Source organism: Aotus nancymaae, unplaced genomic scaffold, assembly GCF_030222135.1.
Source record: "Aotus nancymaae isolate 86718 unplaced genomic scaffold, 86718_ANA_hifiasm-v0.15.2.pri h1tg000014l, whole genome shotgun sequence".
NCBI lineage: Eukaryota > Metazoa > Chordata > Mammalia > Primates > Aotidae > Aotus > Aotus nancymaae.
The window spans coordinates 73,561,631-73,622,402 of record NW_026988425.1 but is presented as its reverse complement, the minus strand read 5'-3'; the positions used below and the strand labels follow the sequence as shown (position 1 = coordinate 73,622,402).

At 42.4% G+C, this 60,772-nt stretch overlaps 1 protein-coding gene and 1 long non-coding RNA gene across 3 annotated transcripts; one reads left to right on the top strand and one right to left on the bottom strand.

Annotated features, from left to right (window-relative positions):
* Positions 1 to 23,295: 23,295 nt before the first annotated feature.
* Positions 23,296 to 42,577, top strand: LOC105734667 (uncharacterized). Its single transcript, XR_001111587.3, has 4 exons — positions 23,296 to 23,701; positions 26,508 to 26,601; positions 39,031 to 39,201; positions 41,936 to 42,577. It is a non-coding gene; the product is annotated as an uncharacterized LOC105734667 (long non-coding RNA).
* On the bottom strand, positions 23,296 to 59,166 carry CKMT2 (creatine kinase, mitochondrial 2). 2 transcript variants are annotated; one of them, XM_064376091.1, is made up of 10 exons: positions 59,070 to 59,166; positions 41,477 to 41,648; positions 39,705 to 39,903; positions 37,971 to 38,066; positions 37,256 to 37,477; positions 35,392 to 35,477; positions 34,372 to 34,495; positions 32,656 to 32,790; positions 26,683 to 26,808; positions 23,296 to 23,559 (listed from the first exon to the last, which is right to left on the bottom strand). In XM_064376091.1, exons 2-10 carry the CDS (start codon positions 41,626 to 41,628, stop codon positions 23,440 to 23,442), a joined length of 1,260 nt encoding a protein of 419 aa, XP_064232161.1. In that variant the 5' UTR covers positions 41,629 to 41,648; positions 59,070 to 59,166; the 3' UTR covers positions 23,296 to 23,439. The 2 variants fall into 2 exon arrangements, with proteins under 2 accessions (XP_064232161.1, XP_064232162.1); XM_064376092.1 differs by having other exon boundaries at positions 59,066 to 59,122.
* Positions 59,167 to 60,772: the final 1,606 nt, after the last annotated feature.

Sequence of the window (60,772 nt, the reverse complement as noted above, 5' to 3'; positions counted from 1 at the left end):
ACCTACAGATAATTTTTTTAAAAAAGCATTAATTTGATAAATGAATTAATGCAAAGCCTGTTGAGCAGTCTACCCTAAGCCAAATATTTGAATCAATGTTCTCTCTGCTCTTTCTAGCTTATACCGCAGGCTGGTACAGTGTAGGAGATACAGAGGATTAGTTGTATTGACTTTTGGGTATTTGAAAAGAGAGGGGTTTGTGCAAAGGGATCGATGATTGGCTCTTACACTCCCAATCCCTATATGAGTAGACTTGACAACAATGAAAATTTGGTAAAGTGAATTTGTTATTTCTGCAAGTTGGAATGTATAAAATTGCATCACAAATTATTTGCTTAAATCAAGGTCTGGTCCTGGGAGTAAAAGGTAGTAGACTGATGTTTGTAACTGCAGGGAGAGCTGTCTTGTACCATGATATTTTTTATCACAAAAATGTTAAAACTTTATATAAAGCACTTGGGAGGATATTTTCAGAATATTCACTATCTGTATGGAATTTGTGAGTACGGAGCCAACCAGAGGCAGACCAAGTAAGATTTCATACTATTATCTAGGTACTTCTCTATATTTTATAGAATAAAACCTGGGTTTCTTATTCAGCTGAAATGCAAGATTTACACTCTAAGAGACGAGAATTTCATGTTCCTATGAGACATGCTTTCCTTATTGTAAGTCCCAGAGTCCTCTGTACTCACAGGGGGAAGTTCATTTTCTGACAGGCCAAATTCTAGTCAACTTTGTTTGAGAGTTAATGATACTGATATAGTATACTAAGATGTGGCAGTTTATCACACAAAATGATATAGTTATTTAGGGGCAGGGATTATCTTATTGAATTTCTCAGAGTTCTCCTTGATACAGCTTGGACAGAGAAAGCACTCCATATTTTTTCAACCAACTAGAATAATTCAAGTTTGCATCATATGTATTATATTTGCAGGGGTGGAGGGAGGAAAAGAAAAAAGGCAAAATAGAGAAAAGGTAAGAATGGATATAGGCTTATGGTGAGGGAATGTTGAGGAAAAATGAAAAAGGGATAAGCACTTTGGTGGCTATAGAGTAGATGATGGGGCAGTCTGCCAGGATTGTGAAACAAGATAGGGTATTCTCATATTTGAGATGGGTTTTCCTATATGAAATTCCATTTTTAGATGATGGCTGTTACTTCATGCAATCAGATTTTCTGTCCAAATGATCATGAAAAGGTTTGGGGTCGGGGGGAAGTATATCATCAGTTTAAAGTGTTCAATATTGTACTTCCAAATATTCTACTATTTTAGTATTTGCTTTTTATTTATTTCCTCTCTTTTTTAAAAAATATTTTTCTTTGGGAGGCCGAGGCGGGTGGATCACGAGGTCAAGAGATCGAGACCATCCTGGTCAACATGGTGAAACCCCGTCTCTACTAAAAATACAAAAAATCAGCAGGGCATGGTGGCGCGTGCCTGTAATCCCAGCTACTCAGGAGGCTGAGGCAGGAGAATTGCCTGAACCCAGGAGGCGGAGGTTGCGGTGAGCCGAGATCGTGCCATTGCACTCCAGCCTGGGTAACAAGAGCGAAACTCCATCTCCAAAACAAAAACAAAAAAAAATTTTTTTTAATTTATTATACTTTAAGTTCTGGGGTACATGTGCAGATCGTGCAGGTTTGTTACGTAGGTATACACGTGCCATGGTGGTGGTTTGCTGCCTCCAGTGCCCCGTCATCTACATTAGGTATTTCTCCTAATGCTATCCCTCCCCAATCCCCCCACCCCCTGGTATTCCTCTCCTAGCCCCCGCACCCCCAGGCCCTGGTGTGTGATGTTCCCCTCCCTGTGTCCATGTGCTCTCATTGTTCAGTATCCACTTATGAGTGAGAACATGCAGCGTTTGGTTTTCTGTTCTTGTGTCACTTTGCTAAGAATGATGGTTTCCAGTTTCATCCATGTCCCTGCAAAGGACATGAACTCATCCTTTTTTATGGCTGCATAGTATTCCATGGTGTATATGTGCCACATTTTCTTTACCCAGTCTATCATTAATGGGCATTTGGGTTGTTTCCAAGTCTTTGCTATTGTGAATAGTGCCGCAATGAACACACGTGCGCATGTGTCTTTATAATAGAACGATTTATAACCCTTTGGGTATATACTCAGTAATGGGATTGCTGGGTCAAATGGTATTTCTATTTCTAGATCCTTGAGGAATTGTCACACTGTCTTCCACAATGGTTGAATTAATTTACATTCCCACCAACAATGTAAAAGTGTTCCTTTTTCTCCACATCCTCTCTAGCATCTGTTGTCTCCAGCTTTTTAATGATCGCCATTCTAACTGGCGTGAGGTGATATCTCAATGTGGTTTTGATTTGCATTTGTCTAATGACCAGTGAGGATGAGATTTTTTTCATATGTCTGTTGGCTGCATAAGTGTCTTTTTTTGAAAAGTGTCTGTTCATATCCCTTGCCCACTTTTTGATGGGGTTGCTTTTTTCTTGTAAATTTGTTTCAGTTCTTTGTAGATTCTGGATATTAGCCCTTTGTCAGATGGGCTAATATTTTTCTGTATTGGATATTTGTTTTTAAAACTGATATTTAGAATGGTGGTGATGGTTATGCAGCATTGTGGATATGCTTAATGCCACAGAACTGTATACTTAAAATGACTAGTGGTAAATTTTGTTATGTGTATTTACCACAATATAAAAAAATTTTAAAAACTGGTGTTTAACCTTCTTATGAGTAGTATTTTCTTGATTGTCTTTGAAGCTCAGTTTTACATGTTTATCCTTTATTTATTACTTAAGAAGTTGCTCTGAAATATAAGAATCAAAGTGTTAACTATGTATACTTATCACAGAATCTAACAATTTTAATTTAGCACGTGCAATTTGTGAAACATGGCATTTTTTTTTTTTTTTTTTTTAATGGGGTTTCACCTTGATGGCCAGGCTGGTCTTGAACTCCTGACCTCAGGTGATCCACCCACCTCAGCCTCCCAAAGTGCTAGGATTACAGGCATGAGCCACTGCGCCCGGCAAAACATGGCATTTTTAAGAATGTGCATGTTTGTTACATGGGCATATTGCATGATGCTGAGGCTTGGCATATGATTGATCCCATCACCCAAGTACTGAACATAATACCTAATAGCTTTTCAACTCTTGCCCTCCTCCCTCTAGCAGTCCCCAGTGTCTGTTGTTGCCAACTTTATGTCCATGAATACCCAATGTTCAGCTCCTACTTACAAGCAAGAACATGGGGTTCTGTTCCTGTGTTAATTTAGTTTTCTGTTCCTGTGTTAATTCACTTAAGATAATGGCCTCTAGCTTCATCCATGTTGCTGCAAAGGGCACGATTTGTTTCTTTTTATGGCTGCATAGTATTCCATGGTGTATGTGTACATATTTACTTTATCCAGTCCACCATTCATAGGCACCTCAGTTGATTCCATACCTTTACTATTGTGAATAGTGCTACAGTGGACATATGAGTGCATGTGTCTTTATAACAGAACGATTTACATTCCTTTGGGTATATACCCAGTAACAGGATTGCTGGGTCAAGTGGTAGTTCTGAGCTCTTTGAGAAGTCTCCAAACTGCTTTCCACAGTGGCTGGTCTAATTTACATTCACACCAACAGTGTATTTTAGCATTGCCTTTTCTCTGCAGCCTCACCAGCATCTGTTGTTTTTGATCTTTTTTTTTTTTTTTTTTGATTGAGATGGAGTCTTGCTCTGTCACCAGGCTAGAGTGCAGTGGTGCAGTCTTCGCTCACTGCAGCCTCCACCTCCCAGGTTCAAGCAATTCTACATCAGCCTCCCGAGTAGCTGGGACTATAAGCATGTGTCACCATGCCCAGCTAATTTTTGTATTTTTTGTGGAGACAGGGGTTCACCACGTTGGCCAGGATGGTCTCGATCTCTTGACCTCATGATCCAACTGCCTAAGCCTCCCAGAGTGCTGGAATTACTGGTGCGAGCCCCTGCACCTGGCCTTTTGTTTTTTTGACCTTTTAATCACCATTTTGACTGGGGGGAGTAATCTCATTGTGGTTTTAATTTGCATTTCTCTGCTGATTAGTGATGTTTGTTCATATGTTTATTGGCCACTTGTATATCTTCTTTTGAGAAGTGCCTGTTCATACATTTTGCCCATTTTTTAATGAGGTTGTTTTTTGCTTGTTCAGTTGTTTAAGTTCTTTATAGATTCTGGATATTAGTCCTTTGTTGGATGCATAGTTTGTGAATATTTTCTCCCATTCTGTAGGTTGTCTGTTTACTCTGGTGATAGTTTCTTTTGCTTTGTAGAAGTTCTTTAGTTTAATTAGATCATCCCACTTACCAATTTTTATTTTTGTTACAGTTGTTTCTGAGGACTTAGCATGAATTCTTTCCCAAGGCCAGTGTCCAGAATGGTGTTTCCTAGATTTTCTTCTAGAATTCTTATAGTTTGAGGTCTTACATTTAATCTTTAATCCATCTTTTGTTAATTTTTGAAAGGTAAGGATCCAGTTTCATTCTCTCACATGTTGCTAGCCAGCTATCCCAACACTATTGAATAGGGAGTCCTTTCCCCATTGCTTTTTTGTTGTTGTTGACTTTCTTGAATATAAGAGAGTTGTGCAGCTTTATATCTAGTTTTTCTATTCTGTTCCCATTGCTCTCCGTGTCTCTTTTTGTGCCAGTACCATGCTGTTTGGGTTACTGTAGCCTATTAGGATAGTTTCAAGTCAGGTAATATGATACCTCCAATTTTGTTCCCTTTGCTTAGAATTCTTTTGGCTATTCCTACTCTTTTTATTTTCCATGTAAATTTCAGAATAGTTTTTTCTAGTCTTGTGAAAAATGACATTGGTAATTTGGTAAGAATAGCATTGAATCTGTAGATTACTTTGGGTGTTATGGCTACTTTAATGATATTGATTCTTCCAATTGTAGTTCTCCTTTTAGAGGTCTTTCACTTCCTTGGTTAGATATGTTCTTAGGTATTTCTTTCTCTCTGTGTGTGTGTGTGTGTGTGTGTGTGTGTGTGTGTGTGTGTTGTATATGGGATTGCATTCTTCAGTTGGCTCTCAACTTGAATGTTATTGGAATATAGAAATGCTACTGTTTTTGTACATTGATTTTGTATCCTCTAACTTTACTGAAGTTGTTTATCAGTTCTGGGAGCCTTTTGATGATGGCTTTAGGTTTTTTAGGTAGAGAATCATATCATCCATGAAAACAGATAGTTTCACTTCTTCTTTGCCTATCTGGATATGTTTTCTTTCTTTCTCTTGCCTGATTGCTCTGGCTAGCACTTCCAGTACTATGGTGAATATGAGTGGTAAGAGTAGGCATCCTTGTCTTATTCCAGTTCTCAAGGGAAATGCTTCCAGTTTTTGCTTGTTCAGTATGATGTTAGCTGTGGACTTGTCATAGATGGCTCTTATTATTTGGACGTATGTTTGCTTTGAGAGAGGAGGCAATTGAGGGCTGGCTAGGCAGTTAGAGAGGGAAGGTCGCGGGAGAAGAACAACACTTGTGGGACCACAACTGCACTGCCCCTGTTATGTAGAAAGTAAGTAGAAATGTGGTGAAGAGCTTCTCTTACACCAGGAGGTTTGCCCAAGAAGGGAGTGTCCCAACTTAGGTGTAGTAAATCAACCTAATGTCCTTAACCCAGCTCATTATATATAAATCGTTAACATGACATCTGCATGGTGGTTTCACCCCCCTGCCAAGTGGGCTTTTCTGTGATGTTTATGGGTAATAACTAAGATGGAGTAACTTTGGACAAGAACATATCTGCACAGAACGAAGTGGGACCAGGAAGCAGCCAGGACATAGAGGGTTGTACAAGATGCAAATGAGAAAAATGCCTTTGGAAAGAAGGGATAAAAACCCCTGGGGACAAGCATGTAGGTGTCAACCCACTTTCAGGTTCCCTCTTGCTTCTGAGAGCTTTTCCTGTTGCTTAATAAACATCTACTGTGCCTTACTCACCCTATGGTGTCCATGAACCTTATTCCTCTTGGTCATGGGACAAGAACTTGGAATTCACCCAACTATGGGAGTGAAGGAGCCACATCACCTTGATGCCTAGTTTCTTGAGGATTTTTATCATAAAGGGATATTAGATTTTATTAAAAGCTTTTTCTGTGTCTTTTGAAATGATTATACGGTTTTTGTTTTAATTCTGTTTGTATGCTGAATCACATTTATTGATTTGCACTAACTATTGATGTTGAGCTAACTGTGCTTTCCAGGAATGAAGCCTACTTGATCGTAGTAAATTAACTGTTTGATGTGCTGTTGTATTCAGTTTGCTAGTATTTTTGTTCAGGATCTTTGCATCTGTGTTCCTCAGGGATATTGGCCTATAGTCTTCTTCTTTTTGTTGTGTCTTTGCCAGGTTTTGGTGTCAGGGTGATGCTGGCTTCATAGAATGATTTAGGAAGGAATTTCTCCCTGACTTTTTTTTTTTAATAGTTTCAGTAGAATTGGTACCAGCTCTTCTTTGTATGTCTGGTAGAATTCTGCTGTGAATCCATCTGGTCTGGGGCTTTTATTGGCTTATGGTTTTTTTTTTTTTTTTTAGTCACTGATTGAATTTCAGAACTTGATATTGGTCTGTTCAGGGTTTCAATTTCTCCCTGATTCAATTTTAGGAGATCGTGTGTTTCCAGGAATGTGTCCATTTCCTCTTGATTTTCTAGTTTGTGTGCATAGTGGTATTCATAATAGTCTCTGAGGATCTTTTGTATTCCTGTGGGATTGGTTGTAATATCACCTTTGTGATTTATTTAGAGACAGGGTCTTACCTTTTTGCCCAGGCTGGAGTGCAGTGCTATGATCATGGCTCACTGAAGTCTTGACCTCCCTGAGCTCAGGTAATCCTTCCACTTAAGCCTCCCAAGTAGCTGGTACTACAGGTGCATGCTACTGTGCCCAGCTAACTTGTGTAGAGACAGGGTTTCACCCGGCTGGTTTTGAACTCTTGGGCTCGAGTGATCCACCCACCTTGTCCTCCCAAAGTGCTAGGATTACAGGCATGAGCCACCATGCCTGGCCACCTTTGTCATATCTAACTGCTTATTTGGATCATCTCTCCTTTTTCTTTGGTAATCTAGGTAGTGGTCTGTCATCTTGTTTATCCTTCAGAAAACCAATTTTTGGTTTTGTTGATTATTCGTATGGAGTTTGGGTCTGAATTTTGTTTGGTTCTGCTCTGAAATAATAAAGTTATCTTCTGCTAGCTTTTGGGGTTCTTATTTTTCTAGTTCCTCTATGTGTGATGGTAGGTCATTAATTTGAGATTTTTCTAACATTTGGAGGTACAGTTTTAGCTATGTCAGAGATTTTGGTATGTTGTGTCTCTATTTTCGTTTCTTTCAAAGAATTTTTTGATTTCTGCCTTAATTTTATTGTTTACCCAAAAGTCCTTTGAGACTACATTGTTTAATTTCCATTAAATTGTGTGGCTTTGAGCTATCTTCTTGGTATTTATTTCTATTTTAATCCTTCATATCTGGTGTGGGTGTTTTCACAGCACTAAGATAAGTGATTGGTTGAACACAGTCAAACAGTCTAATCTCATTTCCACCATAGGGTGCATAGAGCTTTCTCCTATGATGCTGAAGGTTTATTCATCAGTTATGATCTCTCTCTCTGTTTTTTTTTTTCTTTTTTTTTTAGATGAAGTTTCACTCTTGTTGCCCAGTCTAGAGTGCAATGGCGCCATCTCTGCTCACTGCAGCCTCCACCTCCTGGATTCTAGTGATTCTCATGCCTCAGCCCCCCAAGTAGCTGGGATTACAGGCGTCTGCCTCCATGCCTGGCTAATTTCTTGTATTTTCAGTAGGGATGAGGTTTCACCATGGTGGCCAGGCTGGTCTTGAACTCCTGACCTCAGGTGATCCACCTACCTCGGTCTGCCATAGTGCCGGAATTACAGGTGTGAGCCACTGTGCCCACCCCAATTATGATCTCTGAATCCTCCTTTTCTAGGTTCCATGATAACCATTTGCCTTTTCTGTTAAAAAAAAAAAAATGCGTTTTTTACAGAAAGAGTAAAATGAAATTGGTTCAGCATCATTTTCTGAATCATCCAATTCCAGTCTTGCCTCCTGGGTGGTTCTTTGGTTTCATTTTTTCTAGTTTAATTTTCAGATGGAAGTCTTATTAACTGACTTTAACTTTTTTTTTTTTTTTTGATGGTTTTGAGGACCCTCATATGTATTCTGTCTCCCAATAAAATTTTAAACTTCTGGATTTCCCTGCATATATGAGAAGTGAAATAAACAAATGACTATCAAATAGATTAGATATTCTGTAATTTTATAACAAAGCTTTTCTCCATTAAAATTGAGTAACAGCTGTATATCCCTGATTTGCACTTAAATCTTATGCTTGATTTAATTTTAAATTTCAAAAAGTTGGTATGAAATAGTTTTTGACAGTCAAAATGAATGAAGAAATGTTTTTTGTCTAGGGACCACAGGTGAGGAGTCACTGTTGTGAAAGTGAGAGTCAATTTTGGAAGCAGAAAGAGGTATGGCTGCCCAGGTGTGGTCTTATGCCTATAAACCTAGCATTTGGGGAGGCTGAAGTGGGAGGATCACTTAAGGTCGGAGTTTAAGACCAGCCTGGGCAATGTAGTGAGACTTCATCTCTACAAAAAAATTAAACATTAAAAATTAGCAAAGCATGGTGGCACATGCCTGTAGTCCCAGCCACTCAGGTGGCTGAGGTGGGAGGATTGCTTGAGCCCAGGAGATTGAGGCTGTAGGGAGCTTTGATTGTGCCACTACACTCCAGCCTGTGCAACAGAATGAGACTGTGTATTAAAAAAAAGAAAGAAGGAAAAAGAAAAAAAAAGAGCTGCTTTTATATAGAGCAAGGAACAGTGGGGAATAAGACATTTGGCTGCCTCCTGGTGCTTACTAACTTGTCCTGGTTGTAACTGGACAGAGATGTGATATAACCCTGGCCTAAGAGCATGTAATTGCCAAGGCTTAGGGCTGAATGTTTGGCTTGCACGAAGAAGTATGTCACCAAAGTCTACCAAGGTGTTAGATGAAAAATGAGGGAAATTTAGAATAGATAATGGAGGAGGTTGAAGATGAGTAGCAGCAATAGGGTTTTAGTTTATACCACTAACCTCCCTCTTCTAAGATGTTCCTTAGGATGTAAGACTCATGAAAGTCATGGAAGAGCTTTTTCCTAAAGTAAATTTGTACGATGCACAGTGGACTGTGGTGGCTATGAAAATATATCACTGAAATTTCCTCTTGCGGGGACCATAATTGATAAATAACCCCAGCTACTGCCCCTCTTGATGAACTATTGTGTTGACACTGAGGCCAGGCTTCCTGTAGTCTACATTCAGCTCATAACTGAGTAAAGTCCATTCTTAGGAGATGCAAAACTCTTACAACAGGTGTGAAGATGGCTGAACCCATTAGCCTGGCTGAACCTTTCTTGGTCTGGGACTTTTCCTACCCCTTTTTGCCTTCTTCCCTCTCAGTCCAGCATACTGATTTGAAAATATCTACTTCCTCTTATCCTTTCCCACAAAAATCACTTTCATGTTAAATCCTGTCTTGGTACCTGCTTCTTGGCATCCCCAAACACAGTTAATATTCTTGTTTAAGTCTCCTGGATTTTTCTTGATACTCTGTCTGCTTGTTCTGTGGAATTCTGAGAGTGAGAAATATTGCATATTTGTCTATTTCCTCTTGCAGTTATGTTTTGGCATCATATATTTTGAAACTTGTTATTAGGTGAGCACATATTTAGAATGTTTAAGTCTTCTTAATGAATTTGACATGTGCATAATTATGAAATGCCCCCCTTTATGCTTTTTTTTTGAAGTATACTTTAGTAATAAAATACAATACTCTTTTGATTGGTATATTCATGGTATGTCTTTTTTCATCCTTTTAATTTTGTGTCTTTATATTTAAAGTGAATTTCCTATAGACAGGATATCATTGGGTTTTTTTTAATGTTTTCCCCAGCATAGTGGTCTCTGCCTTTTTAGTGGAGTGTTTGGACCAGGGATTGACACATTTTTTTTTTCTGTAAAGAGCCACATACTACCTATTTTGAGTTTTTGGACGATACTGTCTTTGTTGGAATTACTCAGATCTGCCATTGTAGTGCAAAAGCAGCGACAGACAGTATGTAAATGAATGTGTGACTATATTCCAATAAAACTTAAAAGTAAGTGATAAGTCAGATTTGATTTGTCCCATAGTTGTTTGTCTTTTTTTTTTTTTTTCCTGAGACAGAGTCTCATCCTGTTGCCCAGGCTGGAGTACAGTGGAACAGTCTTGGCTCACTGGCTCACTACAACCTCTGCCTCCCAGGTTCAAGGAATTCTCATGCCTCAGCCTCCTGAGTAGCTGGAATTAAGATGTGCACCACCATGCCCAGCTAATTTTTGTATTTTTGGTTGAGATGGGTTTTGGCCATGTTGGCCAGGCTGATCTCAAACTCCTGACCTCAAGCAATCCACCCACCTCTGTCTACCAATGTGCTGGTATTACAAGCATGTGCCATTGTGCCCAGCCAACTATTTCTATATGATGTAATTGTGGATATAGTTGGCTTTCCACAGATACTGTAATTTATTGGACTTATCCCAAGAAAAGAATTATATTCTTCTTCCTTCATTTAGAATTAATTTATTGGGTGACTTTAAAGCGTTTTGTCAGATTAATTTTTCCCTCCCCTTTCCTATTAAAATGGAATCAGTTTTCCTTAAAAGTCTTGGAAGGAGAAAGAAGTCTACTTCTATGGTGCAATATGCTCCTAACAGACTCAGTCTTCTACAGATAAGAACTATAAACACTGATTAAATTTTTTAAATTATATAAGAACTCTGGAGATTGGAAAAAAGCAGGTAGCTTTTGGAGAATATTCAAATCTTAGAGGTTCAGATTGCACAAAGTACATTTCAAATTTTGCAGCATTAGCCTGCATGAGCCATAGATATGGTACAGCATGGAGTGGCTAAGACTCCAGTAGAGAACCAAGCACTTTTCTGACCTAGTAAACCAGGAGATGGAGCCTAGAACAAGCATAGCCACCAGAGAGGGTATTCTAGAGGAGAGAGCCAGAGAAGTGGAGGTCCGGCTTCTCTGGATGAACTCTGCTCAAATCTTTACTTGACCTCTGAACTACACATGAATGAAGCAGCTTCAAAACAACCCCTGAGATTTCAAGAGCTTAACTGTATATAGAACTTGCAGTCATTGCAGGCGAGATCTCAGTTTGAGTCTAATCAAGGTAATTGCCTGCTAAAACAAATACCTTGTCATTTTTAGAGCAATACAGTAGAACTCAGGTTATACAAAATATAACATTCTCAATGCCCAGGATACAATACAAAATTACTTGACATACAATGAAGTAGGAATAGAATACTACTTAGCCATAAAAAGGAAGAAAATAATGGCATTTGCAACAACCTGGATGGAATTGGAGACTATTTTTCTAAGCGAAGTAACTCAGGAATGGAGAACCAAACATTGTAGATTCTCACTCATAAGTAGGAGCTGAGCTATGAGGATGCAAAGGCACAAGAATCATACAGTGGACTTTGGGGACTTGGAGTAAAGGGAAGGGGGGCGAGGGATAAAAGTCTACACATTTGGTACAGCATACACTACTCGTGTGATGAGCACACCAAAATCTCAGAAATCACCACTAAAGAACTTACTCATGTAACCAAACACCACCTGTTCTCCAAAAACCTATTGAAATAATAAAAGAACAGAAACAAAGCAAATTATAACAACAAGAAAAAAGTAAACAGGCAAACACAGATCATCAGACAATAATAAGATTTTAAGAACAATTTTATGCCTATACATTTGACTATTTTGATGAAATGAGAAAATTTCTTGAAAAACCATCTGACAAAAATGGAAAGATATGATTTGGATTAGAAAAATTTACCCTATTATTTATAAAACAAAAAAGTTCTCACCAAAAAAAACCTCTAGAGATCTCTTTCAGTGAATTCTTCAAAATATTTAAGAAATAACACACTTAGACAAACCCTTCTCGAGAACAGAAAAAGTTGTACTTTACCAACTCATGACCTTTTTTGTCTTTTTTTTTTTTTAAGATGAGTTCTTGCTCTGTCACCCAGGCTGGAGTGCAGTGGCATGATCTTGGCTTACTGCAACCTCCATCTCCCAGTTTCAAGCAATTCTCATGCTTCATCCTTCCAAGTAGCTGGGATTACAGGTGTGCACTACCATGCCCAGCTAATTTTTATATTGTTTACTAGAGACAGAGTTTCATCATGTTGGCCAGGCTGGTCTTGAACTCCTGGTCTTGGGTGATCTGCCTGCCTCGGCCTCCCAAAGTGCTGGGATTTTAGGCATGAGCCACTGTGCCTGGCCTTGCCATTTTTTTTTCTTTTTTTATACAGATTATCTCTCTGTCACCCAGACTGAAGTGCAGTGGCAGTATCATATCTCACTGCACCCTCAAAACTCCTAGGCTCAAGTGATCCTCCTGTCTTGGACTCCCAAGTGCTGAGATTATAGGCTTTAGACAGTGTACCCAGCCCCAATTGACAACCCCAGTTATTTGTCATGGAATATCAAGGAATTTTCTCATTTTATCAAAATTGTCAAATGTATAGGCATAAAATTGTTCTTAAAATCTTATTGACTTACTTTCTGATGACCTGCATGTTTGCCTGTTTACTCTTTCTTCTTGTTGTTATAATTTGCTTTGTTTCTGTTCTTTTTAATTATTTCAATAGGTTTTTGGGGAACAGGTGGTGTTTGGTTACATGAGTAAGTTCTTTAGTGGTGATTTCTGAGATTTTGGTGCGCTCATCACGCAAGTAGTATATGCTGTATCAAATGTGTAGACTTTTATCCCTCACCCCATTCCCCTTTACTCCAAGTCCCCAAAGTCCACTGTATGATTCTTGTGCCTTTGCATCCTCATAGCTCAGCTCCCAGTTATGAATGAGAACCTACAATGTTTGGTTTTCCTTTCCTGAGTTACTTCACTTAGAAAAATAGTCTCCAAATCCATCCAGGTGCTGCAAATGCCATTATTTTGTTCCTTTTTATGGCTGAGTAGTATTTCATGGTATATATACCACATTTTCTTTATCTATTTGTTGATTGATGGGCATTTGGGCTGGTTCTATATTTTTGCACTTGCAAATTGTGCTGCTATAAACGTATGTGCAAGTATCTTTTTTGTATGATGTCTTATTTTCCTCTGGGTAGGTGCCCAGTAGTGGGATTCCTGGGTCAAATGGTAGGATCTACTTTAAGTTCTTTATGGAATCTCCACACTATTTTCCATAGTGGTTGTACTAGTTTACATTCCCACCAGCAGTGTAAAAGTGTTCTCTTTTCACCAAATCTACCCCAACATCTTTTATTATCGCCATTCTTGCAGGAGTAAGGTGGTATTGCATTGTGGTTTTGATTTGCAGTTCCCTGATCATTAGTGATTTTGTGCATGTTTTCATATGTTTGTTGGTCATTTGTATATCTTTTGAGAATTGTTCATTCCTGTCCTTAGCCCACTTTTTGATGGGATTTTTTTTTTTTTTCCTGATTTGAGATCCTTGTAGATTCTGGATATTAGTCCTTTGTTGGATGTATAGATTGAGAAGATTTTCTCCCACTCTGTGGGTTGTCTGTTTATGCTGCTGATTGTTTCTTTTGCTGTGCAGAAGCTTTGTAGTTTAATTAAGTTCCATCTGTTTATCTTTGTTTTTATTGCATTTGCTTTTGGGTTCTTGGTCATGAAGTAGTTGCCTAAGTCAATGTCTAGGAGGGTTTTTTCTTTTATCTTCTAGAATTTTTATGGTTGCAGGTCTTAGATTTAAATGTTTGATACACTCTCAGTTAAATCTTTGATACACCTTCAGTTGATTTTTTGTATAAGGTGAGAGATGAGGATCCAGTTTCATTTTTCTACCTGTGGCTTGCCAGTTATCCCAGCGTCATTTGTTGAATAGAGTGTTCTTTCCCCACTTTATGTTTTTGTTTGTTTTGTTGAAGATCAGTTGGGTAAGTATTTGGCTTCATTTCTGGGTTCTCTATTCTGTTCCATTAGTCCATGTGCCTATTTTTATACCAGTATCATGCCGTTTTGGTGACTGTGGCCTTATAGAATAGTTTGAAGTCAGGTAATATCATGCCTCCAGATTTGTTCTTTTTGGTTAGTCTTGCTTTGGCTATGTGGGCTCCTTTTTGGTTCCATATGAATTTCAGGATTTTTTTTTTTAGTTCTATGAAGAATGATGGTGGTATTTTGATGGAAATTCCACTGAATTTGTAGACTGCTTTTGGCAGTATGAGCAGTTTTACAATATTGATTCTACTCATATATCGAGTCTGGCCAGCAGACTCTGGCTAAACAATGGATAAAAGATGTACACAAACACAGGTTTTTTTTGCCTGGTCATGTGGCTAGAGGGCTGGCAGCTTATTCACCCTGAGGGGAGTGCCGTATTTAATTAGTACAGGTTTAATGACAGAGGTCCTAAGTATATACCATTTGTGGGTAATTAACATTGCCGACCCCCTGAGTAGACAACAGTCATGCTCGTGGATGGGCAAAGGTTGATCTTAGGACAACAAGGTATTTAGATAAACTCCTCTACATTCCTTTGTTATCTGCTCTTTGCTGTTAGCTCAAGGTAAGAGGATTAGGCTGCCTTCAGCCATAACTCTCTCCTGAGGCTTTTGCAAAACTTTCTGGCCTTCCAAGAAGGTTTGCATCTATTTTATAATTTCTCCCACTACCCAGACCGATCTGCACCTATCCATGAACATGGGATGTGTTGTCTATGATTTTTTTCAGTGGTGTTTTGTAGTTATCCTTGTACAGGTCTTTATCTCCTTGGTTAGGTATATTTCTAAGTGGTTTGTGTTTTGTTGTTGTTGTTTTATGTGTGTAGCTATTGTAAAAGTGGTTGAGTTCTTGATTGATTCTCAGTTTGGTAACTCTTGGTGTATAGCCATGCTACTGATTTCTGTACATTAATTTTGTATCCTGAAACTTTGCCAAATTCATGTTTTAGTTCCAGGAGCTTTTGGAGGAGTCTTTAGGGTTTTCTATGTGTGCGATAATACCATCAGCAAACAGCGACAGTTTGACTTCCTCTTTACCAATTGGGATGCCCTTTATTTTTTCTCTTGTCTGATTGCTCTGGCTAGGACTTTCAGTACTATGTTGAATAGAAGTGGTGAAAGTGGGCATTCTTGTCTTGTTCCAGGGGGAATGCTTACAACATTTCCAAGTTTGGTATAATACTTCTTGTGGGTTTGTCATAGATGGCTTTCATTACCTTAAGGTATATCCTTTCTATGCCAGTTTTGCTAAGGGCTTTAATCATAGAAGGATGCTGGATTTTGTCAAATGTTTTTTCTGCATCTATTGAGATGATCATGTGATTTTTGTTTTTAATTCTGTTTGTGTGGTGTATCACATTTATTGACTTGTGAATGTTAAATCATTCCTGCATCCTTGGTATGAAACCCACTTGATCATAGTGGATTATCTTTTTGATATGCTGTTGGATTCGGTTAGCTAATATTTTGTTGAGGATTTTTGCATCTATGATCCTCAGGGAACTTGGTCTGTGGTCTGTAATTTTCTTTTTTTGTTATGTCCTTTCCTGGTTTTGGTATTAGGGTGATACTGGCTTCATAGAATGATTTAGGGAGGATTCTCTCTTTATCTGTTTGAATAGTGTCAATTAGATTGGTACCAGTCCTTCTTTGAATGTCTGATAGAATTAAGCTGTGAATCCATCTGGTCCTGGATGTTGTTGTTCTTGGCAATTTTTAAATTACCATTTCAATCTTGCTGCTTGTTATTAGTCTGTTCAGAGTTTGTGTTTCTTCCTGGTTTAATCTTAGGAGGGTTGTGTATTTCCAGGAACTTACCCATCTCCTCTAGATTTTCTAGTTTATGCACATAAATGTGTTCATAGTAACCTTGAATGATCTTTTGTATTTCTGTGGTATTGGTTGTAATATCTCCTGGTTCATTTCTAATTGAGTTTATTTGGATCTTCTCTCCTTTTCTTGGCTAGTGTTGCTAATGGTCTATCAATTTATCTTTTCAAAGAACCAGCTTTTTGTTTCATTTATGTATTTTTTTGTTTGTTTGTTTCAGTTTCATTTACTTCTGCTCTAATCTTTCCTTCCTTCCTTCCTTCCTTCCTTCCTTCCTTCCTTCCTTCCTTCCTTCCTTCCTTCCTCCCTCCCTCCCTCCCTCCCTCCCTCTCTCTCTCCCCCTGTCTCTCTCTCCCCCTCTCCTCCCCTCCCCTCCCTTCCCCTCTTTTTGAGACAGAGTCTCACACTGTCGCCCAGGCTGGAGTGCAATGGCACAATCTCAGCTCACTGCAACCTCCACCTTTCAGGTTCAAGTGATTCTCCTGCCTCAGTCTCCCAAGTAGCTGGGATTACAGGTGCCCACCACCACACTTGACTAATTTTTTATTTTTTTATTTTTATTTTTAAAATTTTTAGTAGAGATGGGGTTTCACTATGTTGGCCAGGCTGGTCTCGAACTCCACACCTTGTGATCTGCCCACTTCAGCCTCCCAGAGTGCTGGGATTACAGGCGTGAGCCAACACGCCGGCCAATCTTTGTTTTTTCTTTTCTTCTGCTGGGTGTGGCTTTGGTTTGTTCTTGTTTCTCTAGTTCCTTGAGGTGTGACCTTAGATTGTCCATTTGTGCTCTTTCAGGCTTTTCAATGTAGACATTTAATGGTATGAACTTTCCTCTTAGCACTACCTTTGCTCTATCCCAGAGGTTTTGATGGGTTGTGTCACTATTATTCAGGTCAAACAATTTTTAAATTTTCATCTTGATTTCATTGTTGACCCAAGAATCATTCAGGAGCAGGTTATTTAATTTCCATGTATTTGCATCGTTTTGAGGGTTTCTTTTGGAGTTCATTTTCACTTTTATTCCACTATGGTCTGAGAGAGTACTTAATATAATTTCAGTTTTCTTAAATTTATTGGGACTTGGTTTGTGGCCTGTAATATGGTCTATCTTGGAGACTATCCCATGTGCTCATGAATAGAATGTATATTCTGTATTTGTTGGGTAGAATGTTCTGTAAATACCTGTTAAGTCCATTTATTGTAGGTTATAGCTTAAGTACGTTGTTTCTTTGTTGACTTTTTCTTGAAGAGCTGTCTAGTGCTGTCTGTGGAGTATTGAAATCTCCCACTATTATTATATTGCTGTCTATCTCATTTCTTAGGTCTAGCAGTAATTGTATAAATTTGGGAGTTCCAGTGTTAGGTGCACATATGTTTAGGATTATATTTTCCTGTTGGATAAGACCTTTTATCATTATATAATGTCCCTCTTTATCTTTTTTAACTGCTGTTGCTTTAAAATTTGTTTTGTCTGATAGAAGAATAGCTACTCTTGCTTTTGGTGTCCGTTTACATGGAACATGTTTTTCTGCTCCTTTACCTTAAGTTTATGTGAGTTCTTATGTGTTAGGTGAATCTCTTGAAGACAGCTGATACTTGGTTGGTGAATTCATAACCATTCTGTCATTCTGTATCTTTTAAGCGGAGCATTTAGGCCATTTACATTCAAAATCAGTATTATGGTGTGAGGTACTATTCTATTCATCGTGGTATTTGTTGCCTGAATACCTTGCAAGTTTTTTTTTTTTTTTTCAATTGTACTCTTGTTTTATAGGTCCTGTGAAATTTATGCTTTAAGGAGGTTGTAATCTTGACGTATTTCAAGGATTTGTTTCAAGATTTAGAACTCCTTTTAACAGTTCTTATATTGCTGGGTTGGTAGTGGCAAATTCTCTCAGCATTTGTTTGTCTGAAAAAGACATTGTCTTTCTTTCATTTAGAAAGCTTAATTTTGCTGGATACAAAATTTTTGACTGATAACTGTTTTGTTTAAGGAGTCTTAAGATAGGACCCCGATCCCTTCCAATGTATAGGGCGTCTGCTGAGAAATCTGCTGCTACTCTGATAGATTTTTCTTTATAGGTTACCTGGGGCTTTTGCCTCACAGCTCTTAACATTTCTTCCTTCGTCTTGACTTTAGGTAGCCTGATGACTCTGTGTCTAGGCAATGATCTTTCTTCAATGAACTTTCCAGGTGTTCTTTGAGCTTCTTGTATTAGGATATCTAGATCTCTAGCAAGGCAGGGGAAATTTTCCTTATTTCCTCAAATACGTTTTCCATACTTTGAGATTTCTCTTCTTCCTCAGGAATACCAAGTATTCTTAGGTTTGGTTGTTTAACATAATCCCAAACTTCTTGGAGGCTTTGTTGATTTTTTTAAATTCTCTTTTCTTTCTCTATGCTGGATTAGGTAAATTCAAAAGCCTTGTCGAGCTCTGAAGTTCTTTCTTCTATTTGTTTGATTCTATTGCTGAGAGTTTCCATTGTAAAGTGCATCCTTCATTTCCAGAAGTTGTGATTGTTTTTTATTTATGCTCTTTCTCTGGAGATTTTCTCATCCATATCCTGTAACATTTTAAAAATGTCTTTAAGTTGGTATTCACCTTTCCCTGATGCCTCCTTGAGTAGCTTAACAATTGACCTTCTGAATTATTTTTCTGGCAATTCAAAGATTTCTTTTTGGTTTAGATTCATTGCTGGTGAGCTAGTATGATCTTTTGGGAGTATTAAAGAACCTTGTTTTGTCATATTATCAGAATTGTTTTTCTGGTTCCTTCTCATTTGTGTAGACTATGTCAGAGGGAAGATTTGGGGCTGAAGGGCTGCTATTGAGATTCTTTTGTCCCACAGGGTGCTCCTTTGATGTAGTGCTCTCCCTCTTCCCTTAGGGATACTGCTTCCTGAGAGGCAAACTGCAGTGGTTGTTATTTCTCTTTTGGATCTAGCCACCCAGCAGAGCTGATAGGCTCTAGCCTGGTACTGGGGAGTGTCTGCAAAGAGTCTTGTGATGTAATCTGTCTTCAGGTCTCTCAGCCATGGATACCAGCATCTGCTTTGGTGGAGGTAGCAGGGAGTGAAGTGGACTCTGTGAGGGTCCTTGGTTGTAATTTTGTTTAGTGTGCTAGTTTTGTGTTGGTCGGCCTCTAGCATGGAGGTGGCACTTTCAAGAGAGTATAGGGAGAATCAGCAGTGTGCAGGGCCGTAGAGCTCCCAAGAGATTATGTCCTTTGTCTTTGGCTACCAAGGCAGATAGAGACAGACCATCAGGTGGGGGCAGGGTTAGGTGTGTCTGAGCTTAGACTCTCCTTGGGTGGGGGTTGCTGCAGCTGCTGTGGGTACGTGGGTGTAGTTCTCAGGCCAATGAAGTTATATTCCCAGGAGGATTAAGGCTGCCTTTGTTTTGTTATGCATGTTGCCAGGAAAGTGGGTGAAAGCTGGCAGTTACAGGCCTCAACAGCTCCCATGCAACCCAACAAGCTGGGTTGCCCCATCCTCAATTGCACTGAGTTTATTTCCAGGCAGCCAGTCAGCAGGGATGAGAACTTACCCAGGCTTCATGCCTCCCCACTGAGGAAGCAAGCAGGGCTTGCCTCCCTGCCTGCCACAGCTTCTATGCTTGTATCTGCACTCCTGGTTTGCCCCTCCCCCAGGTTCTGTTCAGGAAACTTTGTGTTTGGTTAAAGTGGTTACAAAGTTCAGCTAGAAATTTCATTCTCCCTGTGGTCTTTCCCCAGTTCCACTGGAAGCCCTCCCAAGGATCCCTGAGAAACAAAGAAATGGCTTCCCTGGGGATGGAGAATTCCCACAGGGCTTTTCCTGCTCCTTCCCCTACCCCTGTATTTGGCTCAGCTGTCTAAATTTGTCAGTTCCAGGCAAGGTCAGATTCTTCTCCTGTGATCTGGACCTTCAGGTTCCCCAGTGAGGAAGTGTGTTTGGGGTCAGACAATCCCCCTTTTCACACTTTCACACCTCGAGCACTCACAGTTTTCTGGCTGTGTCACACAGCCTCCAGCCTGCCTGTTTGTATACTGGGTTCTAGTGTAAAATATATTTCTTCCCATAGGTTACAGTAAAAGAAAAAGAAAAGTAAGTCACTGGCTTATTTAATCATAAAAACTTTATAAGGCAGGAATTCTCTCCGTTTTACAAATGAAACCAAGATTCTAGAGTCAATAGAGTTAAATAATTTACCTTTGGTTATATAGCTCATTAGTGGTTGAGCCTGAATTTCATGCAAATTTTTTGACCTCAAAACAACTTCTTTTGGGCTGGGCACAGTGGCTCATGCCTGTAATCCCAGCACTTTGGGAGGCCAAGGCAGGAGGATTGCTTGTGTCCAAGACTTCACAACCAGCATGGGCAACATAGTAAGACCCAAAAAATAAAAAATTAGCTGGGCATGGTCGTGTGCGCCTGTCATTGCAGCTACTCAGGAGGCTGAGGTGGGAGGATCGCTTGAGCTTGGGAGTTTGAGGCTGCTATGAGCCACTATCATGCCACTTCATCAGCCTGGGTGACAGAATGAGACTTTGTCTCAAGGGAATTCTTTTGGCTGCTTTCAGAACATTCAGACATGCTGTTTTATATTGTTTGGCCTAAGGGAAGAGGAGCAGAGTGTCCATAAACAGACTTACTGTGGAAGCCCAGAAGTCAAGGAGAAGACCCCTGTTTCTCTTCCCTTGTGGAAGGGAGTCAGTTTCTCAGCCATCAAAGCTTTCCTCACCGCATCTGCCTCTGATGTAAGGAATGCAGCAAATTTTAAAAGGCTTTTGACTCAGAACCGTGCTCTGTTCATATGAGTGCTTGATGAATCCTGATCGAACTAGACCTTAGTAAACAGGAACTGTTTGCATGCCATATGACTCCCTTGGCTGGAAGATATGATGTTCAATTAGAATTTTAATTAATAATTAAAAGTCCCTTTGTCTCTTCCAGTGGATTCATCTTTCTCATAAAAGATTTTATTTTGACTGTAATTCTGCCAATGTGCTTTTTCTTGTGGTAAAATTAAAACATCATAACTTCTGCAAACAGGATATCAAATGCTTGTCAGTGCTTGAGGAGAAAGTGTATTATTGTATCTGATTTAAGTGCTGTAACATAATCTGATAATTGGTTGAAGAACTGTCAGGAAAAGATAGTTAATGAATATGGAGGATTTCAAAGAAAAGGGAGGTGCCAGATCGAGTGTTGAGGAATCCATTGTTTAGATGACTGTCTTTAGTAATGAATATTGTTTTTAAACAGTAAAGTCACATGAATACATTCCTGGTAATATACTGAAGGTCAAACAGCCCAACAAATGAATAGTTTCAAACGTAGATAATTTAAAGATGAAGTACTAACAGTCTGTGAGCAAGCCAGTATTGAAAGCGAATGTCACTGAGCTTATTGATGAATTAAAATGAATGGATACTGGGTGAGAAATAAATTCGATAAAAATGCAGCAACAAAAAAGGAGAGATGTTATCTGGAGTTCTCTGTCCCTTAGATACTTAGTTAATTCTTGTTGCTGTTGCTGTTGCTTTAGATGTTGTGGTATAGATTACAAGACTTATGTCAGCAGCCATATACAGCATGACAATGCTTGTTTTTCAGCTTTTCTTCTTAAAAAAAAGAAATGTTGCTGTATACATCTGTCTAGTCTCTTCAGCCCACTTATGCTTATGAGCATAATGCGTATTTGTTAATATGCATTTGCTTCAATTTACCACTTAGCTCATAAGATCTTTCAGAAGAGGGACCATGAATCCTGTTGTCTTGCCCTAAAAGATAGTGTAATGCATATTCATAGATGGATTATTATACCGTTATAAGTAATTTTTTATTTATTTAGCAAATGCCTACATAGTACTATGCATTGAACACTTGTAAGTGAACTGTCATATACTAATTAATTTTATCCTTCTGACAACCCTTATGCAGTAAGTATAATCATTGTTCTCATTTTATATAGAGGAACCTAGAAATTAAGTAACTCAATGTTTATAGTTGGAGAATTCGGACTTGTACCCCAGCAACGCAGCTATAGAGTCAGTGTGCCTGCCATGATGCCAGTCTTCTCTACCATTTCTCTCCTTAATCAGAGTATCAACCACTGCATGAGGTTGTGATCCTACCTTTTTCCTTCAGGCATTGGTTGGAGGAACAGCCCTTCACCCTCTCCCATTTGGGGCACTAAGCACAATGTTTAAAATTATATTGGTATGGTTTCCTCTTTTTGAATTTCTACCACATACCAGTTTGTCACTTAGAGTAGTCCATATTAGCACCAGCACAATTTTAATATTCTTATACTTTTTTCTCAATATAGCAGGTAGGAATACAAATGCATATATTAAAGCACCAAGTTATTTTAACTGTAGCACCTACAGCGTTCACTGACTATAGGGGGTATAACTTGGTTTCATTTCTATTATGCTAAAAATATTTGTCTTTTGTGTGTGGAGCTGTTTCCAAACTTGTTAATTAATTGTTCCCAGCTACCCTATCATGTCCCTTCAGTTTACAAACATCACAGGATAGATGGAAAATAACAAGATTCAAGATAATGATCTGCATGCTGAGGGAAGAATTCTGCTTTCAGATTATATTAAAAGCATTTTAATATAATCAAATTTTGATTATTTTCAGACATCAAATTTTGAATTGTTTTTGAGAGACTGAGTATACAGAGACAATGGCTAGACCACAGGACAATAGAACTCTCACCCACAACCTCTAAAGCAACCATTCTAGGAGGCCAAACCCCAGCCTCTGTAACAATCAGTACAGGATGGTGAGGGTTTGATCAATGACTGCTGGCTTCCCTAATTTTTGCCCCTGCCTCCAATTCAGTACCAATTAGATAAAACCATATATGCTTCCCAAACAACTAATCACATAGCATATACCACTTCTAGGTAGCCTGTCTCCAACGTCCCCATGACTGAAACCCCAATCAGGGCATACCTGAAGCTTCCCCTTTCTTTTACCATAGATTTCTCATGTCTCTGCCTGCCTTTGAGTCTCTGCCAAATGCAAGTGATGATGGCTGACTCCCTTGTGATAGCAAACTCTGAATAAATAAGTAGCCTCTAGTCTTTATTTCCACACTTTCAAGAGAAATAGTTCCCTTTGCTTCATTTGCCAGAAAATTGTTTATTATATTAATTCCTCACCTTTCAATGGTGTCCCTAAGAGATTTCTGAAAGGGTTGACAAACATCTAGATAGCCAAAGGGTTATTTAGATGTGTATGTAAGTTGTGGCAAAATCAAAACTTACAAATATTAGTTTTATCATTGTCTTAAAATATTTTGCCCCTTGTCTACTTGTAATTGGATGTGTTTGCCCCTAGTATTATTTTAAAAATCAGAGAAACAAAGCAAAGATGTATTAAGGAGAGTTTTATTGTAAAGATAGGCAAGACCTACAATTTTACATTTTTTCAACTGTACAAAAACTCTCAGAGTAGAAATTTCTTTATGTCTGTCATACCAGCAGACAGATTATTTATAAATTGGGAAAGGGAAAGTTCACTTTTTGCCAAACTGAGGCAGAGGGGGTGGCACTTTAATATCTTGGCCTCTCTCCAACTTCTTTTCACAATCCACCAGGTAATTGACTCCATCGATGACTATCTGAACAAGCTCCACCTTTGACAGTGAAGAAGATGAATTATTAATTTGAATAGAAGACACCTGCAGGGCATTGATTAACAGGAACAACACTGGGATAAATGAGAACTTGCCACTTAGATGGACTTCACAACAATTTCTTCCTTCTCAGAGATGGAAGGTAGAGATACTTTAAGGCTTTCTCTCAGTCTTTCCATAGTTAAGATGGGGGTACTACTTTGTATGTGAAAGCTTTTTTTACTATATGAAAAGCATTAGTTGGCATCTCAAACTTTTTTTCCTATCAGTATCTGCTATAAAATGTGAGAGTTTGTCTAGAAGTAAGACACCACAGTGCCACCTTTGTGGTGTTCTTTGGCCTGGATCTGAATTCTGACCTGTCACTAATCTATCTGAGCACTGGATATGCCAATGTAGTTCAGATGTCATCATTTACACAGTGGGCGTCTTCCTGAAAAATTATGTAACGTCAAATGTTTGGCAGCTAAATCATGTTTGTACTAGGCTAGGCAGGCTTATTAATGAAAAGAAGTTTTGCAAATTAAGATATACTTTCTAAAATTCCTGCTCTTAAAAAACTATGTTTAGAACTTTGGTTTCCAAATATTGGTTTTCCTTAAACCAGAGCACATCTACTTATAATTTTTTTCCCCTTGGGATCCCCTCCTAAGCAAATGACTTGCACTGTTCCCAAGGAAACCCAAATTCAGAGAGAAATTAGTTAATTCCAGACAATACATGATACAGCTAAAAAATGAATGGCAAGGGTGGAAGGGATCATTGAATGTTAGTGCTTAGGCATCACAGATTCCAGCTGCCTCCCTGTCTGTTTATATGCATAAGGAAACTTAGGCCCCAAGAGAGGGTTGAATCAGAAAGTTAGTCACTACTAACTAAAGAAACGTATTTTCTACTTGTCCCTTTGGTCTCTTCTAGTGTTGGTGAGAGTGTGATGAGATGGGTCCGTCACTCACTGCCAGTAGGACTCTATCTTGGTATAAATCTGGTAAAACACTTGGTCATAAATAGGGTCCCCTGCTTTTAAACCACAATTCCTTTCCTAGAAGTATATTCTAACTAAATAACCAGAGTTGTGATTAGAATTATATATACAGATGGTCAAACATAAAATCAGGAAAACATTAAATAGACAATGGATTATCTTTACTGTGATTAAAAATCATGTGTTTGAAGAATACTTAATATTTTGGGAAAATGCTCATGATATAATACATTGGAAAAAATCATAAGTAGTATTTGGTTATAATACTAAAATATGTGTTACAACAATTTTTAAAGTTTTTAAAGTAGATTTAAAGAATGAAGGGCCATTTAGAATAATGTTCACAATGGTTATCAGGGTTGTTGGGTTAAATAAATGGTGTTTTGTTTTTTTTTTGAGACGGAGTTTCGCTCTTGTTACCCAGACTGGAGTGCAATGGCGCAATCTTGGCTCACCGCAACCTCCGACTCCTGGGTTCAGGCAATTCTCCTGCCTCAGCCTCCTGAGTAGCTGGGATTACAGGCACGCACCACCATGCCCAGCTAATTTTTTATAGTTTTAGTAGAGACGGGGTTTCACCATGTTGACCAGGATGGTCTCGATCTCTTGACCTCGTGATCCACCCACCTCGGCCTCCCAAAGTGCTGGGATTACAGGCGTGAGCCACCTCGCCTGGCATAAATGGTGTTTTAAAATTATTTTTTGGCACTTTGCTCACTTTTTTTTTTTTTTTTTGAGACGGAGTTTCGCTCATTACCCAGGCTGGAGTGCAATGGCGCGATCTCGGCTCACCGCAACCTCCGCCTCCCGGATTCAGGCAATTCTCCTGCCTCAGCCTCCTGAGTAGCTGGGATTACAGGCACGCGCCACCATGCCCAGCTAATTTTTTGTATTTTTAGTAGAGACGGGGTTTCACCATGTTGACCAGGATGGTCTTGATCTCTTGACCTCATGATCCACCCGCCTCGGCCTCCCAAAGTGCTAGGATTACAGGCTTGAGCCACCGCGCCCGGCCCTTGCTCACTTTTATGACTGCCTATTATAGTTAGACTTGAAAATTTAAGCATTAACTACATGGTCTTCCAGTAATAAGTATCTAGTTAATATTAGAATCAACAGGGATAGACTCCCAGATTTTCTTTATTCACTACATCACACATTATTCAGTAAATTTCAGAGGTTGTGGTATTATAGTTGCTTGTCCCTCAAGTACTTTACCACAGCTGATAGCACACAGGCTGATCTAACTGTTTGGAGTGTTTCTTCCTTTCCTTTTCCTCACTGTATGGGTGGGATATCAATAGGCAGTGAAATACTCAAAAACTGGTAAGGAAGAAGACAGCTTTGATAATCCATAGATTTAATAACCAGTCACTGAATCATTAAGAGTTTTGTTATGAGAAGAGGCTTTTAAATTAATGATGGGCATGATCTGTCCAATGAGACCACATCCAGATAAGCTGGTATAACTTACCACGATCAGTATTTGCTTAGCGTTCAGCTGCATGTTCCTTATATGTGATCTTTTTGCCTCATTGTTTCAGGGCCACACATAGTCTATGAATCCTTTTCATCCTATCTATTCACAGAATCCTAAGGATTTTATGAACACAAACTTATCTAGACCTGGCACATGACATATTTGCTATCTTTAGCCTAAGAAATAAAAGCGCAGATACCATCAAGCATCTAAGAACACCAAAGTAAAGATGATAGCATGTAGCCTTCACCAAAGAAAATTCAGAATCAATAGAAAATTCCACTATTTTGTCACCCTCCAAGGGATAGCACAGATGTTCTGACTTTAAAGTAATAAAATACTTCAGTCCTTTGGCATAATAGAGTTCCTGCTTGCTGAAGATTGTTGGAATACTCTTAAGGCAGGTCAATGACAACAGCCCCACTGTAAATTCCTATACTTGCCTGTAAATTCTCAGCTCACATTATGTTTACCTTTACACAGTTATTTCCCATGGAAGAATAATATTACAGAATGAAAAGCTAACATAACTCAGGACTCGATGGGTGAAGAGGAGGTCTCGAATTCTGTGAAAATGGTAAGGCTGTTTAGGCTCCTTTTCTCTGTTCTCTCAGGCTGATTTTGTTAATTCATGTTAGGAAAGTGAGAGAGACATTACCTCTGATCGACCAATTCTATCTATGTTGGAAATGTCGTACACATCTGCAACCGCGGCAGTGTCCACACCACCTGTGCCACGCTTCTGGAGTCTTAGATTTTCCAGGATCTTAGAAAAGCGTGGGTCCTAGGACAAGGGGATAATACTTAAATGCGGTAAGAGGCAAAAATCGATTCATGATCATTGGTACATTTACTTAGAAAAGACATATAGTAAGATAACAGTTTAACGTTTTTTTCTTATACTTTAAGTTCTGGGATACCTGTGCAGAACATGCAGGTTTGTTACACAAGTATACATGTGCCATGGTGATTTGCTGTGCCCATCAACCCATCATCTACATTAGGTATTTCTCCTAATGCTGTCCCCCTCCCCTAGCCCCCCACCCCCTGACAGGCCCCAGTGTGTGACATTCCCTTCCCTGTGTCCATGTGTTCTCATTGTTCAATTCCTATTTATAAGTGAGAACATGCAGTATTTGGTTTTCTGTTCCTGTGTTAGTTTGCTGAGAATGATGGTTTCTAGCTTCATCCATATCCCTGCAAAGGACATAAACTCATCCCGTTTTATGGCTGCATAGTGTTCCATGGTGTACATGTGCCACATTTTCTTTATCCAGTCTATCATTGATGGGTATTTGGGTTGCTGCCAAGTCTTTGCTATTGTGAACAGTGCTGCAGTAAACACATATTTGCATGTGTCTTTATAGTAGAATGATTTATAATCCTTTGAGTATATTACCCAGTAATGGGATTGCTAAGTCAATTGGTATTTCTGGTTCTAGATCCTTGAGGAATCGCCACACTGTCTTCCACAATGGTTGAACTAATTTTACACTCCCACCAGCAGTGTAAAAGCATTCCTATTTCTCCATATCCTCTCCAGCATCTGTTGTTTTGTGATTTTTTTTTTTTTAATGATTGCCATTCTACTGGCATGAGATGGTATATCGATGGTGGTTTTGATTTGCATTTCTCTAGTGACCAGTGATGATGAGCTTTTTTTCATATGTTAGTTGACCCCCTTAAATGACTTCTTGTGAGAAGTGTCTGTTCATATTGTTCACCCACTTTTTGATGAGGTTGGTTTTTCTTGTAAATTTAAGTTCTTTGTAGATTCTGGATATTAGCCGTTTGTCAGATGGATAGATGGCAAAAATTTTCTCCCATTCTGTAGGTTGCCAGTTCACTCTGATAATTTATTTTGCTGTGCAGAAGCTCTTCAGTTTAATTAGATCCCATTTGTCAATTTTGGCTTTTGTTGCCATTGCTTTGGGTGTTTTAGTCATGAAGTCCTTGCCCATGCCTATGTCTTGAATGGTATTGCCTAGGTTTCTTCTAGGGTTTTTATGATTTTAGGTCTTATGTTTAAGGCTTTAATCCATCCTGAGTTAAGTTTTGTATAAGGTGTAAGGAAGGGGTCCAGTTTCAGTTTTCTTCATATGGCTATCCAGTTTTCCCAACACCATTTATTAAATAGGGAATCCTTGCCCCATTGCTTGTATTTATTAGGTTTGTCAAATATCAGATGGTTATAGATTTGTGGTGTTATTTCTGAGGCCTCTGTTCTGTTCTATTGGTCTATATTTCTGTTTTGGTACCAGTACCATGCTGTTTTGGTTACTGTAGCCTTGTAGTGTAGTTTGAAGTCAGGCAGCATGATGCTTCCAGCTTTGTTCTTTATGCTTAGGATTGTCTTGGCTAAAGGGGCTCTTTTTTGATTCTATATGAAATTTAAAGTAGTTTTTCCTAATTCTGTGAAGAAAGTCAGTGGTAACTATACAGGTTCTTTTTTGGTTCCATATGAAATTTAAAGTAGTTTTTTCTAATTCTGTGAAGGAAGTCCATGGTAGCTTGATGGGGATGGCATTGAATCTATAAATTACTTTGGGCAGTATGGCCATTTTCACGATACTGATTCTTCCTATTCATAAGCATGGAATGTTTTTCCATTTGTTTGTGTCCTCTCTTATTTCCTTGAGCAGTAGGTTGTAGTTCTCCTTGAAGAGGTCCTTCACATCCCTTCTAAGTTGTATTCCTTGGTATTTTATTCTCTTTATAGCAATCGGGAATGGGAATTCACTCATGATTTGGCTATTTTTGGTGTATAGGAATGCTTTTGATTTTTGCACACTGATTTTGTGTCCTGAGACTTTTCTGAAATTGCTTATCAGCTTAAGGAGATTTTGGGGTAAGACAATGGAGTTTTCTAAATATACAATCATGTCATCTGTGAACAGACATTTTGACTTCCTCTCTTCCTATTTGAATACCTTTTCTTTCTTTCTCTTGCCTGACTTCCCTGGCCAGAATTTGCAATACTATGTTGAATAGGAGTGGTGAGACCTCGGTATTCTTGTCTTGTGCCTGTTTTCAAAGGGAATGCTTCCAGCTTTTGCCCATTTAGTATGATACTGGCTGTGGCTTTGTCATAAATAGCTCTTATTTTGAGATACGTCCCATCAATACCTAGTTTATTGAGAGTTTTTAATATGAAGAGGTGTTAAATTTTATCAAAGGCCTTTTCTGCATCTGTTGAATTAATCGTAGTTTTTGTCATTGATTCTGTTTATGCGCTAGATTACGTTTGTTGATTTGCATATGTTGAACTAGCCTTGCAGCCCAGGGATGAAGCCGGCTTGATCATGGTGGATAAGCTTTTTCATGTGCTGCTGGACTTAGTTTGCCAGTATTTTATCGTTATAATTAAAATAATGATGTTCATCAGGGATATTGACCTGAAATTTTGTTTTTTTGTTGTGTCTCTACCAGGTTTTGGTGTCAGGATGATGCTGGCTTCATAAAATGAGTTAGGGAGGAGTCCCTCTTTTTCTATTGTTTGGAATAATTTCAGAAGGAATGCTACCAGCTCCCCTTTGTACCTCTGATAGAAGTTGGCTGTGAATCCGTCTGGTCCTGAGCTTGTTTTGGTTGGTAAGCTATTAATTACTGCCTCAATTTCAGAAGTTGTTATTGGTCTATTCAGTGATTTGATTCTTCCTGGTTTAGTCTTGGGAGGGTGTATGTGTCTAGGAATTTATCCATACTTTCTAGATTTTCTAGTTTATTTGTGTAGAGGTTTTTATAGTATTCTCTGATGGTAGTTTGTATTTCTGTGGGATCAGTGGTGATACCTCCTTTATCATTTTTTTTTAAATTTTGTCTATTTGAGTCTTTTCTCTTTTTTCTTTTTTTTTCTTTTTTTTTGAGACGGAGTTTCACTCTTGTTACCCAGGCTGGAGTGCAATGGCACGATCTCGGCTCACCGCAACCTCTGCCTCCTGGGTTCAGGCAATTCTCCTGCCTCAGCCTCCTGAGTAGCTGGGATTACAGGCATGCGCCACCATGCCCAGCTAATTTTTTTTGTATTAGTAGAGACGGGGTTTCACCGTGTTGACCAGGATGGTCTCGATCTCTTGACCTCGTGATCCACCCACCTTGGCCTCCCAAAGTGCTGGGATTACAGGCTTGAGCCACCGCGCCCGGCCCTTTCTCTTTTTTCTTTATTAGTCTGGCTAGCAGTCTATTTTGTTAATCTTTTCAAAAAACCAGCTCCTGGATTCCTAGATTTTTTTTTTTTTTTGAAGCTCTCTCCTTCACTTCTGCCCTGATCTTAGTTATTTCTTGTCTTCTGCTAGCTTTTGAATTTGTTTGCTCTTGCTTCTTTAGTTCTTTTAATTATGATGTTAGGGCGTCAGTTTTAGATCTTTCCTGCTTTCTCCTGTGGGCATTTAGTGCTGCAAATTTCCCTCTACACACTACTTCAGCTGTGTCCCAGAGATTCTAGCACATTGGATCTTTGTTCACATTGGTTTCAAAGAACTTATTTATTTCTGCCTTATTTTCGTTATTTACCCAGTAGTCATTCAGGAGTAGGTTGTTCAGTTCCCATGTAGTTGTGTAGTTTTGAGTGAGTTTCTTAATCCTGAGTTCTAATTTGATTGCACTGTGGACTGAAAGACTGATTTCCATTCTTTTGCATTTGCTGAGGAGTGTTTTACCTTCCAATTATGTGGTCAATTTTAGAAAAAGTATGATGTGGTACTGAGAAGAATGTATATTCTGTTGATTTGGGGTGGAGAGTTCTGTAGATGTCTATTAAGTCCACTTGGTCCAGAGCCGAGTTCAAGTCCTGAAGATCCATGTTAATTTTCTGTCTCATTGATCTCATATTGACAGTGGGGTGTTAAAGTCTCCCACTATTATTGTGTGGGAGTCTAAGTCTCTTTGTAGGTCTCTAAGAACTTGCTTTGTAAATCTTGGTGCTCTTGTATTGGGTGCATATATATTTAGGATAGTTAGCTCTTCTTGTTGCATTGATCCCTTTACCATTATGTAATGCCCTTTGTCTTTTTTGTTCTTTGTTGGTTTAAAGTCTGTTTTACCAGAGACTAGGATTGCACCCCTGCTTTTTTTGCTTTCCATTTGCTTGGTAAATCTTCCTCCATTCCTTTATTTTGAGCCTATGTGTGTCTTTGCATGTGAGATGGGTCTCCTGAATCCAGCACACTGATGAGTCTTGATTATTTATCCAATTTGTCACTCTTTGTCTTTTAATTGGAGCATTTAGCCTGTTTACATTTAAGGTTAATATTGTTATATGTGAATGTGATCCTGTCATTATGATGCTAACTGGTTGTTTTGCCCATTAGTTGATGCAGTTTGTTCATAGCATCCATGGTCTTTACAATTTGGTATGTTTTTGCAGTGGCTAGTACTGGTTTTTCCTTTCCATTTTTAGTGCTTCTTTCAAGAGCTCTTGTAAGGCAGGCCTGGTAGTGACAAAATCTCTCAGCATTTGCTCTCTGTAAAGGATTTTGTTTCTCCTTCACTTATGAAGCTTAGTTTGGCTGAATATGAAATCTGAGCTGAAAATTCTTTAAGAATGTTGAATATTGGCCCCCACTCCCTTCTGGCTTGGAACTCCTGGACTCAAGGATCCTCCTGCCTCTCGAGTAACTAGGACTATAAGCACACACTACTGTGCCTGGCTAATTTTTTTCATTTTGTAAAGATGAGGTCTCACATATTGTCCACGCTGGTCTCGAATTCTGGGGCTCAAGTGATCCTCCCGCCTCAGCCAGAGTGCTGAGATTACAGGTGTGAGCCACTGTGCCTGGCTGAAACTTGTGTTCTTAACTTCCATATCATTTGGTTTTTGGTGCCAAGATGCCAGCATTGGTGTGTTTATTATTTGTTTACATAACAGTTGTCATTGTTAAAATTATGAAGTTAAATCACTTAAATTTCTTAGCTTTTAAATTTTGAACAAAAAAAATTTTTTTTTTGGTAGGAAACACATTTTCTAGAATTGTTTTAAAGTATTTGATTCATTTTGGGTGCTGAAACTACTCGTTGCCCACCAGAATCTTTTTCTTCTTCTTCTAGCATGGGAGCTAGAAAGTGACCACTGGCCAAGTTCTTAGATAATGAAACAAATGGAAGTATCGTGTGCGTGCCACTTCCAGGCCCAGAACTAAAATCTCTATATGCTGTCTCCCCTTCCCACAAGCTGGAACATGGGGCCTGACTGTGACCATGGAAATGGGGACAGTGCTCTAAGACAGACAGCGCTCCTCCAAGTGTAGCCCCTTGACCAACAGCTTCAGCATCCCCTGGAAACTTGTCAGAAATGCGAATTCCATAGGTGGGACCTACAACTTGTGTTTTACCCAGTCCTTCAGGTGATCTCATGCACACTCAAGTTCAAGAACTGCTTGAACTAGGAGAGACAGACAGAGAAAGGAGATGGAAAGAACCAGAGAGAGCATAGCCTACCTATCCCGATTTGTTACATGAGGAAAAATTTAAAGGTCTTATTCTCGAAGCTACCATCTTTTTCTTATTATTTTTATATTATAGGTAGAGAAAATAGAGTTAAGGAATGGGCAGTTATGTTTTCTCCCTCCACAAAGCAGTCACATCTGAGCTGATCCTGGCCCATCGGGGCCACTAGTCAGTCACATAACAGTACCTTGCTGAGCTTTGGGATCCTAACATGGACACCGGCTCGTAGTCCTGTTCCAAGGTTTGAAGGACAGGTCAGAATGTATCCTAGGCGCTCATTCCACATGAACTCCCAGCCTCGTTCTTGAATTAACCGTTCCACCTACAAGTAGAACCACAGTGAACAAATGACAGCATTTTCCAACATCCATTCATTCAGCACATCCCCAACACCAGGGAGAGAGATGTATACCCTTCTCTGGCATGAATGAAATTAAGATAAATTTATAGTACTCCTTTAACAGAAAATACCTCTCCTACCAGACTATTAAAATGGTCCAATTAAGTTAAATGAACCACGTAAAGCAGTGGTCCCCAACCTTTTTGACATCAGGGACTGGTGTCTTGGAAGACAGACAATTTTTCTACGGACCATGGGGAGGGAATGTTTTGGGATGAAACTGTTGCTCCACCTCAGATCATCAGGCATTAGCTTCTCATAAGGTGCTCACAACCTAGATCCCACACATGCAGTTCACAGTAGGGTTTGTGCTCCTGTGAAAATCTAATGCCGCCACTGATCTGACAGGAGGTGGAGCTTAGGTGGTAATGTTTGCTCACCCACCACTCACCTCCTGCTGTGCGGCCCAGTTCCTAACAGGCCATAGACTGGTACCAGGTCCAAGGCCCGGCGGTTGAGGTCCCCTGATGTAAAGCAGTCACCACAATACCTAGCACGCACTAAGCACTCACTGAATGTTAGTTGGTGGCATTATTTTTCATGCCAAGAGAGTAGGAGAATATAGGAATTCTCAGCAGCTAAGTCTGTGATCAGGCTACATTCTCTGTTGTCTCTCTGCTTAGAATAGCTCAGAGCCATATTAAATAAATCAAAAAAGAAATAATGGCCGGGCGCGGTGGCTCAAGCCTGTAATCCCAGCACTTTGGGAGGCCGAGGCGGGTGGATCACGAGGTCAAGAGATCGAGACCATCCTGGTCAACATGGTGAAACCCCATCTCTACTAATACAAAAAATTAGCTGGGCACGGTGGCGCGTGCCTGTAATCCCAGCTACTCAGGAGGCTGAGGCAGGAGAATTGCCTGAACCCAGGAGGCGGAGATTGCGGTGAGCCGAGATCGCGCCATTGCGCTCCAGCCTGGGTATCAAGAGCGAAACTCCGTCTAAAAAAAAAAAAAAAAAAAAAAAAAGAAATAATGATCCACAGACTTCCCCAAACCACAGTGGAATGGGGAGGAAAACATAATAGCTTTCTAATAACGAGAGAAAGTCACCTATTTTCTGAAGCACTACCTTGAAAGTTCCACTTCAAAAAATGCCTTCAGGCTGGCTCCTGTAATCCCAGCACTTTGGGAGGCTGAGGCAGGTGGATCACCTGAGGTCAGGAGTTTGAGATTAGCCTGGCCAACATGGTAAAACCCAGTCTCTACTAAAAATACAAAAATTAACCAGGCATAGTGGCCAGCACCTGTAATCCCAGCTACTCTGGAGGCTGAGGTGGGAGAATCACTTGAACCCAGGAGGCAGCAGTTGCAGTGAGCTGAGACTATACCACTGCACTCCAGCCTCGGCAACGAACGAAATTCCATCTCAATAAAAAAAACCTTGATCTCTAGAAAAAAAATTAGCCCCATCTTGGAAGTTACCATAGTGTCGTCTTTCAAGAACAAAAAATACGGTAATTTTATTTGAATAAATATCCAGAAATCTCAGATAACATCTTACTTCTTTTAGTCCACGACAGAATCGCTCAAACACTCGTTTCATATTGCCTCCTTTTTCCATTGAGATTACCCTGGTGTGATCCTCCTCATTTATCCAGATGAGAAATGTCTTATCATAATTATGCCTAATGAAGAGAGAAATATGGTGCTGAGTGTTAATTGCATTTGTTTCAACACATGAAAATTCCCATTACCTCCCTAGCTTGATTGCTTCATTTCACCTTCCTCATTTCCTAGATGGCCCTAATCTCTTAACTGTGCCTGAAAAAGTATGACAAAATAATGTTACCTTGACAGAAGGAAGAATAAGACCAACTGTCACCATAAAAGATGTCATGTTTTTACCCAACAAGAATATAATTCCCCCAGGTCCTCTGACTAGGATGACAGTAATTCAACTATATAACATTGGCTTTCATACTAACAAGAATGTTTTGTCTCCTAAAAGATTCAACCAAAATCTTGTGCTTTACAAAGGGGGAGGGGTTACCTTCCACCCAAGATGTTTAAGGTATACAGCATTTCACACGTTTGCACCATAGATCCTGCCTGTCCATCCCTACTGAGCGGCTGCTCGTGAACACCTTTATTTCCACTACTTCAGGTACACTCACTCATAATAACCTATCATCAGGGTATAGAGGCAAAATGGGCTGAGGACTGTTGGCCAAGATAAAATATGTGTATACTAGATATCAGTTCTTTCAGGGTTTTTCTTAAATCCTTGATATTTTTTATGTTTTGCTCTTTTAATGTCATGAAACAGATTGTCTGCGAGGTCAAATAATATGAAGTAAATTTTTTCTTAAAAAGGTAGCCTTTTTTCTCAGGCATAATTCATGCAAACCAGATCACATTTCTACACATCTTAGTAACATCACAATACTTAGACACACACACACACACAATTTTTAAGGCATGCTGTCAACTGCAGTACACAGCAACTCCAGGTTAGGATAAGCAGGTGATCTCAAAGAGATCCTCTACAGTTACTGCAAATGTGAAAATGCTACATCCATACCAGATTCCCCTGGCATCTGGCCAGTCACGGGCCATTCCAGCACATGTTAATAAAGGGGACACTGGCTTATCAAACAGAAAGTGGTCCTGTAGGTCAAAAGGGATAAAGCAGAGAGGAGAGACTGATGAGATCAAGCAGGACTGCAAGTGGCAGGTGAACAAGTTCCAACTCAATTCTAATGGCTGCTGTCTCTTAGGTGGTGGTTCTTAGCCTTGGCTGCTCACTAGAATAACCTAGGAGCTTAAACAAACTAATGCCTACTTCCCAGCCCCAGAGATTCTGACCTAGTTGTTCTAGACTGTGTCTGGGCACCAGGTTTTTTTTAAAGACTGTTTCAGGTGATTTTAGTGTGCAGCTAATGTTGGAAAACGCTGGTTTAGTCCATATGGAACTCAGTAAATCACTATGAAGTGGGTATACACTACCAACACCAACCCTATGCGATAGCTGAATGAGCAATGAATGAGGGGTGCTGTCCCGAAAAGGCTTTTGTACACAGTGATCATTCTCTGTTTATAGCATTATTGCTTCATGTATTATTATTTCTTTCATTAAAAAGTATTAGAGATGTACAATAATGATCAATAAATTAAAATAGCTACCATTAATACTGTGCCAGGCGCTAGATCACAGGCTTATATTTCCTTTAATCTTCACAACTCTATGAAATAAGTGTTATTCTATTTTATAAATGAAGAAAACAGAGATTCAGAGTGATCATACAACTTGTCCAATAGGGTGATTGTAGGAAGCAGCAGAATATAGAGTCAAGTATAGACTTTAAGACTCCCAGGCTTGTGTTTTAACCACTGGAATGTACTACTCCACATATCAAAGTCAAAGTCGAGACTAACTTTTTTTTGCAGTGTGTATACCACTCTTTCTTTCATAGCTACACACGTACTCTACGATGGGACATATGGAAACCATATATTCAAATATGATTACACTGAGGTAAGAAACCAAGTGGATGTGGGGAGAGGAGTCCTACAGTCTCTAAGGAGGAGAGATCAGCCAGGAGAGGATTGTGAACTGCCACCATCCTGGGAGCAGCAGTTTCCCTTAAGCAGGAAACCAGGGTGGCTACTTGAGGTGGAGGGGGGCTTGTTCTGTAACGGACAATAGTTACAGAACTATTAGCGGGAGAATAGTTGGCCTAGTGGCCACAGAGACCAGGAGACTGAAGCCCATAGGCCATATAGTTGGCCAGTCTGGTTTGGACATGAGGCATATTTCTTACCATTTGCATCTTTTGAAATGACAAAATTTTGTTTCTGCCTGTTTTTAGAGTTTAGTTAAAAGTTACTTTTGAAAGTGCTATCTTGTTTTAGCTATGCTAAGGTGAAAATAAGTAAGGGACTTGAGTTTTGTGCACTCTGGTGCCAGAAGGAAGCCATGGTGGACACAGTGGAAGCAGCAAGAATCAACCCCAGCAGGAAATGCAGAGGCTGGCACCACACGAGTCAGGGCACGCCTCCTACCTGGAATTTCCTTTGGCTGTGATAATGGAGACCATCTTCTGGGCACAGACAGGATCTTCACACCTAACTGTTCCCATTTATGAACAAGCTAGGAGATCCTCCATTCAATCTCTACCCTGCTTCCCGCCCCCTCCATGCACAGGCACCATCTCCATATTGGAGCTTCCTATGCAGATTTTATCCATGGACTATTTCAGTGGCTTGACAAGTACAATGTAAGGCCTCATCTTTCTTTCTTACAGTGAACAAGTAGATGCCCTTGGGCTGAGCCCAGCAAGCTCTCGGCCAGGGTAAGGACTGAGCTGAGCACCAGGAGAGGCTTTCCTGTATAGGTCAGAGCCCCGCATCCAGTCCTTCTCTAGGGATCTCCATCTGTTACTCACGTCGATAAGCCGCTGCTGGTCCTGCTCCGTCATCTCAGACAGCCTGTAGTAGCGGCCAGCCAGGTCTCCCTTGAGGCCCTCCAGGGCCATGATGGCCACGTTCTCCACCTCCCTCCGCTCAGCCCGGGTGCAGGCAGGTGGTAGGCTCAGCCCACGGATGCTGCGGCCTGTGCGCACCCGAGATGACAGCACATAGTGCTCATCGAACTGCCCTTGGGTGATCTGCCAAGCAGAGTGTGGGGTCACTGCGGCCAGCCTCCGACCACGGTCCTGCCACAGCCACAGTGGGTTCCAATCCACCAATCTGCAGTTTCCCAGGTGACCCTCAGGCACTGTGCGCAACTGCACAATCCATAAGTTGGACACATTCTGGAAGTCTTGGGTCAGGGGCCTTCGACTAGAGCTGTTTTATATAGTGTGGTCTGAGGTCCTTGACCCTAACCGGGTGGTTTGGGATGAAAAAGGGAATAGCTTTGGAAAACATTTAAATTTCCCAATGACCGACCTTTCCTAGTTGTATTTATTAAAGAAAACAGACTTCGGGAACTTCCTAACCTCTCCTCTGTGGCCCTCCAGCGGGGAGGCTGTGATAGGGCAGTCACAGCACTTTCCAAGGGTATCTGACTCAGGGTGGGGAGCCCTTCTCTTCAGGGCTCCTCCCCTTGGGCTCTGGAGTGCCGGCTTCATGGGGAAGGAGAAGGAGGCTGGAGCCTACCTTGGATGCATCCAGATCAGTTGGGTGCTTCATCACCCTGGGGTCGTAGCCATTGTGTCTCAGTTTGATGACGGGGTCAAAAAGGTCAGCAAACACCTGCAGGAGGGAAAATGCATGTTTCCTCTTTAATTGGTTCACCTACTGTTCAAAGACCTTTCCGTTCACTTGCTCTTTGTATCTTAAAAGCCAAAGTTGATGCCTCCCTCCTCTGACATCCTTGGGACTATCATATAGGAAATGGATGTAAGAATGGATTGGTTAATGATAATAACAAGAGAGAAAACCTTTTGGAGGCATCTTGCCTCTTGAGACAGGGTGGGGCTGCTGAGTCCTGCCATCTTACCCTCCCCCTGAGTGTTCTGCCAAAATCACTGCCATCAGGCCGAGCAAGAAAATTCTCATGGTTAGGAATTTAAAGGGTTTCCTAGACGTGTTTGCCTTTGTGGGTTACAAGAAGCTACCAGATCGGAGGCTACAGTTTTATGCTCAAAGGGAAAGTCAGTTTCCTTTTTTTTTTTTTTTTTGAGACGGAGTTTCGCTCTTGTTAACCAGGCTGGAGTGCAATGGCGCGATCTCGGCTCACTGCAACCTCCGCCTCCCGAGTTCAGGCAATTCTCCTGCCTCAGCCTCCTGAGTAGCTGGGATTACAGGCACGCGCCACCATGCCCAGCTAATTTTTTGTATTTTTACATGGGAAAGTCAGTTTCTAAAGGTTAAGCCACATATTAAATTTGTTGAAAACCTGGCTATGCCAGAAGAAAGTACACAGCAGCAATTAGGGCGAAGCAGGGAACTCTCACCCTGTGAGGACCTTCCCCAGCCCAAACGATCTAGTGCAAAATCTTATTTAAAAACAACAACAAAATTTCAGGCATATCCTTTGTTTAAAAAAAAAAGTGTTAAAAGAAGTTGTAACAAAGCACCCTGCAGACTTTAGGAGCTGTGGAAAGTGGGGAGGGCTTTGGGTCCAGAGAGCTACCACTAGCTTGGGACCCAAACTAGACCCAGGGTTGTACACTGCTGTATGTAAATGAGCCACAAGTTGTGTTTTTTTTCCAAGATGGCTCCCTCTCTTCTCTGGCTGCAACAGAAGAACCCAAAAGGGTGGACCTGAAGGAGGAGGACTGCAGGCATTTGCCTCGGCAGAGAGGCTACTCTGTGGAGGGGATGCAAGGTGGCTGCATTCTGTTCCAGCTGACCACTCTGTGCTTCTGCACGGAGGATGAGGATGGTGAGATCATAGGGGGGTTTATCCAAGAGACTTGGTGAATTCAATAGTCTGGTTTACAGTAATTGCCTAGTCAGTAATAGAGAATTCAGTAATAGAAGTCGTAATAAGAGAAGTCCTCGTTTTCCTAAAGATTGACCCCACCCAGTAAAGCTCAGCCACAAACACATCAGCTTCTAATGTCTTATTGGTGAATACATACCGTACAATTTTGTTTCTGTACCACTCATCCCCTTGACAAGCTCAGAGAGTTCTGTCATGCAGTTCATTCCTCCACAGGGAGGGATCCTAGCACAGCAGCAAGGGAAGCCTTGTCCCTGGAAGCTATAGACCTCATTGTTTCAGAAAGCATTCAAGATGATTCTTCCAGAGCTGGCTTCCCTTTATGGGAGCCCTTCCGGAGAAGGCAAAAAGCCCCATAGACAAGAGAAGGACCCCAGGACTGTGCAGTTCAGTCATATCCAGAGCATCCCTCCCACCCTGGAACCAGCAGCCAACAGTTTTACCTCGTAGGACTCCTCGTCACCAGCCACCATGCCCACAGTCTTTATGAAGGGGTGTCCAGGGTTGTCCACTCCAGTCTGGATGCACTGGTCCAGGGTGTAGCCATTGGGCGTCACCTTGTTGCGAAGCTTGGCATAGATAGCAGGGGTGAGGCATTCGGCCATGCAGTTGTTGTGCTTGCGCAGGTCTGGGTAGTCTGCGCTGTGTGGGGACGGGGGCAGGCTGTCAGCCAGCAGCCCTCAAGGAAAGGAGCCAATGGAAGGACTTGGTGTTTGCCCATCCTTCCACTAGGCTCCCTTCAGCCAGTGGGCACAGGGATACTTAGCTAGAACTGCCCAGGAGTCATAAAGGAGTAAGCCAGGTTTCGAAAAATAGCCCCAGAGAAAGGGACCTGGCCCTAAGAATCTCATGATGCTTGCTGTAGAAGCCCACAAACTGTGGCTCATATAAAAAGGGATAAAGTGAACATAATACGAGAATTAATTGAGATTGTATGCAGCCTCCATTTCCCCGCACCCAGAAGTTTTGGTAAAACATCAACAGCCACATTTTGGTCCCGTAGGTTAGTAGTGTAGAGAAAGCCTGCAGGTGGAACTGCATAGAAATCCATCTATTTCTGTCCTTTGTTTATCATGCAAACTCTACAAAAGTAGGGATTTTGCCTTTTTGAGAACAGTCCCTGGCTCTTGAAACCAGTGTTCAGTAAATATCTGTGGGACTAATAGAAATAAAATTGGGTGCTATTTCACCCTGGGGTATGTACTGGTAGAGGAGTAGGAGATTGAGGACCACCACAGCCTCAAATACAGGTCATGTCACCTCAGGAATTCCCAAGGTACATGGTGGTTGCTGGCGATTGATTCCCTCAGATCCTGATTTCCACACCTGCATAAGAGGAATTCTGCACGCCACTCAAACTCTGCTCAGCGTGTGGTGTCTCATCTATGGCAGGGTTCCAAGAGCTGAGAAAACGTCCATTTTTACCCCCTCACGCCACTCCTCCACTTCCCATCTGCAATGTCCTTTAGAGCTGATACTTAAAATCAGTACTACAACAGAGGCATGGTTCTGGAATTAGGGGGCCTGGATTTGCATTTGGCTGCAGTAGCTACGTGAACTTGAGCACTGTTTAATTTTCATAGGCCTTCATTTCATCACAAGCTAAGATGAATAACAGATACTCCATGTAAAGTGCTGGTCATATATAAAAGTGCTCCACAAATGTTAACTATCCCAGTTGAATTAATAATATTCAACTGGATTGCAAGCTCTAGGCAAGAGCGATGATGCTACACTTCTTTGTATACATCATGGGCCACAGGCTTAATTAGTCTCAAAATGATTGTCCATTTTACTTAGTCATCCTCAAAGGCAAAAAGAAGGAACCTTGCTAACAGTTTCGAGCAGGGGAAAGCATATTTCTTCCTGGCCTTTGAAGGTTTTTTGTTTGTTTTGTTTTGTTTGAGACAGAGTCTCGCTCTGTTGCCAGACTGGAGTGCAGTGGAACGATCTCAGCTGACTGCAACCTCCGCCTCCCGGGTTCAAGTGATCCTCCTGCCTCAGCCTCCCAAGTAGCTGGGACTACAGGTGCGCGCCACCATGCCCTGCTAATTTTTTTGTATTTTCAGTAGAGATGGGGTTTCATCATGTTGGCCAGGATGGTCTCGATCTCCTGACCTCATGATCTACCTGCCTTGGCCTCCCAAAGTACTGGAATTACAGGTGAAAGCCACCATGCCTGGCCTGAAGTTATTTTAAAGCCAAGGGGCCTTACCTTGCAGGGAATAGCCTGGGCTGCTCCCGGGCCTCGGCACACACCTTCTGCCGGTTCAGCAGGTAACCAGTGGTCAGGGCACTGGTGCCCATGGTAGCAAACAGCAGAGAAGCATTGCGGCCAGTTAGCAACTTAGAAAAGATACTGGCCATCCTTCCTCTTGGATGAGTGTCTGGAAAGCAAAGAAGTTGGATTAGATAGCTTCATAGGATGACCCTGAGCCACAGTATAGAGGTCAACAGGCAAGAGAGAAAAACTGCAGAAGCCATAGCCCAGCCCCTCTTTCCGGGAGGTAGGCGTGCGTGCGTGTGTGTGTGCGTGCGTGCGTGTGTGTGTGTGTTCTATTTCTTGCTTTTTTTCTTCATAATGCTTGGGAAAATCTGGTTAGTTTTAGACATTAATGCTGAACTTTCTGAACTCTGTGCCTTTTCTGTTAATATGATAAAAAATAAACCACAGCAGAGGATGTCTTCTTCCAGCTGTTTGACAGACCAGGTGCTCTTTTGAACTTTGCCACTAGACCACAACTAGACCCTGAACAAGATGGATTTCTGGACTTCTGAAAGGTAGGAGAAATTTCTGAGGACCACCCTCCCACTCTGCTAAAGTTGGGATGCCAGCAATGGAGATGGGGGCTGAGACTGGGATTCCCTCATTGGAGTAGGACCTTTGAAAGAGGTTGAAGTGGCACAAAGTCAGCAGACCCCATCCTCTGACTCCCAACTGAAGCAGGCCTAAAAGCTCTCTGAGGAAATTACATTGAGTTTAGGCCCTGGATTACTACAGATGAAGATGAAAGAACAAACTCCTAAAGATCACCAAACACACAGAGAGGTGCAATGAGTAAGAGTCAACAGAAGAAATAACAGATTTAGACTGCTAATGACTGAAGATGCTTAGAACTGTCAAACAATAATATAAATAAGCCCTAGATTGAATGTTTAAAGAACTAAGTGTGGAATCATAATTATGAGCAAGCAACAAGAGATTATTAAGAATGACCAAGCTGATTTGAAAGAACCAAATTAAACTACACATTATGACACAGCTGAACATAGAACAGATGAACTGGAAGATATTATCTTAAGAAATTACTAAGAATATATCACAGAGAAATGAGAAAAATGGAAAATAGATATAAATTAAGAGATATGACGGGTAGAATGTCAAACTCAAATACACATCAAATTGAAGTCCCAGAAAGACAGAATAGAGAAAACAGAGAAGTCAAATTTGAAGAGGGATAACAGACATTTTTAGAACTGATAACAGACAAGAATCCATGATTCAAGAGGCATAACATAATCTAAGTAAACAAAAAATTGACACCTAGACAAATAATAATGAAACTACAGATTATCGGTGACCAAGATGTGAAAAGCAGAAAGAAAAGACACTTTACCTACAAAGAAATGACAAACGTGCTGATTTTTCAGTAATGAGCCCAGGTAAATAATATTTTTAGAACCAATAACTATTAACCTAGAACTGGGGGACTAGTCTAACCATTTCTTCAAAAATGAGAGTGAAAAAACATATTGATAAAAAACAGATCAATAACAAAGGAATTACTAAACTATATGCTTGAGAAAGAAAGGAAATGACAGCAAAAGGAGAGCCTAAAATGCAGAAAATGGAGAAAGCATGTATAAATCTAAATAATATTTATATACTTATTTATAATACAAGCACTAAACTACCAACAAATGATGAAAAACAGGATAAACATGCACATACAGAAACCCTGCTGGGTCTGCTAGTGCCCCAAGATTAGAAGGGCCAGTTAACCCTACAGTATTACCTAGTAGGAGCTATGCAATGTGGCTCTTTGAGTAGAGAACAAAAGAGCAGGTACCTCTCAGTACTTACTCTCTGATGTTCATGATGCCCATATAAAGAGTGTATGGGCCAGCTACGGTAGCTCATGCCTGTAATCCCAGCACTGGGAGGCTGAGGTGGACAGATCAGTTGAAGCCAGGAGTTTGAGATCAGCCTGGCCAACATGGCGAAACCCTGTCTCTACTAAAAATACAAAAAATTAGCTGGGTGTGGTGGCATGCATCTGTAGTCCCAGCTACTCAGGAGGCTGAGGCATGAGAATCACTTGAACCCAGGAGGCAGAGGTTGCAGTGAGCCAAGATTACACCACTGCAATCCAGCCTGGGTGATACAGTGAAACTATTTCAAAAAAGAAAAAAAAGTAAAATTAATGGATTTCCCTAACATTTGGAAGGCTCCCAAGATTCAGCTGGAAGATGCTTCAAGCTTAGATGGATCGATTGCTTCAAAGAACTTGCTGATGTGGAATGCTGTAGCTGAAAACCTGGGCCATCCAGTGAAGGATAAACAACTCTCCCAAAAAGTTGAACCATCATTTGGAAGTTTCTACTAAACCTGAATGTCCCCACTGAAAGCATCAAAAACCTTGAAAACATCTGAGAAGTTATTTATCTGCATTAGCCCAGGGAATCAGATTAGTTCTTCCATGCTAATATCTGCAAACAATTCTTTTAATTCTAAAGACAACATAAGTTACTAAGAGCAGACAAATTGGTCATTTCTTGAAGTTGTCCTGGGGACTTGTAAAGACCCAACATTAAATCTGATCACGTAAACTTTGCTGTCCTACTAGATTTCAGGTTATTCTGTAAGTATCCCTCCGAGAATAGATAGCGGCTCTTCAAGGAGCTGCACCAGTGCTTCCTGGTCCTTGCATGCGGCAGGCAACACCAGCATACATCCTTTGGGCTATCTTATCTACTGTCACACCCTCAAATCCACTTTCTAACTAGAGAGAGGCAATGCCGTCACTCTAGAGGTTTACTGTAGAACTCACCAAAGTCAAAGCAGCTCTGCCCAGATTCTTTCCAGGCAGTATGGGCCTGAACATAAGCCAGACATGGTCTTCCTAAGCTAACAGGAAGTACATTCCTTTCTGGGATTGACCCAAATATCTTGATCTTTTCCTTTCCTTAAATTGCCTTTCCACTGACATGTGTTCAAGTCAGAGTCTGAGAGGATAAATCTTAGGAAACAGAGCCAAGAGGAAGGGGAGGGAATGGTCTCCGTATACAGCCACGTGACCACTGGAGGTTTTCAAAGGTCTTCCTCGGTCTTCCTCCCTATGAGGGTGATGTGTGAGTGGGCATCTGGCTCAAAATATAATGTTTGAAGTGTCATCCATATATTAGTTCCTAGAAGGAACTAATTTATTCTAATTAATTTAGAATTAGTTATTAATTTATTCTAAGAGTTCCAACACTGCCCTTGTATCTGAGCAACAAAGGATGATTCATGCAGATAATCCTGGGGAGACTTTGGTCGAGACTAGGAAAGCGATCTTGAAACTGAAATTCCTCTGTGTCCTTGCTTTGATTCCTTGAAGAGAACTGATACAGACTCCAAGATTTAGTGAAGCAAAGAATTCCTGCTTCCTTGACTCTGATTTTCTCTTGCCAGGACACAAAGAGGCATTGAATTTCACCATTAGGCCTTAATTGGTAACCTTGTTTGTGAAATTGAAACAAAGGTCTCAGTGAAAGGCTGGCAATGGCTGTTCCATGCTCTCCGAAGACCCAGAATCAAGGCTTGCAATGAAATCACTTTTCCTCATGACTAAACTAAATCTCTCTTGCATGTTAAAAGTCTTTTAAAAGCTGTGCAGTCAGAACATTGCTTTGGCTTTCACATTTCCCTGTTACCTGGCAGGCCCCAAATGTTACATAAGCATTCTCTGCAGCTGTAACCCCTACTCAGAAGAGGCTTGACTTGTTATTTGCACACATGATGACATGTGGCGTAAATAAGTAAAGCTGGGAAGATGTTTGTTTGTAAGGGGTTATCTGTGTCTACCAAAGCAGATAGTATTTAGTTTCCGAACATGGTTTTATAAGTCAGTATATCTTGTGCAACCATTAGGACAGAAGTTTAGAACAAAAAGAAATTCGAGGCTCACTTGCAAAGCGTTTTAAATGTTTTCAATTCCCTCCATGTTCTGGGCATTATCATAACATACTCAACTGTTCTGTTCAGAGATCACTAGGGAGAGATGAGGAACCAGAGCAGCCGGGATGTTTCTCCCTGGGATAAAAGCTCAAGCATTCAGACAGCCTCACTGTGGGCTCCACTTCTGTAGCCAGAGGGTATTGCAAACAGCAGGAGCATCTCACATACAGATTGTAGGAAGCACACGTCTTTTCGTTTTGTAGTTGATCCTTGCTGGCTGATCCAACTTACCCATCAGCATATGATGAGCAGTTGAGTGAGAGGACCACACTTCCAATCCTGGCAGGTATGGGTCCACAAGGACCTTCTCCCAGGGAACCCTGGCTGCTAGATACCATAAGGCTGAGGGAATCTGGCTTCTCAACTTCGCTGCTGCCCAAGTTCCTTCCCACCATCCCCTCCGCTCTAATTGGCCCTGTTTTCCAGCCTCACATCTACCACTGTGCCGTCTTAGATCAGTTAAACAGTCTAGGATTGGCTTCTAGCCCAAGCAGGAAGCACAGAATTCATCCATCACCTACTAAGTGCCAGGCACTGCGCTAGGCAATGATGATATGAAAGTGAGCAAAAGAAACAGTTCTGTCCTGTGGGGGTTTCTAATTCATTTGTGGCAGACAGTCAAGAAACAAAACAAAATCATCATAGGTGGGGTGAGTGCAAAGAAGAGAATAAGCAGGATATTATTCAGGGAAAGTAGAAGTGATATTTACTTTTAAATAGGCTAGTCAGGAGCAAAGAGAATAGAACAGCAAAGCCTTAAAGCTGGACAGATCTGGACTTGCCCCAGAACAGAAAGGAGGTCAGTGGGGCTGAAGCACAGGGAGTAAATCACAGTGGACTGCGGGAAGGGTGGAGGGGCGGGGTTGAGGGGAGCCAGCTGCTCAGGGCTCTGAGAACACCCTAAGGAGTCTGGATTTTATTCCAGTGCAGAGGAAATTCACAGATGTGCTTACAAGCAGGAGAGGAGCTGAACTCATTTCATCAGTTACGGGGCAGCTCTGGCTGCCAGTGGAGAATGGCTTAGAGGGACATGTGCAGAATGGAAGCAGAGAGCAGTCAGAGGCCCTGGAGGTTGTCCAGTGAGAGATGAGGTGCTGAGACCCAGGTGAGTCGGCGAGGATGAGGAAGAATGTATTTGCACTCTGTCGTGGGGCAGAACTGACAGGTCTTGCTAATGGTTTGGAAATGTAAGAGAAAATCAGGGTTGCCTGAGATTTCTGGCCTACAGTTGGTAGGGTGGTGAGGCCCTTAGGTTTTGGGGCCCACTGGTACGAGAGCAGTTGGAGTAGAGCATTGGTGGCAGAGGTGGCCCCGGGCCTCTCCCACTGCAGCCACTGGGACTCCTCACAGCTCTAGCCGTGCTGCGCCCTCTGCCTGCTTACCTGCTACCCCATCTCAGCTTTCCCATCCCGCTGGCTGCTGGGACTCTTTCAAAGGCTTCATAACACCTACAGTGAAGGCCTGGCCATCAGGCTCCATTTCTGCCCAGCACCACTACAGAGACTGCCATACCCAGTGGTGACATTGTGCCCTATGAACTTCCCCACATTCTCTTCAACTCCCAGATGGCCTCAGATGTAGCTGCTCTCTCAGGCCTTCAGTGTGCGTCTCCACCCAAATGAGTAATATTTGCATTACAAGGAGTAAAGGAGAGAGGAATGGGGAACCACTGGGTACCTGCTGTACCAGGCACATTATATGCTGTTGTCCCTGTTTTCCAGATGAAGCCAGATACTCCTCTATGAAGTTAAATGACTTGTCAGGGTTACACTGCTAGTGAGTGACGGAGATGGAATTTGAATGCACACCTGTCTGACTCCACCTCCCATGTTCTTTCTGCATGGCCACCAAGCTCCACTGTCCCTCCTCGCTCTCTGGGAGGTGGCCACCTTCTCTTTCTACCCCCTTTCTGGATCTTGACAAGTGATTCTGCCCTGCCCCAGCTGTCAAAGCCTGCAACAGCTGCCAAAAAAAAAACCTCAACACAGGTGCACTTTGGACCTCCATCATGTGTTGATGTCACAGATGCTGTACCAGGCATTTGACTCCTTGATCTAAAGCCAGGATTCCTTCCTGGAGGCCATAAGGTGGACAGGGGTGGGAAGCAGGCAGGAATATAAAAGACTGTCCAAAAGTGTTATTTGAGAGGCAAGAGGCAGGGTGAGGAGGGCAGTCGGTGGGTTTCCATGAAAAGCAATGCACGTCCGGGCATGGTGGCTCATGCCTGTAAATCCAACATATTGGGAGGCCAAGGCAGGCAGATCACTTGAGGTCAGGAGTTCAAGACTAGCCTGGCCAACATGGCGAAACTCCATCTCTACTAAAAATAACAAAAATTAGCTGGGCATGGTTGTGCGTGCCTGTAATCCCAGCTACTTGGGAGGCTGAAGCAGGAGAATTATTAGAACCTGGGAGGTGGAGTCTGCAGAGTTGAGATTGTGCCTCTGGACTATAGCCTGGGCAACAGAGTAAGACTGTCTCAAAAAAAAAGAAAAAAAATGGGGATGCATGCTCACACAAAGGAATCCTAACAGAAGAAAAATGGCATGATCGGTTTCCCCTCCTACGTAGCACTGTGATGAAAGAACACCTTTCAGGTATGTGCCTTGATGGAGCCAGCGGTGGAGGAAGAGGGCCAGTGAGAGGTTCGAGGACAAGCCGCTGATACCCTCAGGTATCATCACAGTGGCGCCCTTTGGGAGCCTCCTCTAGTGCGCTAGTCCACTCTGGGAAGAGGAATTGTCTTATCCACAATTCTGTCTTCAACATTGAAATTCCTTTGGGCAGAGCCTAAAAGAGAGCTGCCTCATTTCATGTAACTATAGTGTATGTAGTGAAGAGGCTCCAATGTGTTTTCAAGGCAGTCCTAGAGCTCTTTCTGGAAATCCTAGGCCGATAACATCTGCATCTGATTCTAATTTGTCTTACAACCAGGCTGAGACCTTCAGACTGTGGAACAGCTCAGGTCAGGTCAGGCAGATAGAAAGGCCCACATGGATGGTGGTTCCTCCTCGCAGGAGGCCCACACCAGGAAGGGGCAGGTGATGTTAATGATGTGAGACAGGCAATTATGTCTTGTGATTTCCATGAATTACACTAAGAAGGTTTATCTTACTTGGTTTGTGACTTCTGTTAGTGAAAAGTGGCTTGCTGGCCTATACTGTGGTAGACTTGCAGAAAACTTCCCAGCCACTGGCAGAAGGTTCAGACATCTCCCCTGGTTCCTCCCCAACCCATTTAGTGTGAAACAGGACAAAGGGAAACATTTCATTCCATCTATTTTTGGGGAAAGAGGCAAATGTCAACTAAATAAGATTGTATTAGAGACTGGGCGTGGTGGCTCACACCTGTAATCCCAGCACTTTGGGAGGCCAAGGCGGGCAGATCACCTGAGGTCAGGAGTTCGAGACCAGCCTGGCCAACATGGCAAAACTCTGTCTCCACTAAAAATACAAAAAAATATTAGCCAGGCATGGTGGCACGTGCCTGTAATCTCAGCCACTCAGGAGGCTGAGGCATGAGAATCGCTTGAACCTGAGAGGCGGAGGTTGCAATGAGCCGAGATCACACGACTGCCCTCTTGCAGCCTGGGTGATAGAAACTGCCTCAAAAAAGAAAAAGATCCTGTTAGGAATTTGATGAAAGCTCACACAGTTCATGCACACATCATTTGGGACCTGTCACGGGGCCCCAGAACATCAGGACACGGTAGCCTGCCTCACATTCAGCTGCATGGCACTAGAGCCCTGCATGATCTCAACTTGAAAAATGCATGTGTATATATATATTTGTATATTCTAATATTAAATACTGTATATGACTTTTTAAAATATTGGTTTGCTGTTTCTGTTTTGTGCTAATGCAATAAATCTTATTAATTTGTTTTAGAAAAAGTTATTGTTTCTTGCTTCTTATTGCCCCCTACAGTTTGGACTTTGTTGTCCATCTTTCCCTGCCTAATTGGACCACAGCCTGGTGCCTCAATCTCCACAAAATCTGTTCCCTTCTAGCTCAAGATGACAGCATTATCAGTTCTCATGCACTCTCAAGCTGCTTATTCATTTGCCCTTGTGCTCCGCGCCTTTTTGATATCTGCCGGCAAACTCAATGTCACATATCTCTATCCTGTTAACTCCTACTGTTTGCATTGTCTTCCCAGTGAGAGGGAGCAGGGACCCTGCTTATGGCCCTGCTGGGCCCCTCCCCTTACCCATACCCGCCAACTGTAGAAATCAAGGATTTCTATGTCCCTTTAAGTTCCTTTAAAAGAACTTCCCTTTCAGTCCCTTTCAGGGAAGTTCTAGGCACCTAGCTAGTCCTGCAACCAGCAATTAGGGAAGTTAACGAGTAACCTGCTAAACAAGAAGATAACTTAAAAGCCACCCAAGTAAGTCAGAGTCACAAAATGTTTGATTCCATAGAAACTAAAGATAGCATATTGATATATGCCCTTGCATTGATTTTCAGAAACCAATTCCCACACCAGATAGAAAATGCTGACCACATTCATAGACCTCAGACTGAAACCAAAAAACAGATAGGAAATTCCCTAGCTCTTAACTCATTTTGGAAAACCCGCCCCCCACTCCTGCCTTAAAAACCCTTGCTTATAAGCTACCAGGGAGCTCAGGTGTTAAATGCTAGGTACCCATTCTTCTTGCTTGGCATCCTGCAATAAATGCCTGACTTTTTCTCACTGCAAATCCCCGCATCAGTGTTTGGCTTTTTTGGCATGCTGGGTGAGCAGAACCAAGCCCATCTTTGTGTGCTCACATCCAACCGTGATGCTCCTGTGTATGTCCAGTTGCTGGAGGCCCTTTGTGCTGAACACCAAATCAATCTAATTAAGGTTGATGACAATAAGAAACTAGGGGATGGGTAGGCAGCCTCTGTAAAACTGACAGAGGGAAAACCATGCAAAGTGACTGGTTGCAGTTGTGTAGTAGGTAGGGACTATGGCAAGGAGTCTCAGGCCAAGGGTGTCGTCGAAGAATCCTTCAAACGCAAGAAATGAACAAATAAATCTTTGGCTCACAAAATAAAAACCACAAACTTTTGAACAAAGTCTACTTACATGATGTGACATTTCTTTCAGACATGGACATTGAAATCCTATCAAAAGCCACCAAGTGAGACTGACAAGTCTGATTTTGAGCTGCTCTGTTTCCTGGTATCTGCAAATTAGGGTGGCCCAGTGCAGGCTCCTGACCTTTTGACCATGACAGGCTCTATGAACCCTGGGAGCTCATGGTGCCCATCCTCAGAGATTTCCTTGTGTGACCCAGCAGACACTACCCCACAGATAACAGACGCAACACAGCAGAGTACAGGGCATAAATGTGCATGCCCTTCTGTTTCCTTTTTTTTTTTTAGGGGTTCTGACTGAGCAGGCAGATAGGGAAGGAAGAATCAGATGAGGAGCAAGGGCTAGGCGTTGGGGAAACACAATTTAAATTTCCTACCACCCCAGAAATTTCTCTCTATAAGATATAGGAGAGAAGGGATTTCATTATTGAATAAACGTGAAGCTGGCGCTGCACATCTTTAGCATTCTGCTAAGGAAATTGCAAAGACAGAAAGGCATCCCACCCTTTATATAGGCAAGCAGACAACTCATTCATTACATACATGTTCCCAAACTAACTCAAGTAAGAGGACTTGGCAGCATCATTTACCAAGCATAATTCATCCTAAATTCACCTGGTAATTGGGGTGGCCATTTGTGTTCGCTAATTGCCTTTATCAGAAGGAAAAATAAAACTCCTTAAGTCTCTATGACAGCAGGTAGTTTTACAACTTGGAGCCAGGTGCTTAAATGAAACTACTACCCACTGCCGTTCCACTGAGAGTGGGAGGTAGAGAGCTATTTTCAAAGAGGTGACTTCCAAGCCCTTGAAGAAAAAGAGTCCTAGATTGTAAAATTGACTGGAGCCTTACTTAGCTTTTAAAAAGATTTATATACATTTCAAAGGGGAGCAAAATAATTTACAAGTTTTCTAAAGGAAATGCTCTAAGAAAGAGGAGGAAGCTCTTTCCCTTTTTGCATGGGGTTGTAGGGGAACATTCTGGAATTCATGAGGAGCGTGAATTTGGTTTCCTCCCCTCCTCCATGTGCTGGAGGGCAAAGTGTAAGAAGCTCGGCAAGGCTCTAGTCAGGGGTGGACAACCACTGGGAATTCCACGCATCAAAGGGACAAGGGACAATCACTGGGTCCACTCTATGCTTCAGAGGGACAAGACCCAGTGAATGTAGAACTGGGCGAGCTGGCCCACACATGATAGTTTAGCATTAAATGCCTGCTGAGTGAATGAATGTCAGGAACTTGAGAGGCTAATTTAGAGATCATTTACCTCAGCTGAAATTCAGGCATCCCTTTCCCTTAGCCTTTCTTAAATACCAGCAGTCCTAGGGATCTCACCACCTGCGCAACCACATTACTGTTGGATAACTGTAATTATTATGACATTTTTCATATCTTAATAAGGAGAGAAAAACAAAATCAGAGTACTTTCAAGGGCTAGGTACCTTTTTCAAAACAATCCCAAGAAGCAGGTATCCCATGTCACAGAGGAGAGAACTCAAAAACAGAGATGTTAATAGCCCAAGGTCACACAGCTAAAGGAAATTCATATGTATCGAGTGTCTGTTCTGCACTAGGCACTCATTTAAATAAAGATTCTGCTTTCACTTACAAGGATTTACCATGCAAATATGACAGCATGTCTAGATGGGGTGGACCCCTTTCTCTCCCAAGAAACGGAGCTGCCAGAAAGTTCCAGCTGCCTCAGATCCTCCCTGATCTCTCAGGGATGCTGAGTGTTTTCCCCTCAGCAGGGTTTCCAATAGGAAGATGCCGAGGAGAGGCTAAGTATGGGGCCAGATCCCCACAGCACACAGGTGTCATTCTGGGTGGCACTGAGGGGAAGGAGAACCAGGGGGTGGCCCTTGGGGCAATCGTTCACAGGAACACCACTCATCACAGACTTCCAGGCAGTCAGTGGGTGGTGTGAGTCAAGGGCAAGTGAGTGAATGACGCTGATATGTATGCTTCAGGTAGGGAGAAGCCATGGTGGGCAGCTTTGGAAGGAGGGGAAGAAAGAGAAGGACAGGAGAGGGGGGAGGAGGGGAGAGGGGGAGAGGGGAGAGCGGGGAGGGGGGAAAGGGGGAAAAGGGGGCGGGGAGGGGATGGAGATATGTATTTGTCTACTTATTCATCTGATGACTATTTAAATACCTACTATATGGCAGCTTTTCCAGAGTCCTTAGTCTGAAAGAAAAACCCTATATGCTGAGCACTGGGTTCTATTAGTTTTATGGGTATTACCCTCATTTAATCCTCACAGTAGACCCAGGAAGTAGATGCTGTTATTTCCATTTTACAAGTAAGCGGATGCGGGGAGAGAAAGGCAAAATAACTTGCCCAGGACCACATGGTTTGTGAGTGGCAGTGCTGGGATTCTGGACAGCGGTCAGTCCACACTCAACCAGGGCCCTCTGCTGGGCAATTAGAAATTGTGTGTGATTTGTGCTCTACTTGGGGAGCCAGAGCCTGGTGAGGGGGTCCTGGGAGGGCATGGTCGGCTATGGGACAGACCATTCAGTGATGTTGTTTAGGTCTTAACCATACCAACGTATCGCATGCCTCCAGCTGCCTTGAGACTAGGGCCACGTCGCACACTGCAAAGGATTCGAGTGGAAACGAGTAGACTACTAAATGGAGGACCACGGGTGCCCATGTGCGTGCATTCCTCCCTCCCAACAGCTGCTTTCCAGGCATCTTCCAGGTGAGGAAATGGCCATTGCCTCAGCCCGTAGCAGACTTAGCCTACCCTCGAATGCTGCTGAAAAAAAGAAAAGGGTAAATGTGTCCCCTGTTCTATTCCTAGGTCCAGATTCTTAAGGATGAGGACATAGCATCCTGGGCCACTGCCGCTAATACAAATTTGCCTCTGGAGGGACTCTACAGAAGATAATTCCCCTGAAATATGGAGAGTTGAATTAAGCTAGAACCGTTTCTGCCTGGAATTTGTGGTGGCTACCTACCCTAGAGGGCCTCAAGGAGACCCATGATTTGGGACAACCCTGACAGATTCTAGAATCTAGAACAGAACACCTGCAGCTACCAGGGATGGAGCTGAACATGGGCGAGACCAACCACCCAGCTCATGGCCTGTGTCCAGAGAAGATTACATTACAGCCTGAGAGCTAAGCCTGGAAGTTCTTTCATCCATCTGTTTGTTCATCCATCTGCCCATCCATCCATCTATCCATCCACCCACCCACCCACCCACCCACCCATCCATCTGCTCAACAAATGTTAGAGAATCAATCCCTGTGTCAGATACTGGGGCTGCCCTCAAGGAGCTTTTACAGAGTTCAGTGTCCAGCCTGGTGGGGGAGACAGACTACTGTAAAAACCTACCACTATAAAAAGGACAAGAGCAAAAATAGTAAAGAGGAGAGAAGACCTAAATTTGCCTGGTGGGTCACAGAGGGCTTTCTAGAGGAGGTGAAAAATCTTTGGGGCTATCACTTCACCTCACCTGGTGGATAAAGGGAGGACTTTACAGATATAGTGGACAGCATGTGCAGAGGCAGGAGCATGAGTGTCAGTGGAGTGTGAAGGGCAGAGGCAGGGCAGGGGCTGCAGAGACAGCTGGAGCCGAAGCATTGGAGCCACAGCCAGAGGAACAAACTGTGAGACCTGGGACTTGATTTGCAAGTGGTGAAAAGTGACAACAGGGTTCTTCATAAAAGAGTGATTTTATTCAACTTATGGAAGGTTGACTCCGGACCAATGCTGTGGTCTGTGGGCTCTTACCAGTTCATGACGACGTAAGTAGAGGGATTGAGAGTAAGCGTGTAGAACGCTTAGAGCACTTTGATAGAGTCATTTTAGTTTTTAAACTTTGAGGTAGCATTTTGTATGCCTGTTTATTCTGTTCTTCTAGTAGTTGCACTTTATCATATTTTACCTATGTGTGGGTCTGCTATGAATTAGAAATTTTCAAAATTTTGAAATTTTGAAAGAAATTAGAAAATCAGAGATTTTGCCACAGACAGTGTGAGAAATCCAGCGTTGCCACATAGAAACTGCAGGTGCATTCAGATGGTGAAATATTCTGCAGCTATTAAAGGAGCTAAAACTGCCTCCGCTGACCTGGATGTCCATCTGTGACACCTTTTAGGTTAAAAGGAAAAGGAAAATTTGCTTAGGACTGAATATGAGTGGTTGCAGTTTTGTAACAATGATGCGTGCACGTATGCATTTTCATATATTTGTATGAACATGAAAGTATCGAAGGATATTCATCAAACTGCTACAAGGGTTGCTTCAGAGCAATGGACTTGGAGAAGGCAGATTAATTTTCTCTTAATGGAACTCTGTATTGTATCACTTGTAAAAATAAGCATATGCCACCTTTATGATAAAAACCTAAAAAAGAAAATTGTGATGTGTGTTAATATTTTGGATTTCTAGGCTCCACCTTTTTGAATGGGTCTCTCTATGAGTGGGGCCCTCACATGTATAGTGAGAAAAAGCTCCCTGAGTACAGGCTGTTAGTTACCAAGACCCGCTGGGTTGTAGGAACCCTGCATGGTACCCACCTGAGCCTCTCCATCATGGGCATAATGGAGTCTCCCTGTGGGGTGTTGTGAAGAAGACGGGACAGGCTGCAGTAGGCACTGAATAAATGCGAGCCACTTCCCCCGATGACCCTATGGCTATGGGATCATCATCACTCCCTCCCCAAAGCCACACCAGATTTTTCCAGCCAGCACTGGTCTGTCCCTCCTCTGAATGCTTTTTCATTTTAGCCTACATTTTTAACATTTAAATGTTTCATTTAATTTGAGAAGGAGTCTCACTCTGTCGCCCAGGCTGGAGTGCAGTGACATGATCCCTGCTCACTGCAACCTCCACTTCTTGGGTTCAAGCAATTCCCCTCCTTCAGTCTCCCAAGTAGCTGGAGTTACAGGCGCCCACCACTGCATGTGGCTAATTTTGTACTTTTAGTAGAGATAGGATTTTGCCATGTTGGCCAGGCTGGTCACAAACCCCTGACCTTAAGTGATCCACCTGCCTCAGCCTCCCAAAGGGCTGGGATTATAGGCGTGAGCCACATGGCTGGCTTCATTTAATTTGTATTTTCTATCTCTCTGTAGACAAGACTTCGAAGGTGTCTATCACATACTTTCAGATCTAATGGTCATCGTCTGAAAAGCAACATTAGGGTTCACAAAATGGATTTAACCAGTTGGGTTCCCCAGTTTTTCTTCCAGACTCCACCCCTCCAACAGTGTGTCCAGTGACTTCCTGGCATCACCGGACAGGTCCTTCACTTTGCCACCTCTGAGCCTTTGCTTGAGCATTTCCTTTTACCTGGAATATCCTTTCCAACCCTGTACACTGACTGAGTCAAACCTCTGTCTTTTTTTTTGAACTAACATTTATGAGCTCCTATTATGAGCCATGCATTATGCAAGGGGCCTTATAAACACAATCAGTCTTTGTAACAATCTTGCCAAGTATGCTTTATTGCATGGGGAAACTGAGGCTCAAGAGAAGTGACCTATCTCAGGTTTCAGCACCAGCACACTGGCAGAGCTGGGATTTGAACCCAGGTTTGCCTTTAGCCCTGGATTCAGCTTCCTTGCAGATCCCAGCACCTCACATACAGCCCTGCACTGACCAGCAGTTGGAGGGAAACCACCCCTGTGGCTTAGGAGCTGTGGTGCCACAGGTCACTCCACTCAGTCAAACCCCAAGACCGTACAAGTACATTTATCACAGCAGCTCCTAGGCACAGGATTGTCACCTCAGGGCATATGACTTGCCCTGAAATCCTAGAGTTGCAGATTATAAACTTGTTCTCTCTCCCTGTCCTCGGGCTCCCCACAATGGAGCCCAGATGCCAGGGATATCTCTGCCCCTTCCACTCTGACCCCAGGTGCTCAATGTGCCTGCCAGGCCTCGCTAGGGATGCTGTGCCAGTGTGAGGAGGAAGGCAGTCTCCAGCTCTCACCCCATAGAAACTGCCTGCCTCAGGTTCCCTAACCTGGAACACTGCCATGACTCCCAATTTGAAAAACACCATTTATAGCATGTAAGCTAAAACTGGCAGAATACCTGGGCTCCAAGCTAGGGAGATTGGGAGCGGAGAAGTGCAAGGGCACAGCCAGACAAAGCCAAAAGCAATAATACTGTGTTTGGTCCTACACTGCCCTCTCCATTAAAGATAACAAGGAGAGCTGCATCAGGCTCTTTTAATTGACCACGAGCTGTACACGTCTTGGTCCCAGGCAGTCATACTGGGAGTCCAGATCCTGGTCTAACGGTCTTCTCTGGTTCTGTGACATCCTAGAATGTGAAGGGGAGGCTCTGGGTTCTGTCGCTGCCTCCAGCCCAAGCCCCCTGCTTTTCCTGGGCATCACAGATGGACCATGCCTGCCTTTCTGCTGACTCAGACTTATTTCTGGCCCAGCCATTCACAGCGTCCGTGTGTCTGAACTCCTCAGCCCGAGGGCAGGTGGAAGGCTAGGGGGAGGACCACGTGTCAGCTTTCCATCCAGAGAGCCACCCCAAAATAGAGGACGTCCTTGGTGTTGAACCAGCTCCACAGAACAGTCTGAACAAATTCTCAAGATGCCAGGCTCCTAGGCCAGCAGAAAATGCCTGTCCCCTCCCAGTTCTAAGACAGCAAAGGGTTCAATTTACCTCACGATCACTGGGTACACAGCCAACCTTAATGATGGGCACTCGGCATCACTGTTCTACTCAGCAAGTAGAAAGCCCTAGGCAGAAGATACTTAGAATCCTACTCGGTAAGACAGAGGCCTTTCCTGGGCCTCCTGTGATGAAGATATGGGATTGTTACCAGACTTGTTCCTCAAGGATAAATTTTTTTTTTTTTTTTTTCAGGAAAACGGGAAGCTAGGAGCCATCTAGTCCACTGAAGTGCTGTGAAGTGGGCTGCCTTCCTCCCTGCCCACAGAAGGGAGTCTCCGAGGCTTCCCAGGCAGGGGTGGGTATGACCTCCAGCAGTCACCTTCAGCATGGCTTCCTGCTGGATTCCTGGCTCTGTGGGCAGGAGCTCCCAGAATGCTCAATGCAGGCTCTATGAGGCTTCCTCTGGGAAGACAAATGGAGCCTGCTCTAGGTGATGGCCAAGATGGAGGCCCGGGGCCTCTGAGCTAGGGACAAAGTCAGTCCCACCATGTGTCTGAAACCTCAGGATTCCTCGTTCTGTACTGCCCCCGCCCCACTGACACACACAATCCACAGTATCCTTAGGAAAACCGACCCGGCTATGGCCCATTTCCCAAGGATGTGATTTGGTCATGAGGCCAGCAGAATCCATGGGGTGCCTGTGGCACTCCTGTGCTCTGCTGGGACAGTGCCTTAACCCTCAGGTGTGATTAACTCCAAAGTCTGGGGTCTTTGGAAAAGGTGCCTCTCAATGCAGAGGAAGTGAAGTGTTCAAACTGCCAAACAAGGCCCAGAGCCTCCTGGAGGAGCCCACCTGTCGGGAAAGTGCTCGCTTCCACGAGAGGACAGAGAGACCAAGGACGCGAGTGCAGAAGGAGAAACCGTGAGGGCCACAGACAGGAAAAGCAGCCCTTCTGGAAACAGCGCACCGGTGTAACTAGTGTAACCTTGTCCTGAGGCATTAACTGCCCCTCACTTGACTCCAGCTGACACCGAGGGGTCACTGAGCCTGGCGACACTCTCTAGAAGATCTAAAGGGCAGCACTGAGGAGATCTAAAGGTTTTGGTCTGTTTGTCAAATGTCACTCTTCCTCAGATTCGGAGGAGAGCATTTGAAGGCAGACCACTCAACAGGATTGACTGTAACCCCGGCACAACCAAGCAAGCTAGCAAAGAACAGGCACCTGCCCAGATGAAATGCATGGGGCCAATTCCACGGGGTTTTGGTTGTTAATTAACCTCCGGTGGGAAAGGTAAGGATGGTGGGGAGGGGAGACGCTTACTTGGCTTATTATCAATGTGTAAATATTAATGATGGCAAAACTGAATCTCTAGCAATATTATCTGCCAGTTTAAACTGGGCCTGGCTATTGGGCTTTTTAGTAATTAGCGTCACCAAAATTTTAATTTTCTAGTTAGTTCATCCCAAGTCACTGATTTACATGTCTTTTGAGACTGAAACTGCTGGGGAAAAACATTCCCGGAAATGAGTGGATTAGACTCTGTAAATTACAAGGGAAAATTATTTGAAGTTTAAAGTTGTCCCAAACTTAGTGTCAAAATACAGCCTTTAGATTTTTTTTCTTTTTGTCCATCAAGAAAAATTCCTGATTCACGACAAAAAGAGGCCCTGCAGGCAGCGTGCTGATTTGTTCTGCTCCTCGGGCTGAGTTGCCCCAACCCAGGGAGGAGGGGACGCTTCGGCCAAGGGCGGGCGCTCTGCGGGCTTTAGCGAGTCACCGTTGCCTCCTCGCAATCAGCGTCCTAACGTGGTCCCGGGCCACAGCCCTGCATCCACTCCGCCAAGGCCCCTCACACTGGCTCTAGCCATGCCGCCTCTTTGGAGGAATAAAACAGAGTTTCACGGACTCACCGACCTTGACGCCGGATTCTCCCACGTCCTGCTGAGCCCACACAGCCAAGAAGTGTCAGGGGAGCTGGCCGGCCGGCCTGGAAAAGCCTCCCTGGCGGGGCGGGGCTAGAGGATCTCGCCAATCCCAGCGCAGACCTCCCGTTGCACCGGCCCCACAGCTGTACCCTTGAAGGCAGGCCTCTGAGCGCTGGGCTGTTTGCAGCACCTGCCCTTTCTCTGAAACGTAAACGATCAGTCTTGCTCCCCAGGCCTGGTCCTGGAGACTCCTCTGCCAGTGCCCTAAGAGTGGTGCTTGGGTCTCAGAATGGAAGGGTCAGCAGGAGAAATTGCACATCCGTTGGGGGATTTGTTTCTCTCTTCTCTCAGGTGTACCAGCCTTGGGATCCTGGTGAGCTCTGGAGGATGAACCCCTCGAGCTAAGGTCAGAGAGGAGGATGTCTCAAGCTGCCTGGCTCCAGCAGCTGACCGGTCCCTGAGCCAGGGGCCGGAGGGACCTCCTTCCAGCATCTTTGTTTGGGGCCGGGATCCAGGGACAACTACAGTCACATTTCTCTTCAAGATCAGGCCATCTGCAGTAGACGGCTAGATCATCTCGCTTTCTGTCCACACCAGCTTAACCCACGGCAGGCCATAGCCCTGCTTAAAAATAGCCCTGCCTGGGATATCCACTGCATGCTGGGAAGGCTGCCTGTAAATAGCAATGACCCAGCAGGATTTTGGACAGCAGCCCTGTCATTTCAAGGGAGTCCACCTACGTATCTGGTGACCGTCACGTACTCAGCTTCTGAGGCCACGTGGACATGACCAGCTGGTACCTATCTCTTCCTTCTCAGAGCCCAGCTCACGCTCAGAGGACTTGATGGAGCAGGGGGTGGAGCCCCAGGAGTGACCTTTTACCCAGTGTGCTTCTCCTTCAGAGTTTCCATTTCTTTTCAACACGACCCATGGTTAAAAATATCACCTGTTTTACCTTTGCATGGGGTACTGATTGGGAGAGCACATGAGGGGGCCTTTTGGTGGGATGGAAAGGTTCCTGGCTGAAGTGGTTATATACAGTAAAGATAGGGACCAACCAAATGGATTTCATAATCCTTTAAGGAGGCAAGATCCACCAGTATGCATATTCTGTCATCAGGGCGGTCTTGGTTCATTACTTCTCAAAATAGCTCTTTTGCATACACACGTGTTTCAAGTCAGTTCAGGCACCAACTGAAATAAATCCAGTGACCCTGAAATAGCCCCCCTCCCAGATCCAGAAAACCATAAGGCTTTTGAAGAGCATGGAATTGTAGATTTCAAGAATGGCCCCTATAGCAAAAACCTCCTTTTCCTCCCCAGTTGCCTAATCAACATTTAGGGCCCCCACTCACCCTAACTCAACACCTTATATTTTACAGAATAAATGTATAGGTTAGTGAGTAAGGTCAGAAGAAAAGGTGGGTCCTTGTTGAGAAAAGAGAGGGTACCACTCTTCCTTTGGGGACCTGGTCCTCTTCAAGCTTATTATAAAGGTGGTACGATGGGGCTGAAATCTCTACAAGGTTCTCACAGAAATTCTGGATTTCTGGAAATCCTTCAAATGCCATCCCTGTCACATGCCATCCATTCCCTTCTCATCGTTACCAACTCCCTCTGAAGCTCTGGGGCTCTAGCCACACCAGGCTGCCCTGTGGCTGGCTTCTGCCATAGGGACGGGAACAGAATTGA

Coding starts and splice junctions, on each gene's coding strand:
- CKMT2 (XM_064376091.1), bottom strand. CDS start 41,628: ATGGCCAGTATCTTTTCTAAGTTGCTAACTGGCCGCAATGCTTCTCTG. Junction 34,496..35,391: donor CCAGATGCCAGGGGAATCTG/GTATGGATGTAG, acceptor TCTCTTCATTAG/GCATAATTATGATAAGACAT. Junction 26,809..32,655: donor GGATCCCAAAGCTCAGCAAG/GTACTGTTATGT, acceptor CCCTTGTCCTAG/GACCCACGCTTTTCTAAGAT.